This window comes from Hemitrygon akajei, chromosome 4, assembly GCF_048418815.1.
Source record: "Hemitrygon akajei chromosome 4, sHemAka1.3, whole genome shotgun sequence".
NCBI lineage: Eukaryota > Metazoa > Chordata > Chondrichthyes > Myliobatiformes > Dasyatidae > Hemitrygon > Hemitrygon akajei.
In genome coordinates this window covers 103,378,529-103,450,617 of record NC_133127.1, presented here as the reverse complement: position 1 = coordinate 103,450,617, position 72,089 = coordinate 103,378,529, and positions in this window count along the sequence as shown.

The window sequence follows — 72,089 nt, the reverse complement described above, 5'->3', positions numbered from 1 at the left end:
CTCCCCTCAATCAATACCTCTTCAGATTCCAGTCTCCTCTCAGTCCATACTACATCAGACTCCAGCCTCCCCCCAATCCATACTACATCAGACTCCAGCCTCCCCTCAATCGATACTTCATCAGACTCCAGCCTCCCCTCAATCGATACTTCATCAGACTCCAGCCTCCCCTCAATCGATACTTCATCAGACTCCCCTCAACTGATACTTCATCAGCCTACCCTCAATCAATACTTCATCAGACTCCAGACTCCCCTCAATCAATACTGCATTAGCCTCCCCTCAATGAATACTTCAGCAGCCTCCCCTCAATCGATACTTCATCAGCCTCCCCTCAATTGATACTTCATCAACCTACCCTCAATCAATACTTCATACACCCCTCAATCAATACTTCATCAGAATCCAGCCTCCCCTCAATCGATACTACATCAGATTCCCCTCAATTGATACTTCATCAGACTCCCCTCAATCGATACCTCTTCAGACTCCAGTCTCCTCTCAGTCCATACTACATCTGACTCCAGCCTCCCCCCAATCCATACTACATCAGACTCCAGCCTCCCCTCAATCAATACTTCATCAGACTTTCCTCAATCAATACTTCATCAGACTCCAGATTCCCCTCAAACAATACTTCAGCAGCCTCCCCTCAATCAATACTTCATCAGCCTCCCCTCAATCGACACTTCATCAGACTCCAGCTCCCCTCAATCGATACTTCATCAGACTCCAGACTCCCCTCAATCGATACTTCATCAGACTCCAGCTTCCCATCAATCAAAACTTCATCAGACTCCAGACTCCCCTCAATAAATACTTCATCAGAGTCCTCTCAATTGATACTTCATCAGCCTACCCTCAATCAATACTTCATCAGAATCCATACTCCCCTCAATCGATACTTCATCAGCCTCCGCTCAATTGATACTTCATCAGACTCCAGCCTCCCCTCAATCAATACTTCATCAGCCTCCCCTCAATTGATACTTCATCAGCCTCTCCTCAATGAATAATTCATCAGACTCCCCACAATCGATACTTTATCAGACTCTAGCCTCCCATCAATCGAAACTTCATCAGAATCCAGTCTCCCCTCAATCCATACTACATCAGACTCCAGCTTCCCCCAATCAATACTTCATCAGCCTCCCCTCAATTGAAACTTAATCAGCCTACCCTCAATCAATATTTCATCAGACTCCATACTCCCCTCAATTGATACTTCATCAGCCTCTCCTCAATGAATAATTCATCAGACTCCCCACAATCGATACTTTATCAGACTCTAGCCTCCCATCAATCGAAACTTCATCAGAATCCAGTCTCCCCTCAATCCATACTACATCAGACTCCAGCTTCCCCCCAATCGATACTTTATCAGATTCCAGCCTCCCCTCAATCGATACTTCATCAGACTCCAGCCTCCCCTCAATCGATACTTCATCAGCCTCCCCTCAATTGATACTTCATCAGCCTACCCTCAATCAATACTTCATCAGACTCCATACTCCCCTCAATCGATATTTCATCAGATTCGCCTCAACTGATACGTCATCAGCCTACCCTCAATCAATACTTAATCAGCCTCCTCTCAATTGATACTTCATCAGCCTACCCTCAATCAATACTTCATCAGACTCTATACTCCCCTCAATCGATACTTCATCAGACTCCCCTCAATTGATACTTCATCAGCCTACCCTCAATCAATACTTCATCAGACTCCATACTCCCCTCAATCGATACTTCATCAGACTCCACCCTCCGCTCAATCAATACTTCATTAGCCTTCCCTCAATCAATACCAGCAGCCTCCGCTCAATCGATACATCATCAACCTCCACTCAATCGATAATAAATCAGCCTCCCCTCAATCGATAATTCATCAGCATTACCTCAATTGATTGTTCATCAGACTCCAGCATCCCCTCAATCAATCTTTGAGCAGCCTCCCCTCAATCAATATTTCAACAGCCTCCCCTCAATCAATACTACATCAGCGTCCCATCAATAGATACTTCATCAGCCTCCACTCAATCGATACTTCATCACTCAATAAATACTTCATCAGCCTCCACTCAATCAATACTTCATCAGCCTCAACTCAATCGATACTTCATCAGCCTCCACTCAATAAATACTTCATCAGCCTCCCCTCAATCAATACTTCATCAGACTCCAGATTCCCCTCAAACAATACTTCAGCAGCCTACCCTCAATCAATACTTCATCAGCCTCCCCTCAATCGATACCTCTTCAGACTCCAGTGTCCTCTCAGTCCATACTACATCAGACTCCAGCCTCCCCCCAATCCATACTACATCAGACTCCAGCCTCCCCTCAATCGATACTTCATCAGACTCCAGCCTCGCCTCAATCGATACTTTATCAGACTCCAGCCTCCCCTCAATAAATACTGCATTAGCCTCCACTCAATGAATACTTCAGCAGCCTCCTCTCAATCGATACATCATCACATTCCCCTCAATCAATACTTCATCAAACTCCAGACTCTGCTCAATCAATACTTCATCAAACTCCACTCAATCGATAATAAATCAGCCTCCCCGCAATGGATAATTCATAAGTATTACCTCAATCGATACTTCATCAGACTCCAGCATTCCCTCAATCAATCATTCAGCAGCCTCCCCTCAATCAATATTTCAACAGCCTCCCCTCAATCAATACTACATCAGCCTCTCCTCAGTAGATACTTCATCAGCCTCCACTCAATAAGTACATTATCAGCCTCCACTCAATCGATACTTCATCAGCCTCCACTCAATCGATACTTCATCAGGCTCCCCTCAATCAATATTTCATCAGACTCCAGACTTTGCTCAATCAATACTTCTTCAGAAACCCCTCAATAAATACTTCATCAGCCTCCACTCAATCAATACTTCATCAGCCTCCACTCAATCGATACTTCATCAGCCTCCACTCAATAAATACTTCATCAGCCTCCACTCAATCAATACTTCATCAGACTCCAGTCTCCCATGAATCAATACTACATCAGCATCTCCTGAATCAATACTTCATCAGCCGCCCCTCAATCAATAATTCATCAGACTCCCCTCAATTAATAGTTTATCAGCCTCCCCACAATCAACAATTCATCAGACTCCAGATTCCCCTCAATCAATACTTCATCAGCCTTCCCTCAATTGAAACTTCATCAGACTGCCCTCAATTGATACGACATCAGCCTCCAGACTCCCACAATTGATACTTCATCAGAATCCAGCCTCCCCTCAATCGATACTACATCAGATTCCCCTGATTCGATACTTCATCAGACTCACCTCAATCGATACCTCTTCAGACTCCAGTGTCCTCTCAGTCCATACTACATCAGACTCCAGCCGCCCCCCAATCCATACTACATCAGACTCCAGCCTCCCCTCAATCAATACTTCATCAGACTCCAGCCTCCCCTCAATCGATACTTTATCAGACTCCAGCCTCCCCTCAATTGATACTTCATCAGCATCCCCTCAATTGATACTTCATCAGCCTACCCTCAATCAATACTTCATCAGACTCTATACTCCCCTCAATCGATACTTCATCAGAATCCCCTCAATTGATACTTCATCAGCCTACCCTCTATCAATACTTCATCAGACTCCATACTCCCCTCAATCGATACTTCATCAGACTCCACCCTCCGCTCAATCAATACTTCATTAGCCTTCCCTCAATCAATACCAGCAGCCTCCGCTCAATCAATATTTCAACAGCCTCCCCTCAATCAATACTACATCAGCCTCCCATCAATAGATACTTCATCAGCCTCCACTCAATCGATACTTCATCACTCAATAAATACTTCATCCGCCTCCACTCAATCAATACTTCATCAGCCTCCACTCAATCGATACTTCATCAGCCTCCACTCAATAAATACTTCATCAGCCTCCACTCAATCAATACTTCATCAGACTCCAGATTCCCCTCAAACAATACTTCAGCAGCCTACCCTCAATCAATACTTCATCAGCCTCCCCTCAATTGATATCTCATCAGACTGCCCTCAATCGATACTACATCAGCCTCCAGCCTTCCACAATAGATACTTCATCAGAATCCAGCCTTCCCTCAATTGATACTTCATCAGACTCCCCTCAATCAATACCTCTTCAGATTCCAGTCTCCTCTCAGTCCATACTACATCAGACTCCAGCCTCCCCCCAATCCATACTACATCAGACTCCAGCCTCCCCTCAATCGATACTTCATCAGACTCCAGCCTCCCCTCAATCGATACTTCATCAGACTCCAGCCTCCCCTCAATCGATACTTCATCAGACTCCCCTCAACTGATACTTCATCAGCCTACCCTCAATCAATACTTCATCAGACTCCAGACTCCCCTCAATCAATACTGCATTAGCCTCCCCTCAATGAATACTTCAGCAGCCTCCCCTCAATCGATACTTCATCAGCCTCCCCTCAATTGATACTTCATCAACCTACCCTCAATCAATACTTCATACACCCCTCAATCAATACTTCATCAGAATCCAGCCTCCCCTCAATCGATACTACATCAGATTCCCCTCAATTGATACTTCATCAGACTCCCCTCAATCGATACCTCTTCAGACTCCAGTCTCCTCTCAGTCCATACTACATCTGACTCCAGCCTCCCCCCAATCCATACTACATCAGACTCCAGCCTCCCCTCAATCAATACTTCATCAGACTTTCCTCAATCAATACTTCATCAGACTCCAGATTCCCCTCAAACAATACTTCAGCAGCCTCCCCTCAATCAATACTTCATCAGCCTCCCCTCAATCGACACTTCATCAGACTCCAGCTCCCCTCAATCGATACTTCATCAGACTCCAGACTCCCCTCAATCGATACTTCATCAGACTCCAGCTTCCCATCAATCAAAACTTCATCAGACTCCAGACTCCCCTCAATAAATACTTCATCAGAGTCCTCTCAATTGATACTTCATCAGCCTACCCTCAATCAATACTTCATCAGAATCCATACTCCCCTCAATCGATACTTCATCAGCCTCCGCTCAATTGATACTTCATCAGACTCCAGCCTCCCCTCAATCAATACTTCATCAGCCTCCCCTCAATTGATACTTCATCAGCCTCTCCTCAATGAATAATTCATCAGACTCCCCACAATCGATACTTTATCAGACTCTAGCCTCCCATCAATCGAAACTTCATCAGAATCCAGTCTCCCCTCAATCCATACTACATCAGACTCCAGCTTCCCCCAATCAATACTTCATCAGCCTCCCCTCAATTGAAACTTAATCAGCCTACCCTCAATCAATATTTCATCAGACTCCATACTCCCCTCAATTGATACTTCATCAGCCTCTCCTCAATGAATAATTCATCAGACTCCCCACAATCGATACTTTATCAGACTCTAGCCTCCCATCAATCGAAACTTCATCAGAATCCAGTCTCCCCTCAATCCATACTACATCAGACTCCAGCTTCCCCCCAATCGATACTTTATCAGATTCCAGCCTCCCCTCAATCGATACTTCATCAGACTCCAGCCTCCCCTCAATCGATACTTCATCAGCCTCCCCTCAATTGATACTTCATCAGCCTACCCTCAATCAATACTTCATCAGACTCCATACTCCCCTCAATCGATATTTCATCAGATTCGCCTCAACTGATACGTCATCAGCCTACCCTCAATCAATACTTAATCAGCCTCCTCTCAATTGATACTTCATCAGCCTACCCTCAATCAATACTTCATCAGACTCTATACTCCCCTCAATCGATACTTCATCAGACTCCCCTCAATTGATACTTCATCAGCCTACCCTCAATCAATACTTCATCAGACTCCATACTCCCCTCAATCGATACTTCATCAGACTCCACCCTCCGCTCAATCAATACTTCATTAGCCTTCCCTCAATCAATACCAGCAGCCTCCGCTCAATCGATACATCATCAACCTCCACTCAATCGATAATAAATCAGCCTCCCCTCAATCGATAATTCATCAGCATTACCTCAATTGATTGTTCATCAGACTCCAGCATCCCCTCAATCAATCTTTGAGCAGCCTCCCCTCAATCAATATTTCAACAGCCTCCCCTCAATCAATACTACATCAGCGTCCCATCAATAGATACTTCATCAGCCTCCACTCAATCGATACTTCATCACTCAATAAATACTTCATCAGCCTCCACTCAATCAATACTTCATCAGCCTCAACTCAATCGATACTTCATCAGCCTCCACTCAATAAATACTTCATCAGCCTCCCCTCAATCAATACTTCATCAGACTCCAGATTCCCCTCAAACAATACTTCAGCAGCCTACCCTCAATCAATACTTCATCAGCCTCCCCTCAATCGATACCTCTTCAGACTCCAGTGTCCTCTCAGTCCATACTACATCAGACTCCAGCCTCCCCCCAATCCATACTACATCAGACTCCAGCCTCCCCTCAATCGATACTTCATCAGACTCCAGCCTCGCCTCAATCGATACTTTATCAGACTCCAGCCTCCCCTCAATAAATACTGCATTAGCCTCCACTCAATGAATACTTCAGCAGCCTCCTCTCAATCGATACATCATCACATTCCCCTCAATCAATACTTCATCAAACTCCAGACTCTGCTCAATCAATACTTCATCAAACTCCACTCAATCGATAATAAATCAGCCTCCCCGCAATGGATAATTCATAAGTATTACCTCAATCGATACTTCATCAGACTCCAGCATTCCCTCAATCAATCATTCAGCAGCCTCCCCTCAATCAATATTTCAACAGCCTCCCCTCAATCAATACTACATCAGCCTCTCCTCAGTAGATACTTCATCAGCCTCCACTCAATAAGTACATTATCAGCCTCCACTCAATCGATACTTCATCAGCCTCCACTCAATCGATACTTCATCAGGCTCCCCTCAATCAATATTTCATCAGACTCCAGACTTTGCTCAATCAATACTTCTTCAGAAACCCCTCAATAAATACTTCATCAGCCTCCACTCAATCAATACTTCATCAGCCTCCACTCAATCGATACTTCATCAGCCTCCACTCAATAAATACTTCATCAGCCTCCACTCAATCAATACTTCATCAGACTCCAGTCTCCCATGAATCAATACTACATCAGCATCTCCTGAATCAATACTTCATCAGCTGCCCCTCAATCAATAATTCATCAGACTCCCCTCAATTAATAGTTTATCAGCCTCCCCACAATCAACAATTCATCAGACTCCAGATTCCCCTCAATCAATACTTCATCAGCCTTCCCTCAATTGAAACTTCATCAGACTGCCCTCAATTGATACGACATCAGCCTCCAGACTCCCACAATTGATACTTCATCAAAATCCAGCCTCCCCTCAATCGATACTACATCAGATTCCCCTGATTCGATACTTCATCAGACTCACCTCAATCGATACCTCTTCAGACTCCAGTGTCCTCTCAGTCCATACTACATCAGACTCCAGCCGCCCCCCAATCCATACTACATCAGACTCCAGCCTCCCCTCAATCAATACTTCATCAGACTCCAGCCTCCCCTCAATCGATACTTTATCAGACTCCAGCCTCCCCTCAATTGATACTTCATCAGCATCCCCTCAATTGATACTTCATCAGCCTACCCTCAATCAATACTTCATCAGAATCCATACTCCCCTCAATCAATACTTCATCAGACTCCACCCTCCCCTCAATCAATACTTCATTAGCCTTCCCTCAATCAATACCAGCAGACTCCGCTCAATCGATACATCATCAACCTCCACTCAATCGATAATTCATCAGCATTACCTCAATCGATACTTCATCAGACTCCAGCATCCCCTCAATCAATCTTTGAACAGCCTCCCCTCAATCAATATTTCAACAGACTCCCCTCAATCAATACTACATCAGCCTCCCCTCAATAGATACTTCATCAGCCTTCCCTCAATCGATACTTCATCAGACTCCAGCCTCCCCTCAGTCGATACTTTATCAGACTCCAGCCTCCCCTCAATCGATACTTCATCAGCCTCCACTCAATAAATACTTCATCAGCCTCCGCCCAATCAATACTTCATCAGACTCCAGATTCCCCTCAAACAATACTTCAGCAGCCTCCCCTCAATCAATACTTCATCAGCCTCCCCTCAATCGACACTTCATCAGACTCCAGTCTCCACTCAATCGATAATTCATCAGACTCCAGCCTCCCCTCAATTGATATTTCATCAGCCTCCCCTCAATTGATACTTCATCAGCCTACCCACTATCAATACTTCATCAGACTCCATACTCCCCTCAATCGATACTTCATCAGACTCCCCTCAATCGATACTTCATCAGAATCCAGCCTCCCCTCAATCAATACTTCATCAGACTCTCCTCAATCAATAGTTCATCAGACTCCTCTCAATCAACACTTCATCAGACTTCCCTTAATCGACAGTTCATGAGACTCCAGACTCCCCTCAATCGATACGTCATCAGACTCCAGCTCCCCTCAATCGATACTTCATCAGACTCCACTCAATAAATACTTCATCAGCCTCCCCTCAATCAATACTTCATCAGACTCCAGATTCCCCTCAAACAATACTTCAGCAGCCTACCCTCAATCAATACTTCATCAGCCTCCCCTCAATTGATATCTCATCAGACTGCCCTCAATCGATACTACATCAGCCTCCAGCCTTCCACAATAGATACTTCATCAGAATCCAGCCTTCCCTCAATTGATACTTCATCAGACTCCCCTCAATCGATACCTCTTCAGACTCCAGTCTCCTCTCAGTCCATACTACATCAGACTCCAGCCTCCCCCCAATCCATACTACATCAGACTCCAGCCTCCCCTCAATCGATACTTCATCAGACTCCAGCCTCGCCTCAATCGATACTTTATCAGACTCCCCTCAATTGATACTTCATCAGCCTACCCTCAATCAATACTTCATCAGACTCTATACTCCCCTCAATCGATACTTCATCAGACTCCCCTCAATTGATACTTCATCAGCCTACCCTCAATCAATACTTCATCAGACTCCATACTCCCCTCAATCGATACTTCATCAGACTCCACCCTCCGCTCAATCAATACTTCATTAGCCTTCCCTCAATCAATACCAGCAGCGTCCGCTCAATCGATACATCATCAACCTCCACTCAATCGATAATAAATCAGCATCCCCTCAATCGATAATTCATCAGCATTACCTCAATTGATTGTTCATCAGACTCCAGCATCCCCTCAATCAATCTTTGAGCAGCCTCCCCTCAATCAATATTTCAACAGCCTCCCCTCAATCAATACTACATCAGCCTCCCATCAATAGATACTTCATCAGCCTCCACTCAATCGATACTTCATCACTCAATAAATACTTCATCCGCCTCCACTCAATCAATACTTCATCAGCATCCACTTCATCAGCCTCCACTCAATAAATACTTCATCAGACTCCACTCAATCAATACTTCATCAGACTCCACTCAATCAATACTTCATCAGACTCCAGATTCTCCTCAAACAATACTTCAGCAGCCTACCCTCAATCAATACTTCATCAGCCTCCCCTCAATTGATATCTCATCAGACTGCCCTCAATCGATACTACATCAGCCTCCAGCCTTCCACAATAGATACTTCATCAGAATCCAGCCTCCCCTCAATCGATACTACATCAGACTCCCCTCAATCGATACCTCTTCAGACTCCAGTCTCCTCTCAGTCCATACTACATCAGACTCCAGCCTCCCCCCAATCCATACTACATCAGACTCCAGCCTCCCCTCAATCGATACTTCATCAGACTCCAGCATCCCCTCAATCAATCATTGAGCAGCCTCCCCTCAATCAATATTTCAACAGCCTCCCCTCAATCAATACAACATCAGCCTCTCCTCAGTAGATACTTCATCAGCCTCCACTCAATAAATACTTTATCAGCCTCCACTCAATCGATACTTCATCAGCCTCCACTCAATCGATACTTCATCAGGCTCCCCTCAATCAATATTTCATCAGACTCCAGACTTTGCTCAATCAATACTTCATCAGAAACCCCTCAATAAATACTTCATCAGCCTCCACTCAATCAATACTTCATCAGCCTCCACTCAATCGATACTTCATCAGCCTCCACTCAATAAATACTTCATCAGCCTCCACTCAATCAATACTTCATCAGACTCCAGTCTCCCCTGAATCAATACTACATCAGCATCTCCTGAATCAATACTTCATCAGCCGCCCCTCAATAAATACTTCATCAGACTCCCCTCAATTAATAGTTTATCAGCCTCCCCTCAATCAACAATTCATCAGACTCCAGATTCCCCTCAATCAATACTTCATCAGCCTTCCCTCAATTGATACTTCATCAGACTGCCCTCAATTGATACGACATCAGCCTCCAGACTCCCACAATTGATACTTCATCAGAATCCAGCCTCCCCTCAATCGATACTACATCAGATTCCCCTTAATTGATACTTAATCAGCCTACCCTCAATCAATACTTCATCAGAATCCATACTCCCCTCAATCAATACTTCATCAGCCTCCGCTCAATTGATACTTCATCAGACTCCAGCCTCCCCTCAATCAATACTTCATCAGCCTCCCCTCAATTGATACTTAATCAGCCTACCCTCAATCAATACTTCATCAGACTCCATACTCCCCTCAATTGATACTTCATCAGCCTCTCCTCAATGAATAATTCATCAGACTCCCCACAATCGATACTTTATCAGACTCTAGCCTCCCATCAATCGAAACTTCATCAGAATCCAGTCTCCCCTCAATCCATACTACATCAGACTCCAGCTTCCCCCCAATCAATACTTCATCAGCCTCCCCTCAATTGAAACTTAATCAGCCTACCCTCAATCAATACTTCATCAGCCTCCCCTCAATTGATACTTCATCAGCCTCTCCTCAATGAATAATTCATCAGACTCCCCACAATCGATACTTTATCAGACTCTAGCCTCCCATCAATCGAAACTTCATCAGAATCCAGTCTCCCCTCAATCCATACTACATCAGACTCCAGCTTCCCCCCAATTGATACTTTATCAGATTCCAGCCTCCCCTCAATCGATACTTCATCAGACTCCAGCCTCCCCTCAATCGATACTTCATCAGCCTCCCCTCAATTGATACTTCATCAGCCTACCCTCAATCAATACTTCATCAGACTCCATACTCCCCTCAATCGATATTTCATCAGATTCCCCTCAACTGATACATCATCAGACTACCCTCAATCAATACTTAATCAGCCTCCTCTCAATTGATACTTCATCAGCCTACCCTCAATCAATACTTCATCAGACTCTATACTCCCCTCAATCGATACTTCATCAGAATCCCCTCAATTGATACTTCATCAGCCTACCCTCTATCAATACTTCATCAGACTCCATACTCCCCTCAATCGATACTTCATCAGACTCCACCCTCCGCTCAATCAATACTTCATTAGCCTTCCCTCAATCAATACCAGCAGCCTCCGCTCAATCAATATTTCAACAGCCTCCCCTCAATCAATACTACATCAGCCTCCCATCAATAGATACTTCATCAGCCTCCACTCAATCGATACTTCATCACTCAATAAATACTTCATCCGCCTCCACTCAATCAATACTTCATCAGCCTCCACTCAATCGATACTTCATCAGCCTCCACTCAATAAATACTTCATCAGCCTCCACTCAATCAATACTTCATCAGACTCCAGATTCCCCTCAAACAATACTTCAGCAGCCTACCCTCAATCAATACTTCATCAGCCTCCCCTCAATTGATATCTCATCAGACTGCCCTCAATCGATACTACATCAGCCTCCAGCCTTCCACAATAGATACTTCATCAGAATCCAGCCTTCCCTCAATTGATACTTCATCAGACTCCCCTCAATCAATACCTCTTCAGATTCCAGTCTCCTCTCAGTCCATACTACATCAGACTCCAGCCTCCCCCCAATCCATACTACATCAGACTCCAGCCTCCCCTCAATCGATACTTCATCAGACTCCAGCCTCCCCTCAATCGATACTTCATCAGACTCCAGCCTCCCCTCAATCGATACTTCATCAGACTCCCCTCAACTGATACTTCATCAGCCTACCCTCAATCAATACTTCATCAGACTCCAGACTCCCCTCAATCAATACTGCATTAGCCTCCCCTCAATGAATACTTCAGCAGCCTCCCCTCAATCGATACTTCATCAGCCTCCCCTCAATTGATACTTCATCAACCTACCCTCAATCAATACTTCATACACCCCTCAATCAATACTTCATCAGAATCCAGCCTCCCCTCAATCGATACTACATCAGATTCCCCTCAATTGATACTTCATCAGACTCCCCTCAATCGATACCTCTTCAGACTCCAGTCTCCTCTCAGTCCATACTACATCTGACTCCAGCCTCCCCCCAATCCATACTACATCAGACTCCAGCCTCCCCCCAATCCATACTACATCAGACTCCAGCCTCCCCTCAATCGATACTTCATCAGACTCCCCTCAACTGATACTTCATCAGACTCCCCTCAATCGATACCTCTTCAGACTCCAGTCTCCTCTCAGTCCATACTACATCTGACTCCAGCCTCCCCCCAATCCATACTACATCAGACTCCAGCCTCCCCCCAATCCATACTACATCAGACTCCAGCCTCCCCTCAATCGATACTTCATCAGACTCCCCTCAACTGATACTTCATCAGCCTACCCTCAATCAATACTTCATCAGACTCCTCTCAATCGATACATCATCACATTCCCCTCAATCAATACTTCATCAGACTACAGACTCTGCTCAATCAATACTTCATCAAACTCCACTCAATCGATAATAAATCAGCCTCCCCGCAATGGATAATTCATAAGTATTACCTCAATCGATACTTCATCAGACTCCAGCATCCCCTCAATCAATCATTGAGCAGCCTCCCCTCAATCAATATTTCAACAGCCTCCCCTCAATCAATACTACATCAGCCTCTCCTCAGTAGATACTTCATCAGCCTCCACTCAATAAATACTTTATCAGCCTCCACTCAATCGATACTTCATCAGCCTCCCCTCAATCAATATTTCATCAGACTCCAGACTTTGCTCAATCAATACTTCATCAGAAACCCCTCAATCGATAATTAATCAGCCTCCAGTCAATCGATACTTCATCAACCTCCACTCAATCGATAATAAATCAGCATCCCCTCAATCGATAATTCATCAGTATTACCTCAATCGAAACTTCATCAGACTCCAGTCTCCCCTCAATCGATACTTCGCCTCCCATCAATCAATACTGCATCAGACACACCTCAATCAATACTTCATCAGCCTCCCCTCAATTAATAGTTTATCAGCCTCCCCTCAATCAACAATTCATCAGAATCCAGATTCCCCTCAATAAATACTTCATCAGCCTCCCCTCAATTGATACTTCGACTGCCCTCAATTGATACGACATCAGCCTCCAGCCTCCCACAATTGAGACTTCATCAGAATCCAGCCTCCCCTCAATCGATACTACATCAGATTCCCCACATTCGATACTTCATCAGACTCCCCTCAATCGATACCTCTTCAGACTGCAGTCTCCCCTCAATCCATACTACATCACTCCACTCAATAAATACTTCATCAGCCTCCACTCAATCAATACTTCATCAGCCTCCCATCAATCGATACTTCATCAGACTCCAGCCTCCCCTCAATCGATACTTTATCAGACTCCAGCCTCCCCTCAATCGATACTTCTTCAGCCTCCCCTCAATCGATACTTCATCAGACTCCACTCAATCGATTCTTCATCAGCCTTCCCTCAATCAATACTTCAGCTGCCTCCACTCAAACAATACTTCTTCAACCTCCCCTCAATCGATACTTCATCAGACTCCAGACTCACTTTAATCAATACTTCATCAGAAACCAGACTCCCCTGAATCTATACTACATCAGACTCCCCACATAAATACTTCAATAGACTATCCTCAATCAATACTTCATCAGATTCCAGCGTCCCCTCAATCAATACTTCATCAGCCTCCCCTCAATAGATATTTCATCAGACTGCCCTCAATCGATATTAAATCAGCCTCCAGCCTCCCACAATTGATACCATCAGAATCCAGCGTTCCCTCAATTGATACTACATCAGATTCCCCTCAATCGATACTTCATCAGACTCCAGTCTCCTCTCAGTCCATACTATATCAGACTCCAGCCGCCCCACAATCCATACTACATCAGACTCCAGCCTCCCCTCAATCGATACTTTATCAGACTCCAGCCTCCCCTCAATCGATACTTCATCAGCCTCCCCTCAATTGATACTTCATCAGCCTACCCTCAATCAATACTTCATCAGAATCCATACTCCCCTCAATCAATATTTCATCAGACTCCACCCTCCCCTCAATCAATACTTCATTAGCCTTCCCTCAATCAATACCAGCAGACTCCGCTCAATCGATACATCATCAACCTCCACTCAATCGATAATTCATCAGCATTACCTCAATCGATACTTCATCAGACTCCAGCATCCCCTCAATCAATCTTTGAACAGCCTCCCCTCAATCAATATTTCAACAGCCTCCCCTCAATCAATACTACATCAGCCTCCCCTCAATAGATACTTCATCAGCCTCACCTCAATTGATATTTCATCAGACTCCCCTCAATCGATACCTCTTCAGACTCCAGTCTCCTCTCAGTCCATACTACATCAGACTCCAGCCGCCCCCCAATCCATACTACATCAGACTCCAGCCTCCCCTCAATCGATACTTTATCAGACTCCAGCCTCCCCTCAATCGATACTTCATCAGCCTCCCCTAAATTGATACTTCATCAGCCTCACCTCAATTGATATTTCATCAGACTCCCCTCAATCGATACCTCTTCAGACTCCAGTCTCCTCTCAGTCCATACTACATCAGACTCCAGCCGCCACCCAATCCATACTACATCAGACTCCAGCCTCCCCTCAATCGATACTTTATCAGACTCCAGCCTCCCCTCAATCGATACTTCATCAGCCTCCCCTAAATTGATACTTCATCAGCCTACCCTCAATCAATACTTCATCAGAATCCATACTCCCCTCAATCAATACTTCATCAGACTCCACCCTCCCCTCAATCAATACTTCATTAGCCTTCCCTCAATCAATACCAGCAGACTCCGCTCAATCGATACATCATCAACCTCCACTCAATCGATAATTCATCAGCATTACCTCAATCGATACTTCATCAGACTCCAGCATCCCCTCAATCAATCTTTGAACAGCCTCCCCTCAATCAATATTTCAACAGCCTCCCCTCAATCAATACTACATCAGCCTCCCCTCAATAGATACTTCATCAGCCTCCCCTCAATTGATATTTCATCAGACTGCCCTCAATCGATACTACATCAGCCTCCAGCCTCCCACAATTGATACTTCATCAGAATCCAGACTCCCCTCAATCAATACTACATCAGATTCCCCTCAATTGATACTTCATCAGACTCCCCTCAATCGATACCTCTTCAGACTCCAGTGTCCTCTCAGTCCATACTACATCAGACTCCAGACTCCCTCCAATCCATACTACATCAGACTCCAGCCTCCCCTCAATCGATACTTCATCAGACTCCAGCCTCCCCTCAGTCGATACTTTATCAGACTCCAGCCTCCCCTCAATCGATACGTCATCAGCCTCCACTCAATAAATACTTCATCAGCCTCCCCTCAATCAATACTTCATCAGACTCCAGATTCCCCTCAAACAATACTTCAGCAGCCTCCCCTCAATCAATACTTCATCAGCCTCCCCTCAATAGATATTTCATCAGACTGCCCTCAATCGATATTAAATCAGCCTCCAGCCTCCCACAATTGATACCATCAGAATCCAGCCTTCCCTCAATTGATACTACATCAGATTCCCCTCATTCGATACTTCATCAGACTCCAGTCTCCTCTCAGTCCATACTACATCAGACTCCAGCCGCCCCACAATCCATACTACATCAGACTCCAGCCTCCCCTCAATCGATACTTTATCAGACTCCAGCCTCCCCTCAATCGATACTTCATCAGCCTCCCCTAAATTGATACTTCATCAGCCTACCCTCAATCAATACTTCATCAGAATCCATACTCCCCTCAATCAATACTTCATCAGACTCCACCCTCCCCTCAATCAATACTTCATTAGCCTTCCCTCAATCAATACCAGCAGACTCCGCTCAATCGATACATCATCAACCTCCACTCAATCGATAATTCATCAGCATTACCTCAATCGATACTTCATCAGACTCCAGCATCCCCTCAATCAATCTTTGAACAGCCTCCCCTCAGTCAATATTTCAACAGCCTCCCCTCAATCAATACTACATCAGCCTCCCCTCAATAGATACTTCATCAGCCTCCCCTCAATTGATATTTCATCAGACTCCCCTCAATCGATACCTCTTCAGACTCCAGTCTCCTCTCAGTCCATACTACATCAGACTCCAGCCGACCCCCAATCCATACTACATCAGACTCCAGCCTCCCCTCAATCGATACTTTATCAGACTCCAGCCTCCCCTCAATCGATACTTCATCAGCCTCCCCTCAATTGATACTTCATCAGCCTACCCTCAATCAATACTTCATCAGAATCCATACTCCCCTCAATCAATACTTCATCAGACTCCACCCTCCCCTCAATCAATACTTCATTAGCCTTCCCTCAATCAATACCAGCAGACTCCGCTCAATCGATACATCATCAACATCCACTCAATCGATAATTCATCAGCATTACCTCAATCGATACATCATCAGACTCCAGCATCCCCTCAATCAATCTTTGAACAGCCTCCCCTCAATCAATATTTCAACAGCCTCCCCTCAATCAATACTACATCAGCCTCCCCTCAATAGATACTTCATCAGCCTCACCTCAATTGATATTTCATCAGACTCACCTCAATCGATACCTCTTCAGACTCCAGTCTCCTCTCAGTCCATACTACATCAGACTCCAGCCGCCCCCCAATCCATACTACATCAGATTCCCCTCAATTGATACTTCATCAGACTCCCCTCAATCGATACCTCTTCAGACTCCAGTCTCCTCTCAGTCCATACTACATCAGACTCCAGACTCCCCCCAATCCATACTACTTCAGACTCCAGCCTCCCCTCAATCGATACTTCATCAGACTCCAGCCTCCCCTCAGTCGATACTTTATCAGACTCCAGCCTCCCCTCAATCGATACTTCATCAGCCTCCACTCAATAAATACTTCATCAGCCTCCCCTCAATCAATACTTCATCAGACTCCAGATTCCCCTCAAACAATACTTCAGCAGCCTCCCCTCAATTGATACTTCATCAGCCTACCCTCAATCAATACTTCATCAGACTCCATACTCCCCTCAATCGATACTTCATCAGACTCCCCTCAATCGATACTTCATCAGAATTTCCTCAATCAATAGTTCATCAGACTCCTCTCAATCAACACTTCATCAGACTTCCCTTAATCGACAGTTCATGAGACTCCAGACTCCCCTCAATCGATACGTCATCAGACTCCAGCTCCCCTCAATCGATACTTCATCAGACTCCAGACTCCCCAAAATCGATACTTCATCAGACTCCAGCCTCCCCTCAATCGATACTTCATCAGCCTCCACTCAATAAATACTTCATCAGCCTCCCCTCAATCAATACTTCATCAGACTCCAGATTCCCCTCAAACAATACTTCAGCAGCCTCCCCTCAATTGATACTTCATCAGCCTACCCTCAATCAATACTTCATCAGACTCCATACTCCCCTCAATCGATACTTCATCAGACTCCCCTCAATCGATACTTCATCAGAATTTCCTCAATCAATAGTTCATCAGACTCCTCTCAATCAACACTTCATCAGACTTCCCTTAATCGACAGTTCATGAGACTCCAGACTCCCCTCAATCGATACGTCATCAGACTCCAGCTCCCCTCAATCGATACTTCATCAGACTCCAGACTCCCCAAAATCGATACTTCATCAGACTCCAGCTTCCCATCAATCAAAACTTCATCAGACTCCAGACTCCCCTCAATAAATACTTCATCAGAGTCCCCTCAATTGATACTTCATCAGCCTACCCTCAATCAATACTTCATCAGAATCCATACTCCCCTCAATCGATACTTCATCAGCCTCCGCTCAATTGATACTTCATCAGACTCCAGCCTCCCCTCAATCAATACTTTATCAGGCTCCCCTCAATTGATACTTAATCAGCCTACCCTCAATCAATACTTCATCAGACTCCATACTCCCCTCAATTGATACTTCATCAGCCTCTCCTCAATGAATCATTCATCAGACTCCCCACAATCGATACTTTATCAGACTCTAGCCTCCCATCAATCGAAACTTCATCAGAATCCAGTCTCCCCTCAATCCACACTACATCAGACTCCAGCTTCCCCCCAATCAATACTTCATCAGCCTCCCCTCAATTGATACTTAATCAGCCTACCCTCAATCAATACTTCATCAGACTCCATACTCCCCTCAATTGATACTTCATCAGCCTCTCCTCAATGAATAATTCATCAGACTCCCCACAATCGATACTTTATCAGACTCTAGCCTCCCATCAATCGAAACTTCATCAGAATCCAGTCTCCCCTCAATCCATACTACATCAGACTCCAGCTTCCCCCCAATCGATACTTTATCAGAATCCAGCCTCCCCTCAATCGATACTTCATCAGACTCCAGCCTCCCCTCAATCGATACTTCATCAGCCTCCCCTCAATTGATACTTCATCAGCCTACCCTCAATCGATACTTCATCAGCCTCCCCTCAATCGATACTTAATCAGCCTCCTCTCAATTGATACTTCATCAGCCTACCCTCAATCAATACTTCATCAGACTCTATACTCCCCTCAATCGATACTTCATCAGACTCCCCTCAATTGATACTTCATCAGCCTACCCTCAATCAATACTTCATCAGACTCCATACTCCCTTCAATCGATACTTCATCAGACTCCACCCTCCGCTCAATCAATACTTCATTAGCCTTCCCTCAATCAATACCAGCAGACTCCGCTCAATCGATACATCATCAACCTCCACTCAATCGATAATAAATCAGCCTCCCCTCAATCGATAATTCATCAGCCTCCACTCAATCAATACTTCATCACTCAATAACTACTTCATCAGCCTCCACTCAATCAATACTTCATCAGCCTCCACTCAATTGATACTTCATCAGCCTCCACTCAATAAATACTTCATCAGCCTCCACTCAATCAATACTTCATCAGACTCCAGATTCCCCTCAAACAATACTTCAGCAGCCTACCCTCAATCAATATTTCATCAGATTCCAGACTTTGCTCAATCAATACTTCATCAGAAACCCCTCAATCGATAATTAATCAGCCTCCAGTCAATCGATACGTCATCAACCTCCACTCAATCGATAAGAAATCAGCCTCCCCTCAATCGATAATTCATCAGTATTACCTCAATCGAAACTTCATCAGACTCCAGTCTCCCCTCAATCGATACTTCGCCTCCCATCAATCAATACTGCATCAGACACACCTTAATCAATACTTCATCAGCCTCCCCTCAATTAATAGTTTATCAGCCTCCCCTCAATCAACAATTCATCAGACTCCGGATTCCCCTCAATCAATACTTCATCAGCCTCCCCTCAATTGATATTTCATCAGACTGCCCTCAATCGATACTACATCAGCCTCCAGCCTCCCACAATTGATACTTCATCAGAATCCAGACTCCCCTCAATCAATACTACATCAGATTCCCCTCAATTGATACTTCATCAGACTCCCCTCAATCGATACCTCTTCAGACTCCAGTGTCCTCTCAGTCCATACTACATCAGACTCCAGACTCCCTCCAATCCATACTACATCAGACTCCAGCCTCCCCTCAATCGATACTTCATCAGACTCCAGCCTCCCCTCAGTCGATACTTTATCAGACTCCAGCCTCCCCTCAATCGATACGTCATCAGCCTCCACTCAATAAATACTTCATCAGCCTCCCCTCAATCAATACTTCATCAGACTCCAGATTCCCCTCAAACAATACTTCAGCAGCCTCCCCTCAATCAATACTTCATCAGCCTCCCCTCAATAGATATTTCATCAGACTGCCCTCAATCGATATTAAATCAGCCTCCAGCCTCCCACAATTGATACCATCAGAATCCAGCCTTCCCTCAATTGATACTACATCAGATTCCCCTCATTCGATACTTCATCAGACTCCAGTCTCCTCTCAGTCCATACTACATCAGACTCCAGCCGCCCCACAATCCATACTACATCAGACTCCAGCCTCCCCTCAATCGATACTTTATCAGACTCCAGCCTCCCCTCAATCGATACTTCATCAGCCTCCCCTAAATTGATACTTCATCAGCCTACCCTCAATCAATACTTCATCAGAATCCATACTCCCCTCAATCAATACTTCATCAGACTCCACCCTCCCCTCAATCAATACTTCATTAGCCTTCCCTCAATCAATACCAGCAGACTCCGCTCAATCGATACATCATCAACCTCCACTCAATCGATAATTCATCAGCATTACCTCAATCGATACTTCATCAGACTCCAGCATCCCCTCAATCAATCTTTGAACAGCCTCCCCTCAGTCAATATTTCAACAGCCTCCCCTCAATCAATACTACATCAGCCTCCCCTCAATAGATACTTCATCAGCCTCCCCTCAATTGATATTTCATCAGACTCCCCTCAATCGATACCTCTTCAGACTCCAGTCTCCTCTCAGTCCATACTACATCAGACTCCAGCCGACCCCCAATCCATACTACATCAGACTCCAGCCTCCCCTCAATCGATACTTTATCAGACTCCAGCCTCCCCTCAATCGATACTTCATCAGCCTCCCCTCAATTGATACTTCATCAGCCTACCCTCAATCAATACTTCATCAGAATCCATACTCCCCTCAATCAATACTTCATCAGACTCCACCCTCCCCTCAATCAATACTTCATTAGCCTTCCCTCAATCAATACCAGCAGACTCCGCTCAATCGATACATCATCAACATCCACTCAATCGATAATTCATCAGCATTACCTCAATCGATACATCATCAGACTCCAGCATCCCCTCAATCAATCTTTGAACAGCCTCCCCTCAATCAATATTTCAACAGCCTCCCCTCAATCAATACTACATCAGCCTCCCCTCAATAGATACTTCATCAGCCTCACCTCAATTGATATTTCATCAGACTCACCTCAATCGATACCTCTTCAGACTCCAGTCTCCTCTCAGTCCATACTACATCAGACTCCAGCCGCCCCCCAATCCATACTACATCAGATTCCCCTCAATTGATACTTCATCAGACTCCCCTCAATCGATACCTCTTCAGACTCCAGTCTCCTCTCAGTCCATACTACATCAGACTCCAGACTCCCCCCAATCCATACTACTTCAGACTCCAGCCTCCCCTCAATCGATACTTCATCAGACTCCAGCCTCCCCTCAGTCGATACTTTATCAGACTCCAGCCTCCCCTCAATCGATACTTCATCAGCCTCCACTCAATAAATACTTCATCAGCCTCCCCTCAATCAATACTTCATCAGACTCCAGATTCCCCTCAAACAATACTTCAGCAGCCTCCCCTCAATTGATACTTCATCAGCCTACCCTCAATCAATACTTCATCAGACTCCATACTCCCCTCAATCGATACTTCATCAGACTCCCCTCAATCGATACTTCATCAGAATTTCCTCAATCAATAGTTCATCAGACTCCTCTCAATCAACACTTCATCAGACTTCCCTTAATCGACAGTTCATGAGACTCCAGACTCCCCTCAATCGATACGTCATCAGACTCCAGCTCCCCTCAATCGATACTTCATCAGACTCCAGACTCCCCAAAATCGATACTTCATCAGACTCCAGCCTCCCCTCAATCGATACTTCATCAGCCTCCACTCAATAAATACTTCATCAGCCTCCCCTCAATCAATACTTCATCAGACTCCAGATTCCCCTCAAACAATACTTCAGCAGCCTCCCCTCAATTGATACTTCATCAGCCTACCCTCAATCAATACTTCATCAGACTCCATACTCCCCTCAATCGATACTTCATCAGACTCCCCTCAATCGATACTTCATCAGAATTTCCTCAATCAATAGTTCATCAGACTCCTCTCAATCAACACTTCATCAGACTTCCCTTAATCGACAGTTCATGAGACTCCAGACTCCCCTCAATCGATACGTCATCAGACTCCAGCTCCCCTCAATCGATACTTCATCAGACTCCAGACTCCCCAAAATCGATACTTCATCAGACTCCAGCTTCCCATCAATCAAAACTTCATCAGACTCCAGACTCCCCTCAATAAATACTTCATCAGAGTCCCCTCAATTGATACTTCATCAGCCTACCCTCAATCAATACTTCATCAGAATCCATACTCCCCTCAATCGATACTTCATCAGCCTCCGCTCAATTGATACTTCATCAGACTCCAGCCTCCCCTCAATCAATACTTTATCAGGCTCCCCTCAATTGATACTTAATCAGCCTACCCTCAATCAATACTTCATCAGACTCCATACTCCCCTCAATTGATACTTCATCAGCCTCTCCTCAATGAATCATTCATCAGACTCCCCACAATCGATACTTTATCAGACTCTAGCCTCCCATCAATCGAAACTTCATCAGAATCCAGTCTCCCCTCAATCCACACTACATCAGACTCCAGCTTCCCCCCAATCAATACTTCATCAGCCTCCCCTCAATTGATACTTAATCAGCCTACCCTCAATCAATACTTCATCAGACTCCATACTCCCCTCAATTGATACTTCATCAGCCTCTCCTCAATGAATAATTCATCAGACTCCCCACAATCGATACTTTATCAGACTCTAGCCTCCCATCAATCGAAACTTCATCAGAATCCAGTCTCCCCTCAATCCATACTACATCAGACTCCAGCTTCCCCCCAATCGATACTTTATCAGAATCCAGCCTCCCCCAATCGATACTTCATCAGACTCCAGCCTCCCCTCAATCGATACTTCATCAGCCTCCCCTCAATTGATACTTCATCAGCCTACCCTCAATCGATACTTCATCAGCCTCCCCTCAATCGATACTTAATCAGCCTCCTCTCAATTGATACTTCATCAGCCTACCCTCAATCAATACTTCATCAGACTCTATACTCCCCTCAATCGATACTTCATCAGACTCCCCTCAATTGATACTTCATCAGCCTACCCTCAATCAATACTTCATCAGACTCCATACTCCCCTCAATCGATACTTCATCAGACTCCACCCTCCGCTCAATCAATACTTCATTAGCCTTCCCTCAATCAATACCAGCAGACTCCGCTCAATCGATACATCATCAACCTCCACTCAATCGATAATAAATCAGCCTCCCCTCAATCGATAATTCATCAGCCTCCACTCAATCAATACTTCATCACTCAATAACTACTTCATCAGCCTCCACTCAATCAATACTTCATCAGCCTCCACTCAATTGATACTTCATCAGCCTCCACTCAATAAATACTTCATCAGCCTCCACTCAATCAATACTTCATCAGACTCCAGATTCCCCTCAAACAATACTTCAGCAGCCTACCCTCAATCAATATTTCATCAGATTCCAGACTTTGCTCAATCAATACTTCATCAGAAACCCCTCAATCGATAATTAATCAGCCTCCAGTCAATCGATACGTCATCAACCTCCACTCAATCGATAAGAAATCAGCCTCCCCTCAATCGATAATTCATCAGTATTACCTCAATCGAAACTTCATCAGACTCCAGTCTCCCCTCAATCGATACTTCGCCTCCCATCAATCAATACTGCATCAGACACACCTTAATCAATACTTCATCAGCCTCCCCTCAATTAATAGTTTATCAGCCTCCCCTCAATCAACAATTCATCAGACTCCGGATTCCCCTCAATCAATACTTCATCAGCCTCCCCTCAATTGATATTTCATCAGACTGCCCTCAATCGATACTACATCAGCCTCCAGCCTCCCGCAATTGATACTTCATCAGAATCCAGACTCCCCTCAATCGATACTACATCAGATTCCCCTCAATTGATACTTCATCAGACTCCCCTCAATCGATACCTGTTCAGACTCCAGTCTCCTCTCAGTCCATACTACATCAGACTCCAGACTCCCCCCAATCCATACTACATCAGACTCCAGCCTCCCCTCAATCGATACTTCATCAGACTCCAGCCTCCCCTCAGTCGATACTTTATCAGACTCCAGCCTCCCCTCAATTGATACTTCATCAGCCTCCACTCAATAAATACTTCATCAGCCTCCCCTCAATCAATACTTCATCAGACTCCAGATTCCCCTCAAACAATACTTCAGCAGCCTCCCCTCAATCAATACTTCATCAGCCTCCCCTCAATCGACACTTCATCAGACTCCAGCCTCCCCTCAATTGATATTTCATCAGCCTCCTCTCAATTGATACTTCAACAGCCTCCCCTCAATCGATACTTCATCAGAATCCAGCCTCCCCTCAATCAATACTTCATCAGAATTTCCACAATCAATAGTTCATCAGACTCCTCTCAATCAACACTTCATCAGACTTCCCTTAATCGACAGTTCATGAGACTCCAGACTCCCCTCAATCGATACGTCATCAGACTCCAGCTCCCCTCAATCGATACTTCATCAGACTCCAGACTCCCCTCAATCGATACTTCATCAGACTCCTGCTACCCATCAATCAAAACTTCATCAGACTCCAGACTCCCCTCAATAAATACTTCATCAGAGTCCCCTCAATTGATACTTCATCAGCCTCCGCTCAATTGATACTTCATCAGACTCCAGCCTCCCCTCAATCAATACTTTATCAGCCTCCCCTCAATTGATACTTAATCAGCCTACCCTCAATCAATACTTCATCAGACTCCATACTCCCCTCAAGCGATACTTCATCAGCCTCCACTCAATAAATACTTCATCAGCCTCCACTCAATCAATACTTCATCAGACTCCAGATTCCCCTCAAACAATACTTCAGCAGCCTCCCCTCAATCAATACTTCATCAGCCTCCCCTCAATCGACACTTCATCAGACTCCAGCCTCCCCTCAATTGATATTTCATCAGCCTCCTCTCAATTGATACTTCAACAGCCTCCCCTCAATCGATACTTCATCAGAATCCAGCCTCCCCTCAATCAATACTTCATCAGAATTTCCACAATCAATAGTTCATCAGACTCCTCTCAATCAACACTTCATCAGACTTCCCTTAATCGACAGTTCATGAGACTCCAGACTCCCCTCAATCGATACGTCATCAGACTCCAGCTCCCCTCAATCGATACTTCATCAGACTCCAGACTCCCCTCAATCGATACTTCATCAGACTCCTGCTACCCATCAATCAAAACTTCATCAGACTCCAGACTCCCCTCAATAAATACTTCATCAGAGTCCCCTCAATTGATACTTCATCAGCCTCCGCTCAATTGATACTTCATCAGACTCCAACCTCCCCTCAATCAATACTTTATCAGCCTCCCCTCAATTGATACTTAATCAGCCTACCCTCAATCAATACTTCATCAGACTGCATACTCCCCTCAATCGATACTTCATCAGCCTCCACTCAATAAATACTTCATCAGCCTCCACTCAATCAATACTTCATCAGACTCCAGATTCCCCTCAAACAATACTTCAGCAGCCTACCCTCAATCAATATTTCATCAGATTCCAGACTTTGCTCAATCAATACTTCATCAGAAACCCCTCAATCGATAATTAATCAGCCTCCAGTCAATTGATACTTCATCAACCTCCACTCAATCGATAAGAAATCAGCCTCCCCTCAATCGATAATTCATCAGTATTACCTCAATCGAAACTTCATCAGACTCCAGTCTCCCCTCAATCGATACTTCGCCTCCCATCAATCAATACTGCATCAGACACACCTTAATCAATACTTCTTCAGCCTCCCCTCAATCGATACTACATCAGAATCCCCTCAATTGATACTTCATCAGACTCCCCTCAATCGATACCTCTTCAGACTCCAGTCTCCTCTCAGTCCATACTACATCAGACTCCAGCTGCCCCCCAATCCATACAACATCAGACTCCAGCTTCCCCTCAATCAATACTTCATCAGACTCCAGCCTCCCCTCAATCGATACTTTATCAGACTCCAGCCTCCCCTCAATCGATACTTCATCAGCCTCCCCTCAATTGATACTTCATCAGCCTACCCTCAATCAATACTTCATACACCCCTCAATCAATACTTCATCAGAATCCAGCCTCCCCTCAATCGATACTACATCAGATTCCCCTCAATTGATACTTCATCAGACTCCCCTTAATCGATACCTCTTCAGACTCCAGTCGCCTCTCAGTCCATACTACATCTGACTCCAGCCTCCCCCCAATCCATACTACATCAGACTCCAGCCTCCCCTCAATCGATACTTCATCAGACTCCTGCCTCCCCTCAATCGATACTTTATCAGACACCAGCCTCCCCTCAATCGATACTTCTTCAGACTCCCCTCAACTGATACTTCATCAGCCTACCCTCAATCAATACTTCATCAGACTCCTCTCAATCGATACATCATCACATTCCCCTCAATCAATACTTCATCAGACTACAGACTCTGCTCAATCAATACTTCATCAAACTCCACTCAATCGATAAAAAATCAGCCTCCCCGCAATGGATAATTCATAAGTATTACTTCAATCGATACTTCATCAGACTCCAGCATCCCCTCAATCAATCATTGAGCAGCCTCCCCTCAATCAATATTTCAACAGCCTCCCCTCAATCAATACTACATCAGCCTCTCCTCAGTAGATACTTCATCAGCCTCCACTCAATAAATACTTTATCAGCCTCCACTCAATCGATACTTCATCAGCCTCCACTCAATCGATACTTCATCAGCCTCCCCTCAATCAATATTTCATCAGACTCCAGACTTTGCTCAATCAATACTTCATCAGAAACCCCTCAATCGATAATTAATCAGCCTCCAGTCAATCGATACTTCATCAACCTCCACTCAATCGATAATAAATCAGCCTCCCCTCAATCGATAATTCATCAGTATTACCTCAATCGAAACTTCATCAGACTCCAGTCTCCCCTCAATCGATACTTCACCTCCCATCAATCAATACTGCATCAGACACACCTCAATCAATACTTCATCAGCCTCCCCTCAATTAATAGTTTATCAGCCTCCCCTCAATCAACAATTCATCAGAATCCAGATTCCCCTCAATTGATACTTCATCAGACTGCCCTCAATTGATACGACATCAGCCTCCAGCCTCCCACAATTGAGACTTCATCAGAATCCAGCCTCCCCTCAATCGATACTACATCAGATTCCCCACATTCGATACTTCATCAGACTCCCCTCAATCGATACCTCTTCAGACTGCAGTCTCCCCTCAATCCATACTACATCAGACTCCACTCAATAAATACTTCATCAGCCTCCACTCAATCAATACTTCATCAGCCTCCCATCAATCGATACTTCATCAGACTCCAGCCTCCCCTCAATCGATACTTTATCAGACTCCAGCCTCCCCTCAATCGATACTTCTTCAGCCTCCCCTCAATCGATACTTCATCAGACTCCACTCAATCGATTCTTCATCAGCCTTCCCTCAATCAATACTTCAGCTGCCTCCACTCAAACAATACTTCTTCAACCTCCCCTCAATCGATACTTCATCAGACTCCAGACTCACTTTAATCAATACTTCATCAGAAACCAGACTCCCCTGAATCTATACTACATCAGACTCCCCACATAAATACTTCAATAGACTATCCTCAATCAATACTTCATCAGACTCCAGCGTCCCCTCAATCAATACTTCATCAGCCTCCCCTCAATAGATATTTCATCAGACTGCCCTCAATCGATATTAAATCAGCCTCCAGCCTCCCACAATTGATACCATCAGAATCCAGCCTTCCCTCAATTGATACTACATCAGATTCCCCTCAATCAATACTTCATCAGACTCCAGCTTCCCCCCAATCAATACTTCATCAGCCTCCCCTCAATTGATACTTAATCAGCCTACCCTCAATCAATACTTCATCAGACTCCATACTCCCCTCGATTGATACTTCATCAGCCTCTCCTCAATGAATAATTCATCAGACTCCCCACAATCGATACTTTATCAGACTCTAGCCTCCCATCAATCGAAACTTCATCAGAATCCAGTCTCCCCTCAATCCATACTACATCAGACTCCAGCTTCCCCCAATCGATACTTTATCAGATTCCAGCCTCCCCTCAATCGATACTTCATCAGACTCCAGCCTCCCCTCAATTGATACTTCATCAGCCTCCCCTCAATTGATACTTCATCAGCCTACCCTCAATCAATACTTCATCAGACTCCATACTCCCCTCAATCGATATTTCATCAGACTCCCGTCAACTGATACGTCATCAGCCTACCCTCAATCAATACTTCATCAGACTCCACACTCCCCTCAATCGATACTTCATCAGCCTCCTCTCAATCGATACATAATCAGCCTCCTCTCAATTGATACTTCTTCAGCCTACCCTCAATCAATACTTCATCAGACTCTATACTCCCCTCAATCGATACTTCATCAGACTCCAGCATCCCCCTCAATCAATCATTGAGCAGCCTCCCCGCAATCAATATTTCAACAGCCTCCCCTCAATCAATACTACATCAGCCTCTCCTCAGTAGATACTTCATCAGCCTCCACTCAATCGATACTTCATCAGCCACCACTCAATCGATACTTCATCAGCCTCCCCTCAATCAATATTTCATCAGACTCCAGACTTTGCTCAATCAATACTTCATCAGAAACCCCTCAATCGATAATTAATCAGCCTCCAGTCAATCGATACTTCATCAACCTCCACTCAATCGATAATAAATCAGCCTCCACTCAATCGATAATTCATCAGTATTACCTCAATCGAAACTTCATCAGACTCCAGTCTCCCCTCAATCGATACTTCGCCTCCCATCAATCAATACTGCATCAGACACACCTGAATCAATACTTGATCAGCATCCCCTCAATTAATAGTTTATCAGCCTCCCCTCAATTGATACTTCATCAGACTGCCCTCAAATGATACGACATCAGCCTCCAGCCTCCCACAATTGATACCTCATCAGAATCCAGCCTCCCCTCAATCGATACTACATCAGATTCCCCTCATTTGATACTTCATCAGACTCCCCTCAATCGATACCTCTTCAGACTCCAGTCTCCCCTCAATCCATACTACATCAGACTCCACTCAATAAATACTTCATCAGCCTCCACTCAATCAATACTTCATCAGCCTCCCATCAATCGATACTTCATCAGACTCCAGCCTCCCCTCAATCGATACTTTATCAGACTCCAGCCTCCCTTCAATCAATACTTCATCAGCCTCCCCTCAATTGATACTTCATCAGCCTCCCCTCAATTAATAGTTTATCAGCCTCCCCTCAATCAACAATTCATCAGACTCCAGATTCCCCTCAATCAATACTTCATCAGCCTCCCCTCAATTGATACTTCATCAGACTGCACTCAATTGATACTTAATCAGCCTCCCCTCAATTGATATTTCATCATACTGCCCTCAATCGATACTACATCAGCCTCCAGCCTCCCACAATTGATACTTCATCAGAATCCAGCCTCCCCTCAATCGATCCTACATCAGATTCCCCTCAATTGATACTTCATCCGACTCCCCTCAATCGATACCTCTTCAGACTCCAGTCTCCTCTCAGTCCATACTACATCAGACTCCAGCCTCCCCTCAATCGATACTTCATCAGACTCCAGCCTCCCCTCAATCGATACTTTATCAGACTCCAGCCTCCCCTCAATCGATACTTCATCAGACTCCCCTCAACTGATACTTCATCAGACTCCAGACTCCCCTCAATCAATACTGCATTAGCCTCCCCTCAATGAATAATTCAGCAGCCTCCTCTCAATCAATACATCATCACATTCCCCTCAATCAATACTTCATCAGACTCCAGACTCTGCTCAATCAATACTTCATCAAACTCCACTCAATCGATAAAAAATCAGCCTCCCCGCAATGGATAATTCATAAGTATTACCTCAATCGATACTTCATCAGACTCCAGCATCCCCTCAATCAATCATTGAGCAGCCTCCCCTCAATCAATATTTCAACAGCCTCCCCTCAATCAATACTACATCAGCCTCTCCTCAGTAGATACTTCATCAGCCTCCACTCAATAAATACTTTATCAGCCTCCACTCAATCGATACTTCATCAGCCTCCATTCAATCGATACTTCATCAGCCTCCCCTCAATCAATATTTCATCAGACTTTGCTCAATCAATACTTCATCAGAAACCCCTCAATCGATAATTAATCAGCCTCCAGTCAATCGATACTTCATCAACCTCCACTCAATCGATAATAAATCAGCCTCCCCTCAATCGATAATTCATCAGTATTACCTCAATCGAAACTTCATCAGACTCCAGTCTCCCCTCAATCGATACTTCGCCTCCCATCAATCAATACTGCATCAGACACACCTCAATCAATACTTCATCAGCCTCCCCTCAATTAATAGTTTATCAGCCTCCCCTCAATCAACAATTCATCAGAATCCAGATTCCCCTGAATAAATACTTCATCAGCCTCCCCTCAATTGATACTTCATCAGACTGCCCTCAATTGATACGACATCAGCCTCCAGCCTCCCACAATTGAGACTTCATCAGAATCCAGCCTCCCCTCAATCGAAACTACATCAGATTCCCCACATTCGATACTTCATCAGACTCCCCTCAATCGATACCTCTTCAGACTGCAGTCTCCCCTCAATCCATACTACATCAGACTCCACTCAATAAATACTTCATCAGCCTCCACTCAATCAATACTTCATCAGCCTCCCATCAATCGATACTTCATCAGACTCCAGCCTCCCCTCAATCGATACTTTATCAGACTCCAGCCTCCCCTCAATCGATACTTCTTCAGCCTCCCCTCAATCGATACTTCATCAGACTCCACTCAATCGATTCTTCATCAGCCTTCCCTCAATCAATACTTCAGCTGCCTCCACTCAAACAATACTTCTTCAACCTCCCCTCAATCGATACTTCATCAGACTCCAGACTCACTTTAATCAATACTTCATCAGAAACCAGACTCCCCTGAATCTATACTACATCAGACTCCCCACATAAATACTTCAATAGACAATCCTCAATCAATACTTCATCAGACTCCAGCGTCCCCTCAATCAATACTTCATCAGCCTCCCCTCAATAGATATTTCATCAGACTGCCCTCAATCGATATTAAATCAGCCTCCAGCCTCCCACAATTGATACCATCAGAATCCAGCCTTCCCTCAATTGATACTACATCAGATTCCCCTCAATCGATACTTCATCAGACTCCAGCTTCCCCCCAATCAATACTTCATCAGCCTCCCCTCAATTGATACTTAATCAGCCTACCCTCAATCAATACTTCATCAGACTCCACACTCCCCTCGATTGATACTTCATCAGCCTCTCCTCAATGAATAATTCATCAGACTCCCCACAATCGATACTTTATCAGACTCTAGCCTCCCATCAATCGAAACTTCATCAGAATCCAGTCTCCCCTCAATCCATACTACATCAGACTCCAGCTTCCCCCAATCGATACTTTATCAGATTCCAGCCTCCCCTCAATCGATACTTCATCAGACTCCAGCCTCCCCTCAATCGATACTTCATCAGCCTCCCCTCAATTGATACTTCATCAGCCTACCCTCAATCAATACTTCATCAGACTCCATACTCCCTCAATCGATATTTCATCAGACTCCCGTCAACTGATACGTCATCAGCCTACCCTCAATCAATACTTCATCAGACTCCATACTCCCCTCAATCGATACTTCATCAGCCTCCTCTCAATCGATACTTAATCAGCCTCCTCTCAATTGATACTTCATCAGCCTACCCTCAATCAATACTTCATCAGACTCTATACTCCCCTCAATCGATACTTCATCAGACTCCAGCATCCCCCTCAATCAATCATTGAGCAGCCTCCCCGCAATCAATATTTCAACAGCCTCCCCTCAATCAATACTACATCAGCCTCTCCTCAGTAGATACTTCATCAGCCTCCACTCAATCGATACTTCATCAGCCACCACTCAATCGATACTTCATCAGCCTCCCCTCAATCAATATTTCATCAGACTCCAGACTTTGCTCAATCAATACTTCATCAGAAACCCCTCAATCGATAATTAATCAGCCTCCAGTCAATCGATACTTCATCAACCTCCACTCAATCGATAAGAAATCAGCCTCCCCTCAATCGATAATTCATCAGTATTACCTCAATCGAAACTTCATCAGACTCCAGTCTCCCCTCAATCGATACTTCGCCTCCCATCAATCAATACTGCATCAGACACACCTGAATCAATACTTGATCAGCATCCCCTCAATTAATAGTTTATCAGCCTCCCCTCAATTGATACTTCATCAGACTGCCCTCAAATGATACGACATCAGCCTCCAGCCTCCCACAATTGATACCTCATCAGAATCCAGCCTCCCCTCAATCGATACTACATCAGATTCCCCTCATTTGATACTTCATCAGACTCCCCTCAATCGATACCTCTTCAGACTCCAGTCTCCCCTCAATCCATACTACATCAGACTCCACTCAATAAATACTTCATCAGCCTCCACTCAATCAATACTTCATCAGCCTCCCATCAATCGATACTTCATCAGACTCCAGCCTCCCCTCAATCGATACTTTATCAGACTCCAGCCTCCATTCAATCAATACTTCATCAGCCTCCCCTCAATTGATACTTCATCAGCCTCCCCTCAATTAATAGTTTATCAGCCTCCCCTCAATCAACAATTCATCAGACTCCAGATTCCCCTCAATCAATACTTCATCAGCCTCCCCTCAATTGATACTTCATCAGACTGCCCTCAAATGATACGACATCAGCCTCCAGCCTCCCACAATTGATACCTCATCAGAATCCAGCCTCCCCTCAATCGATAGTACATCAGATTCCCCTCATTTGATACTTCATCAGACTCCCCTCAATCGATACCTCTTCAGACTCCAGTCTCCCCTCAATCCATACTACATCAGACTCCACTCAATAAATACTTCATCAGCCTCCACTCAATCAATACTTCATCAGCCTCCCATCAATCGATACTTCATCAGACTCCAGCCTCCCCTCAATCGATACTTTATCAGACTCCAGCCTCCCTTCAATCAATACTTCATCAGCCTCCCCTCAATTGATACTTCATCAGCCTCCCCTCAATTAATAGTTTATCAGCCTCCCCTCAATCAACAATTCATCAGACTCCAGATTCCCCTCAATCAATACTTCATCAGCCTCCCCTCAATTGATACTTCATCAGACTGCACTCAATTGATACTTAATCAGCCTCCCCTCAATTGATATTTCATCATACTGCCCTCAATCGATACTACATCAGCCTCCAGCCTCCCACAATTGATACTTCATCAGAATCCAGCCTCCCCTCAATCGATCCTACATCAGATTCCCCTCAATTGATACTTCATCCGACTCCCCTCAATCGATACCTCTTCAGACTCCAGTCTCCTCTCAGTCCATACTACATCAGACTCCAGCCTCCCCTCAATCGATACTTCATCAGACTCCAGCCTCCCCTCAATCGATACTTTATCAGACTCCAGCCTCCCCTCAATCGATACTTCATCAGACTCCCCTCAACTGATACTTCATCAGACTCCAGACTCCCCTCAATCAATACTGCATTAGCCTCCCCTCAATGAATAATTCAGCAGCCTCCTCTCAATCAATACATCATCACATTCCCCTCAATCAATACTTCATCAGACTCCAGACTCTGCTCAATCAATACTTCATCAAACTCCACTCAATCGATAAAAAATCAGCCTCCCCGCAATGGATAATTCATAAGTATTACCTCAATCGATACTTCATCAGACTCCAGCATCCCCTCAATCAATCATTGAGCAGCCTCCCCTCAATCAATATTTCAACAGCCTCCCCTCAATCAATACTACATCAGCCTCTCCTCAGTAGATACTTCATCAGCCTCCACTCAATAAATACTTTATCAGCCTCCACTCAATCGATACTTCATCAGCCTCCATTCAATCGATACTTCATCAGCCTCCCCTCAATCAATATTTCATCAGACTTTGCTCAATCAATACTTCATCAGAAACCCCTCAATCGATAATTAATCAGCCTCCAGTCAATCGATACTTCATCAACCTCCACTCAATCGATAATAAATCAGCCTCCCCTCAATCGATAATTCATCAGTATTACCTCAATCGAAACTTCATCAGACTCCAGTCTCCCCTCAATCGATACTTCGCCTCCCATCAATCAATACTGCATCAGACACACCTCAATCAATACTTCATCAGCCTCCCCTCAATTAATAGTTTATCAGCCTCCCCTCAATCAACAATTCATCAGAATCCAGATTCCCCTCAATAAATACTTCATCAGCCTCCCCTCAATTGATACTTCATCAGACTGCCCTCAATTGATACGACATCAGCCTCCAGCCTCCCACAATTGAGACTTCATCAGAATCCAGCCTCCCCTCAATCGAAACTACATCAGATTCCCCACATTCGATACTTCATCAGACTCCCCTCAATCGATACCTCTTCAGACTGCAGTCTCCCCTCAATCCATACTACATCAGACTCCACTCAATAAATACTTCATCAGCCTCCACTCAATCAATACTTCATCAGCCTCCCATCAATCGATACTTCATCAGACTCCAGCCTCCCCTCAATCGATACTTTATCAGACTCCAGCCTCCCCTCAATCGATACTTCTTCAGCCTCCCCTCAATCGATACTTCATCAGACTCCACTCAATCGATTCTTCATCAGCCTTCCCTCAATCAATACTTCAGCTGCCTCCACTCAAACAATACTTCTTCAACCTCCCCTCAATCGATACTTCATCAGACTCCAGACTCACTTTAATCAATACTTCATCAGAAACCAGACTCCCCTGAATCTATACTACATCAGACTCCCCACATAAATACTTCAATAGACAATCCTCAATCAATACTTCATCAGACTCCAGCGTCCCCTCAATCAATACTTCATCAGCCTCCCCTCAATAGATATTTCATCAGACTGCCCTCAATCGATATTAAATCAGCCTCCAGCCTCCCACAATTGATACCATCAGAATCCAGCCTTCCCTCAATTGATACTACATCAGATTCCCCTCAATCGATACTTCATCAGACTCCAGCTTCCCCCCAATCAATACTTCATCAGCCTCCCCTCAATTGATACTTAATCAGCCTACCCTCAATCAATACTTCATCAGACTCCACACTCCCCTCGATTGATACTTCATCAGCCTCTCCTCAATGAATAATTCATCAGACTCCCCACAATCGATACTTTATCAGACTCTAGCCTCCCATCAATCGAAACTTCATCAGAATCCAGTCTCCCCTCAATCCATACTACATCAGACTCCAGCTTCCCCCAATCGATACTTTATCAGATTCCAGCCTCCCCTCAATCGATACTTCATCAGACTCCAGCCTCCCCTCAATCGATACTTCATCAGCCTCCCCTCAATTGATACTTCATCAGCCTACCCTCAATCAATACTTCATCAGACTCCATACTCCCTCAATCGATATTTCATCAGACTCCCGTCAACTGATACGTCATCAGCCTACCCTCAATCAATACTTCATCAGACTCCATACTCCCCTCAATCGATACTTCATCAGCCTCCTCTCAATCGATACTTAATCAGCCTCCTCTCAATTGATACTTCATCAGCCTACCCTCAATCAATACTTCATCAGACTCTATACTCCCCTCAATCGATACTTCATCAGACTCCAGCATCCCCCTCAATCAATCATTGAGCAGCCTCCCCGCAATCAATATTTCAACAGCCTCCCCTCAATCAATACTACATCAGCCTCTCCTCAGTAGATACTTCATCAGCCTCCACTCAATCGATACTTCATCAGCCACCACTCAATCGATACTTCATCAGCCTCCCCTCAATCAATATTTCATCAGACTCCAGACTTTGCTCAATCAATACTTCATCAGAAACCCCTCAATCGATAATTAATCAGCCTCCAGTCAATCGATACTTCATCAACCTCCACTCAATCGATAAGAAATCAGCCTCCCCTCAATCGATAATTCATCAGTATTACCTCAATCGAAACTTCATCAGACTCCAGTCTCCCCTCAATCGATACTTCGCCTCCCATCAATCAATACTGCATCAGACACACCTGAATCAATACTTGATCAGCATCCCCTCAATTAATAGTTTATCAGCCTCCCCTCAATTGATACTTCATCAGACTGCCCTCAAATGATACGACATCAGCCTCCAGCCTCCCACAATTGATACCTCATCAGAATCCAGCCTCCCCTCAATCGATACTACATCAGATTCCCCTCATTTGATACTTCATCAGACTCCCCTCAATCGATACCTCTTCAGACTCCAGTCTCCCCTCAATCCATACTACATCAGACTCCACTCAATAAATACTTCATCAGCCTCCACTCAATCAATACTTCATCAGCCTCCCATCAATCGATACTTCATCAGACTCCAGCCTCCCCTCAATCGATACTTTATCAGACTCCAGCCTCCATTCAATCAATACTTCATCAGCCTCCCCTCAATTGATACTTCATCAGCCTCCCCTCAATTAATAGTTTATCAGCCTCCCCTCAATCAACAATTCATCAGACTCCAGATTCCCCTCAATCAATACTTCATCAGCCTCCCCTCAATTGATACTTCATCAGACTGCCCTCAAATGATACGACATCAGCCTCCAGCCTCCCACAATTGATACCTCATCAGAATCCAGCCTCCCCTCAATCGATAGTACATCAGATTCCCCTCATTTGATACTTCATCAGACTCCCCTCAATCGATACCTCTTCAGACTCCAGTCTCCCCTCAATCCATACTACATCAGACTCCACTCAATAAATACTTCATCAGCCTACACTCAATCAATACTTCATCAGCCTCCCATCAATCGATACTTCATCAGACTCCAGCCTCCCCTCAATCGATACTTTATCAGACTCCAGCCTCCCTTCAATCAATACTTCATCAGCCTCCCCTCAATTGATACTTCATCAGCCTCCCCTCAATTAATAGTTTATCAGCCTCCCCTCAATCAACAATTCATCAGACTCCAGATTCCCCTCAATCAATACTTCATCAGCCTCCCCTCAATTGATACTTCATCAGACTGCACTCAATTGATACTTAATCAGCCTCCCCTCAATTGATATTTCATCATACTGCCCTCAATCGATACTACATCAGCCTCCAGCCTCCCACAATTGATACTTCATCAGAATCCAGCCTCCCCTCAATCGATCCTACATCAGATTCCCCTCAATTGATACTTCATCCGACTCCCCTCAATCGATACCTCTTCAGACTCCAGTCTCCTCTCAGTCCATACTACATCAGACTCCAGCCTCCCCTCAATCGATACTTCATCAGACTCCAGCCTCCCCTCAATCGATACTTTATCAGACTCCAGCCTCCCCTCAATCGATACTTCATCAGACTCCCCTCAACTGATACTTCATCAGACTCCAGACTCCCCTCAATCAATACTGCATTAGCCTCCCCTCAATGAATAATTCAGCAGCCTCCTCTCAATCAATACATCATCACATTCCCCTCAATCAATACTTCATCAGACTCCAGACTCTGCTCAATCAATACTTCATCAAACTCCACTCAATCGATAAAAAATCAGCCTCCCCGCAATGGATAATTCATAAGTATTACCTCAATCGATACTTCATCAGACTCCAGCATCCCCTCAATCAATCATTGAGCAGCCTCCCCTCAATCAATATTTCAACAGCCTCCCCTCAATCAATACTACATCAGCCTCTCCTCAGTAGATACTTCATCAGCCTCCACTCAATAAATACTTTATCAGCCTCCACTCAATCGATACTTCATCAGCCTCCATTCAATCGATACTTCATCAGCCTCCCCTCAATCAATATTTCATCAGACTTTGCTCAATCAATACTTCATCAGAAACCCCTCAATCGATAATTAATCAGCCTCCAGTCAATCGATACTTCATCAACCTCCACTCAATCGATAATAAATCAGCCTCCCCTCAATCGATAATTCATCAGTATTACCTCAATCGAAACTTCATCAGACTCCAGTCTCCCCTCAATCGATACTTCGCCTCCCATCAATCAATACTGCATCAGACACACCTCAATCAATACTTCATCAGCCTCCCCTCAATTAATAGTTTATCAGCCTCCCCTCAATCAACAATTCATCAGAATCCAGATTCCCCTCAATAAATACTTCATCAGCCTCCCCTCAATTGATACTTCATCAGACTGCCCTCAATTGATACGACATCAGCCTCCAGCCTCCCACAATTGAGACTTCATCAGAATCCAGCCTCCCCTCAATCGAAACTACATCAGATTCCCCACATTCGATACTTCATCAGACTCCCCTCAATCGATACCTCTTCAGACTGCAGTCTCCCCTCAATCCATACTACATCAGACTCCAGCCTCCCACAATTGATACTTCATCAGAATCCAGCCTCCCCTCAATCGATCCTACATCAGATTCCCCTCAATTGATACTTCATCCGACTCCCCTCAATCGATACCTCTTCAGACTCCAGTCTCCTCTCAGTCCATACTACATCAGACTCCAGCCTCCCCTCAATCGATACTTCATCAGACTCCAGCCTCCCCTCAATCGATACTTTATCAGACTCCAGCCTCCCCTCAATCGATACTTCATCAGACTCCCCTCAACTGATACTTCATCAGACTCCAGACTCCCCTCAATCAATACTGCATTAGCCTCCCCTCAATGAATAATTCAGCAGCCTCCTCTCAATCAATACATCATCACATTCCCCTCAATCAATACTTCATCAGACTCCAGACTCTGCTCAATCAATACTTCATCAAACTCCACTCAATCGATAAAAAATCAGCCTCCCCGCAATGGATAATTCATAAGTATTACCTCAATCGATACTTCATCAGACTCCAGCATCCCCTCAATCAATCATTGAGCAGCCTCCCCTCAATCAATATTTCAACAGCCTCCCCTCAATCAATACTACATCAGCCTCTCCTCAGTAGATACTTCATCAGCCTCCACTCAATAAATACTTTATCAGCCTCCACTCAATCGATACTTCATCAGCCTCCATTCAATCGATACTTCATCAGCCTCCCCTCAATCAATATTTCATCAGACTTTGCTCAATCAATACTTCATCAGAAACCCCTCAATCGATAATTAATCAGCCTCCAGTCAATCGATACTTCATCAACCTCCACTCAATCGATAATAAATCAGCCTCCCCTCAATCGATAATTCATCAGTATTACCTCAATCGAAACTTCATCAGACTCCAGTCTCCCCTCAATCGATACTTCGCCTCCCATCAATCAATACTGCATCAGACACACCTCAATCAATACTTCATCAGCCTCCCCTCAATTAATAGTTTATCAGCCTCCCCTCAATCAACAATTCATCAGAATCCAGATTCCCCTCAATAAATACTTCATCAGCCTCCCCTCAATTGATACTTCATCAGACTGCCCTCAATTGATACGACATCAGCCTCCAGCCTCCCACAATTGAGACTTCATCAGAATCCAGCCTCCCCTCAATCGAAACTACATCAGATTCCCCACATTCGATACTTCATCAGACTCCCCTCAATCGATACCTCTTCAGACTGCAGTCTCCCCTCAATCCATACTACATCAGACTCCACTCAATAAATACTTCATCAGCCTCCACTCAATCAATACTTCATCAGCCTCCCATCAATCGATACTTCATCAGACTCCAGCCTCCCCTCAATCGATACTTTATCAGACTCCAGCCTCCCCTCAATCGATACTTCTTCAGCCTCCCCTCAATCGATACTTCATCAGACTCCACTCAATCGATTCTTCATCAGCCTTCCCTCAATCAATACTTCAGCTGCCTCCACTCAAACAATACTTCTTCAACCTCCCCTCAATCGATACTTCATCAGACTCCAGACTCACTTTAATCAATACTTCATCAGAAACCAGACTCCCCTGAATCTATACTACATCAGACTCCCCACATAAATACTTCAATAGACTATCCTCAATCAATACTTCATCAGACTCCAGCGTCCCCTCAATCAATACTTCATCAGCCTCCCCTCAATAGATATTTCATCAGACTGCCCTCAATCGATATTAAATCAGCCTCCAGCCTCCCACAATTGATACCATCAGAATCCAGCCTTCCCTCAATTGATACTACATCACATTCCCCTCAATCGATACTTCATCAGACTCCAGCTTCCCCCAATCAATACTTCATCAGCCTCCCCTCAATTGATACTTAATCAGCCTACCCTCAATCAATACTTCATCAGACTCCACACTCCCCTCGATTGATACTTCATCAGCCTCTCCTCAATGAATAATTCATCAGACTCCCCACAATCGATACTTTATCAGACTCTAGCCTCCCATCAATCGAAACTTCATCAGAATCCAGTCTCCCCTCAATCCATACTACATCAGACTCCAGCTTCCCCAATCGATACTTTATCAGATTCCAGCCTCCCCTCAATCGATACTTCATCAGACTCCAGCCTCCCCTCAATCGATACTTCATCAGCCTCCCCTCAATTGATACTTCATCAGCCTACCCTCAATCAATACTTCATCAGACTCCATACTCCCTCAATCGATATTTCATCAGACTCCCGTCAACTGATACGTCATCAGCCTACCCTCAATCAATACTTCATCAGACTCCATACTCCCCTCAATCGATACTTCATCAGCCTCCTCTCAATCGATACTTAATCAGCCTCCTCTCAATTGATACTTCATCAGCCTACCCTCAATCAATACTTCATCAGACTCTATACTCCCCTCAATCGATACTTCATCAGACTCCAGCATCCCCCTCAATCAATCATTGAGCAGCCTCCCCGCAATCAATATTTCAACAGCCTCCCCTCAATCAATACTACATCAGCCTCTCCTCAGTAGATACTTCATCAGCCTCCACTCAATCGATACTTCATCAGCCACCACTCAATCGATACTTCATCAGCCTCCCCTCAATCAATATTTCATCAGACTCCAGACTTTGCTCAATCAATACTTCATCAGAAACCCCTCAATCGATAATTAATCAGCCTCCAGTCAATCGATACTTCATCAACCTCCACTCAATCGATAAGAAATCAGCCTCCCCTCAATCGATAATTCATCAGTATTACCTCAATCGAAACTTCATCAGACTCCAGTCTCCCCTCAATCGATACTTCGCCTCCCATCAATCAATACTGCATCAGACACACCTGAATCAATACTTGATCAGCATCCCCTCAATTAATAGTTTATCAGCCTCCCCTCAATTGATACTTCATCAGACTGCCCTCAAATGATACGACATCAGCCTCCAGCCTCCCACAATTGATACCTCATCAGAATCCAGCCTCCCCTCAATCGATACTACATCAGATTCCCCTCATTTGATACTTCATCAGACTCCCCTCAATCGATACCTCTTCAGACTCCAGTCTCCCCTCAATCCATACTACATCAGACTCCACTCAATAAATACTTCATCAGCCTCCACTCAATCAATACTTCATCAGCCTCCCATCAATCGATACTTCATCAGACTCCAGCCTCCCCTCAATCGATACTTTATCAGACTCCAGCCTCCATTCAATCAATACTTCATCAGCCTCCCCTCAATTGATACTTCATCAGCCTCCCCTCAATTAATAGTTTATCAGCCTCCCCTCAATCAACAATTCATCAGACTCCAGATTCCCCTCAATCAATACTTCATCAGCCTCCCCTCAATTGATACTTCATCAGACTGCCCTCAAATGATACGACATCAGCCTCCAGCCTCCCACAATTGATACCTCATCAGAATCCAGCCTCCCCTCAATCGATAGTACATCAGATTCCCCTCATTTGATACTTCATCAGACTCCCCTCAATCGATACCTCTTCAGACTCCAGTCTCCCCTCAATCCATACTACATCAGACTCCACTCAATAAATACTTCATCAGCCTCCACTCAATCAATACTTCATCAGCCTCCCATCAATCGATACTTCATCAGACTCCAGCCTCCCCTCAATCGATACTTTATCAGACTCCAGCCTCCCTTCAATCAATACTTCATCAGCCTCCCCTCAATTGATACTTCATCAGCCTCCCCTCAATCAATACTTCATCAGCCTCCCCTCAATCAATACTTCATCAGACTCCAGATTCCCCTCAAGCAATACTTCATCAGACTGCACTCAATTGATACTTAATCAGCCTCCCCTCAATTGATATTTCATCATACTGCCCTCAATCGATACTACATCAGCCTCCAGCCTCCCACAATTGATACCTCATCAGAATCCAGCCTCCCCTCAATCGATCCTACATCAGATTCCCCTCAATTGATACTTCATCCGACTCCCCTCAATCGATACCTCTTCAGACTCCAGTCTCCTCTCAGTCCATACTACATCAGACTCCAGCCTCCCCTCAATCGATACTTCATCAGACTCCAGCCTCCCCTCAATCGATACTTCATCAGACTCCCCTCAACTGATACTTCATCAGACTCCAGACTCCCCTCAATCAATACTGCATTAGCCTCCCCTCAATGAATAATTCAGCAGCCTCCTCTCAATCAATACATCATCACATTCCCCTCAATCAATACTTCATCAGACTCCAGACTCTGCTCAATCAATACTTCATCAAACTCCACTCAATCGATAATAAATCAGCCTCCCCGCAATGGATAATTCATAAGTATTACCTCAATCGATACTTCATCAGACTCCAGCATCCCCTCAATCAATCATTGAGCAGCCTCCCCTCAATCAATATTTCAACAGCCTCCCCTCAATCAATACTACATCAGCCTCTCCTCAGTAGATACTTCATCAGCCTCCACTCAATCGATACTTCATCAGCCTCCCCTCAATCAATATTTCATCAGACTCCAGACTTTGCTCAATCAATACTTCATCAGAAACCCCTCAATCGATAATTAATCAGCCTCCAGTCAATCGATACTTCATCAACCTCCACTCAATCGATAATAAATCAGCCTCCCCTCAATCGATAATTCATCAGTATTACCTCAATCGAAACTTCATCAGACTCCAGTCTCCCCTCAATCGATACTTCGCCTCCCATCAATCAATACTGCATCAGACACACCTGAATCAATACTTGATCAGCATCCCCTCAATTGATAGTTTATCAGCCTCCCCTCAATCAACAATTCATCAGACTCCAGATTCCCCTCAATCAATACTTCATCAGCCTCCCCTCAATTGATACTTCATTTGACTGCCCTCAAATGATACGACATCAGCCTCCAGCCTCCCACAATTGATACCTCATCAGAATCCAGCCTCCCCTCAATCGATATTACATCAGATTCCCCTCATTCGATACTTCATCAGACTCCCCTCAATCGATACCTCTTCAGACTCCAGACTCCCCTCAATCCATACTACATCAGACTCCACTCAATAAATACTTCATCAGCCTCCACTCAATCAATACTTCATCAGCCTCCCATCAATCGATACTTCATCAGACTCCAGCCTCCCCTCAATCGATACTTTATCAGACTCCAGCCTCCCCTCAATCAATACTTCATCAGCCTCCCCTCAATTGATACTTCATCAGCCTACCCTCAATCAATACTTCATCAGAATCTATACTCCCCTCAATCAATACTTCATCAGAATCCCGCCTCCCCTCAATCGATACTACATCAGATTCCCCTCAATTGATACTTCATCAGACTCCAGCCTCCCCTCAATCAGTACTTCATCAGCCTCCCCTCAATTGATACTTAATCAGCCTACCCTCAATCAATACTTCATCAGACTCCATACTCCCCTCGATTGATACTTCATCAGCCTCTCCTCAATGAATAATTCATCAGACTCCCCACAATCGATACTTTATCAGACTCTAGCCTCCCATCAATCGAAACTTCATCAGAATCCAGTCTCCCCTCAATCCATACTACATCAGACTCCAGCTTCCCCCAATCGATACTTTATCAGACTCTATACTCCCCTCAATCGATATTTCATCAGACTCCCCTCAACTGATACATCATCAGCCTACCCTCAATCAATACTTCATCAGACTCCATACTCCCCTCAATCGATACTTCATCAGCCTCCCCTCAATCGATACTTAATCAGCCTCCTCTCAATTGATACTTCATCAGCCTACCCTCAATCAATACTTCATCAGACTCTATACTCCCCTCAATCGATACTTCATCAGACTCCCCTCAATTGATACTTCATCAGCCTACCCTCAATCAATACTTCATCAGACTCCATACTCCCCTCAATCGATACTTCATCAGACTCCACCCACCGCTCAATCAATACTTCATTAGCCTTCCCTCAATCAATACCAGCAGCCTCCGCTCAATCGATACATCATCAACCTCCACTCAATTGATAATAAATCAGCCTCCCCTCAATCGATAATTTGTCAGCATTACCTCAATTGATTGTTCATCAGACTCCAGCATCCCCTCAATCAATCTTTGAGCAGCCTCCCCTCAATCAATATTTCAACAGCCTCCCCTCAATCAATACTACATCAGCCACCCATCAATAGATACTTCATCAGCCTCCACTCAATCGATACTTCATCACTCAATAAATACTTCATCAGCCTCCACTCAATCAATACTTCATCAGCCTCCACTCAATCGATACTTCATCAGCCTCCACTCAATAAATACTTCATCAGCCTCCACTCAATCAATACTTCATCAGACTCCAGATTCCCCTCAAACAATACTTCAGCAGCCTCCTCTCAATCAATACTTCATCAGCCTCCACTCAATCAATACTTCATCAGCCTCCACTCAATCGATGCTTCATCAGCCTCCACTCAATAAATACTTCATCAGCCTCCCCTCAATCAATACTTCATCAGCCTCCCCTCAATTGATACTTCATCAGACTGCCCTCAAATGATACGACATCAGCCTCCAGCCTCCCACAATTGATACCTCATCAGAATCCAGCCTCCCCTCAATCGATAGTACATCAGATTCCCCTCATTTGATACTTCATCAGACTCCCCTCAATCGATACCTCTTCAGACTCCAGTCTCCCCTCAATCCATACTACATCAGACTCCACTCAATAAATACTTCATCAGCCTCCACTCAATCAATACTTCATCAGCCTCCCATCAATCGATACTTCATCAGACTCCAGCCTCCCCTCAATCGATACTTTATCAGACTCCAGCCTCCCTTCAATCAATACTTCATCAGCCTCCCCTCAATCAATACTTCATCAGACTCCAGATTCCCCTCAAGCAATACTTCATCAGACTGCACTCAATTGATACTTAATCAGCCTCCCCTCAATTGATATTTCATCATACTGCCCTCAATCGATACTACATCAGCCTCCAGCCTCCCACAATTGATACCTCATCAGAATCCAGCCTCCCCTCAATCGATCCTACATCAGATTCCCCTCAATTGATACTTCATCCGACTCCCCTCAATCGATACCTCTTCAGACTCCAGTCTCCTCTCAGTCCATACTACATCAGACTCCAGCCTCCCCTCAATCGATACTTCATCAGACTCCAGCCTCCCCTCAATCGATACTTCATCAGACTCCCCTCAACTGATACTTCATCAGACTCCAGACTCCCCTCAATCAATACTGCATTAGCCTCCCCTCAATGAATAATTCAGCAGCCTCCTCTCAATCAATACATCATCACATTCCCCTCAATCAATACTTCATCAGACTCCAGACTCTGCTCAATCAATACTTCATCAAACTCCACTCAATCGATAAAAAATCAGCCTCCCCGCAATGGATAATTCATAAGTATTACCTCAATCGATACTTCATCAGACTCCAGCATCCCCTCAATCAATCATTGAGCAGCCTCCCCTCAATCAATATTTCAACAGCCTCCCCTCAATCAATACTACATCAGCCTCTCCTCAGTAGATACTTCATCAGCCTCCACTCAATAAATACTTTATCAGCCTCCACTCAATCGATACTTCATCAGACTCCATTCAATCGATACTTCATCAGCCTCCCCTCAATCAATATTTCATCAGACTTTGCTCAATCAATACTTCATCAGAAACCCCTCAATCGATAATTAATCAGCCTCCAGTCAATCGATACTTCATCAACCTCCACTCAATCGATAATAAATCAGCCTCCCCTCAATCGATAATTCATCAGTATTACCTCAATCGAAACTTCATCAGACTCCAGTCTCCCCTCAATCGATACTTCGCCTCCCATCAATCAATACTGCATCAGACACAACTCAATCAATACTTCATCAGCCTCCCCTCAATTAATAGTTTATCAGCCTCCCCTCAATCAACAATTCATCAGAATCCAGATTCCCCTCAATAAATACTTCATCAGCCTCCCCTCAATTGATACTTCATCAGACTGCCCTCAATTGATACGACATCAGCCTCCAGCCTCCCACAATTGAGACTTCATCAGAATCCAGCCTCCCCTCAATCGAAACTACATCAGATTCCCCACATTCGATACTTCATCAGACTCCCCTCAATCGATACCTCTTCAGACTGCAGTCTCCCCTCAATCCATACTACATCAGACTCCACTCAATAAATACTTCATCAGCCTCCACTCAATCAATACTTCATCAGCCTCCCATCAATCGATACTTCATCAGACTCCAGCCTCCCCTCAATCGATACTTTATCAGACTCCAGCCTCCCCTCAATCGATACTTCTTCAGCCTCCCCTCAATCGATACTTCATCAGACTCCACTCAATCGATTCTTCATCAGCCTTCCCTCAATCAATACTTCAGCTGCCTCCACTCAAACAATACTTCTTCAACCTCCCCTCAATCGATACTTCATCAGACTCCAGACTCACTTTAATCAATACTTCATCAGAAACCAGACTCCCCTGAATCTATACTACATCAGACTCCCCACATAAATACTTCAATAGACTATCCTCAATCAATACTTCATCAGACTCCAGCGTCCCCTCAATCAATACTTCATCAGCCTCCCCTCAATAGATATTTCATCAGACTGCCCTCAATCGATATTAAATCAGCCTCCAGCCTCCCACAATTGATACCATCAGAATCCAGCCTTCCCTCAATTGATACTACATCACATTCTCCTCAATCGATACTTCATCAGACTCCAGCTTCCCCCCAATCAATACTTCATCAGCCTCCCCTCAATTGATACTTAATCAGCCTACCCTCAATCAATACTTCATCAGACTCCACACTCCCCTCGATTGATACTTCATCAGCCTCTCCTCAATGAATAATTCATCAGACTCCCCACAATCGATACTTTATCAGACTCTAGCCTCCCATCAATCGAAACTTCATCAGAATCCAGTCTCCCCTCAATCCATACTACATCAGACTCCAGCTTCCCCAATCGATACTTTATCAGATTCCAGCCTCCCCTCAATCGATACTTCATCAGACTCCAGCCTCCCCTCAATCGATACTTCATCAGCCTCCCCTCAATTGATACTTCATCAGCCTACCCTCAATCAATACTTCATCAGACTCCATACTCCCTCAATCGATATTTCATCAGACTCCCGTCAACTGATACGTCATCAGCCTACCCTCAATCAATACTTCATCAGACTCCATACTCCCCTCAATCGATACTTCATCAGCCTCCTCTCAATCGATACTTAATCAGCCTCCTCTCAATTGATACTTCATCAGCCTACCCTCAATCAATACTTCATCAGACTCTATACTCCCCTCAATCGATACTTCATCAGACTCCAGCATCCCCCTCAATCAATCATTGAGCAGCCTCCCCGCAATCAATATTTCAACAGCCTCCCCTCAATCAATACTACATCAGCCTCTCCTCAGTAGATACTTCATCAGCCTCCACTCAATCGATACTTCATCAGCCACCACTCAATCGATACTTCATCAGCCTCCCCTCAATCAATATTTCATCAGACTCCAGACTTTGCTCAATCAATACTTCATCAGAAACCCCTCAATCGATAATTAATCAGCCTCCAGTCAATCGATACTTCATCAACCTCCACTCAATCGATAAGAAATCAGCCTCCCCTCAATCGATAATTCATCAGTATTACCTCAATCGAAACTTCATCAGACTCCAGTCTCCCCTCAATCGATACTTCGCCTCCCATCAATCAATACTGCATCAGACACACCTGAATCAATACTTGATCAGCATCCCCTCAATTAATAGTTTATCAGCCTCCCCTCAATTGATACTTCATCAGACTGCCCTCAAATGATACGACATCAGCCTCCAGCCTCCCACAATTGATACCTCATCAGAATCCAGCCTCCCCTCAATCGATACTACATCAGATTCCCCTCATTTGATACTTCATCAGACTCCCCTCAATCGATACCTCTTCAGACTCCAGTCTCCCCTCAATCCATACTACATCAGACTCCACTCAATAAATACTTCATCAGCCTCCACTCAATCAATACTTCATCAGCCTCCCATCAATCGATACTTCATCAGACTCCAGCCTCCCCTCAATCGATACTTTAGCAGACTCCAGCCTCCATTCAATCAATACTTCATCAGCCTCCCCTCAATTGATACTTCATCAGCCTCCCCTCAATTAATAGTTTATCAGCCTCCCCTCAATCAACAATTCATCAGACTCCAGATTCCCCTCAATCAATACTTCATCAGCCTCCCCTCAATTGATACTTCATCAGACTGCCCTCAAATGATACGACATCAGCCTCCAGCCTCCCACAATTGATACCTCATCAGAATCCAGCCTCCCCTCAATCGATAGTACATCAGATTCCCCTCATTTGATACTTCATCAGACTCCCCTCAATCGATACCTCTTCAGACTCCAGTCTCCCCTCAATCCATACTACATCAGACTCCACTCAATAAATACTTCATCAGCCTCCACTCAATCAATACTTCATCAGCCTCCCATCAATCGATACTTCATCAGACTCCAGCCTCCCCTCAATCGATACTTTATCAGACTCCAGCCTCCCTTCAATCAATACTTCATCAGCCTCCCCTCAATTGATACTTCATCAGCCTCCCCTCAATCAATACTTCATCAGCCTCCCCTCAATCAATACTTCATCAGACTCCAGATTCCCCTCAAGCAATACTTCATCAGACTGCACTCAATTGATACTTAATCAGCCTCCCCTCAATTGATATTTCATCATACTGCCCTCAATCGATACTACATCAGCCTCCAGCCTCCCACAATTGATACCTCATCAGAATCCAGCCTCCCCTCAATCGATCCTACATCAGATTCCCCTCAATTGATACTTCATCCGACTCCCCTCAATCGATACCTCTTCAGACTCCAGTCTCCTCTCAGTCCATACTACATCAGACTCCAGCCTCCCCTCAATCGATACTTCATCAGACTCCAGCCTCCCCTCAATCGATACTTCATCAGACTCCCCTCAACTGATACTTCATCAGACTCCAGACTCCCCTCAATCAATACTGCATTAGCCTCCCCTCAATGAATAATTCAGCAGCCTCCTCTCAATCAATACATCATCACATTCCCCTCAATCAATACTTCATCAGACTCCAGACTCTGCTCAATCAATACTTCATCAAACTCCACTCAATCGATAATAAATCAGCCTCCCCGCAATGGATAATTCATAAGTATTACCTCAATCGATACTTCATCAGACTCCAGCATCCCCTCAATCAATCATTGAGCAGCCTCCCCTCAATCAATATTTCAACAGCCTCCCCTCAATCAATACTACATCAGCCTCTCCTCAGTAGATACTTCATCAGCCTCCACTCAATCGATACTTCATCAGCCTCCCCTCAATCAATATTTCATCAGACTCCAGACTTTGCTCAATCAATACTTCATCAGAAACCCCTCAATCGATAATTAATCAGCCTCCAGTCAATCGATACTTCATCAACCTCCACTCAATCGATAATAAATCAGCCTCCCCTCAATCGATAATTCATCAGTATTACCTCAATCGAAACTTCATCAGACTCCAGTCTCCCCTCAATCGATACTTCGCCTCCCATCAATCAATACTGCATCAGACACACCTGAATCAATACTTGATCAGCATCCCCTCAATTGATAGTTTATCAGCCTCCCCTCAATCAACAATTCATCAGACTCCAGATTCCCCTCAATCAATACTTCATCAGCCTCCCCTCAATTGATACTTCATTTGACTGCCCTCAAATGATACGACATCAGCCTCCAGCCTCCCACAATTGATACCTCATCAGAATCCAGCCTCCCCTCAATCGATATTACATCAGATTCCCCTCATTCGATACTTCATCAGACTCCCCTCAATCGATACCTCTTCAGACTCCAGACTCCCCTCAATCCATACTACATCAGACTCCACTCAATAAATACTTCATCAGCCTCCACTCAATCAATACTTCATCAGCCTCCCATCAATCGATACTTCATCAGACTCCAGCCTCCCCTCAATCGATACTTTATCAGACTCCAGCCTCCCCTCAATCAATACTTCATCAGCCTCCCCTCAATTGATACTTCATCAGCCTACCCTCAATCAATACTTCATCAGAATCTATACTCCCCTCAATCAATACTTCATCAGAATCCCGCCTCCCCTCAATCGATACTACATCAGATTCCCCTCAATTGATACTTCATCAGACTCCAGCCTCCCCTCAATCAGTACTTCATCAGCCTCCCCTCAATTGATACTTAATCAGCCTACCCTCAATCAATACTTCATCAGACTCCATACTCCCCTCGATTGATACTTCATCAGCCTCTCCTCAATGAATAATTCATCAGACTCCCCACAATCGATACTTTATCAGACTCTAGCCTCCCATCAATCGAAACTTCATCAGAATCCAGTCTCCCCTCAATCCATACTACATCAGACTCCAGCTTCCCCCAATCGATACTTTATCAGACTCTATACTCCCCTCAATCGATATTTCATCAGACTCCCCTCAACTGATACATCATCAGCCTACCCTCAATCAATACTTCATCAGACTCCATACTCCCCTCAATCGATACTTCATCAGCCTCCCCTCAATCGATACTTAATCAGCCTCCTCTCAATTGATACTTCATCAGCCTACCCTCAATCAATACTTCATCAGACTCTATACTCCCCTCAATCGATACTTCATCAGACTCCCCTCAATTGATACTTCATCAGCCTACCCTCAATCAATACTTCATCAGACTCCATACTCCCCTCAATCGATACTTCATCAGACTCCACCCACCGCTCAATCAATACTTCATTAGCCTTCCCTCAATCAATACCAGCAGCCTCCGCTCAATCGATACATCATCAACCTCCACTCAATTGATAATAAATCAGCCTCCCCTCAATCGATAATTTGTCAGCATTACCTCAATTGATTGTTCATCAGACTCCAGCATCCCCTCAATCAATCTTTGAGCAGCCTCCCCTCAATCAATATTTCAACAGCCTCCCCTCAATCAATACTACATCAGCCACCCATCAATAGATACTTCATCAGCCTCCACTCAATCGATACTTCATCACTCAATAAATACTTCATCAGCCTCCACTCAATCAATACTTCATCAGCCTCCACTCAATCGATACTTCATCAGCCTCCACTCAATAAATACTTCATCAGCCTCCACTCAATCAATACTTCATCAGACTCCAGATTCCCCTCAAACAATACTTCAGCAGCCTCCTCTCAATCAATACTTCATCAGCCTCCACTCAATCAATACTTCATCAGCCTCCACTCAATCGATGCTTCATCAGCCTCCACTCAATAAATACTTCATCAGCCTCCCCTCAATCAATACTTCATCAGCCTCCCCTCAATTGATACTTCATCAGACTGCCCTCAAATGATACGACATCAGCCTCCAGCCTCCCACAATTGATACCTCATCAGAATCCAGCCTCCCCTCAATCGATAGTACATCAGATTCCCCTCATTTGATACTTCATCAGACTCCCCTCAATCGATACCTCTTCAGACTCCAGTCTCCCCTCAATCCATACTACATCAGACTCCACTCAATAAATACTTCATCAGCCTCCACTCAATCAATACTTCATCAGCCTCCCATCAATCGATACTTCATCAGACTCCAGCCTCCCCTCAATCGATACTTTATCAGACTCCAGCCTCCCTTCAATCAATACTTCATCAGCCTCCCCTCAATTGATACTTCATCAGCCTCCCCTCAATCAATACTTCATCAGCCTCCCCTCAATCAATACTTCATCAGACTCCAGATTCCCCTCAAGCAATACTTCATCAGACTGCACTCAATTGATACTTAATCAGCCTCCCCTCAATTGATATTTCATCATACTGCCCTCAATCGATACTACATCAGCCTCCAGCCTCCCACAATTGATACCTCATCAGAATCCAGCCTCCCCTCAATCGATCCTACATCAGATTCCCCTCAATTGATACTTCATCCGACTCCCCTCAATCGATACCTCTTCAGACTCCAGTCTCCTCTCAGTCCATACTACATCAGACTCCAGCCTCCCCTCAATCGATACTTCATCAGACTCCAGCCTCCCCTCAATCGATACTTCATCAGACTCCCCTCAACTGATACTTCATCAGACTCCAGACTCCCCTCAATCAATACTGCATTAGCCTCCCCTCAATGAATAATTCAGCAGCCTCCTCTCAATCAATACATCATCACATTCCCCTCAATCAATACTTCATCAGACTCCAGACTCTGCTCAATCAATACTTCATCAAACTCCACTCAATCGATAATAAATCAGCCTCCCCGCAATGGATAATTCATAAGTATTACCTCAATCGATACTTCATCAGACTCCAGCATCCCCTCAATCAATCATTGAGCAGCCTCCCCTCAATCAATATTTCAACAGCCTCCCCTCAATCAATACTACATCAGCCTCTCCTCAGTAGATACTTCATCAGCCTCCACTCAATCGATACTTCATCAGCCTCCCCTCAATCAATATTTCATCAGACTCCAGACTTTGCTCAATCAATACTTCATCAGAAACCCCTCAATCGATAATTAATCAGCCTCCAGTCAATCGATACTTCATCAACCTCCACTCAATCGATAATAAATCAGCCTCCCCTCAATCGATAATTCATCAGTATTACCTCAATCGAAACTTCATCAGACTCCAGTCTCCCCTCAATCGATACTTCGCCTCCCATCAATCAATACTGCATCAGACACACCTGAATCAATACTTGATCAGCATCCCCTCAATTGATAGTTTATCAGCCTCCCCTCAATCAACAATTCATCAGACTCCAGATTCCCCTCAATCAATACTTCATCAGCCTCCCCTCAATTGATACTTCATTTGACTGCCCTCAAATGATACGACATCAGCCTCCAGCCTCCCACAATTGATACCTCATCAGAATCCAGCCTCCCCTCAATCGATATTACATCAGATTCCCCTCATTCGATACTTCATCAGACTCCCCTCAATCGATACCTCTTCAGACTCCAGTCTCCCCTCAATCCATACTACATCAGACTCCACTCAATAAATACTTCATCAGCCTCCACTCAATCAATACTTCATCAGCCTCCCATCAATCGATACTTCATCAGACTCCAGCCTCCCCTCAATCGATACTTTATCAGACTCCAGCCTCCCCTCAATCAATACTTCATCAGCCTCCCCTCAATTGATACTTCATCAGCCTACCCTCAATCAATACTTCATCAGAATCTATACTCCCCTCAATCAATACTTCATCAGAATCCCGCCTCCCCTCAATCGATACTACATCAGATTCCCCTCAATTGATACTTCATCAGAATCCAGCCTCCCCTCAATCAGTACTTCATCAGCCTCCCCTCAATTGATACTTAATCAGCCTACCCTCAATCAATACTTCATCAGACTCCATACTCCCCTCGATTGATACTTCATCAGCCTCTCCTCAATGAATAATTCATCAGACTCCCCACAATCGATACTTTATCAGACTCTAGCCTCCCATCAATCGAAACTTCATCAGAATCCAGTCTCCCCTCAATCCATACTACATCAGACTCCAGCTTCCCCCAATCGATACTTTATCAGACTCTATACTCCCCTCAATCGATATTTCATCAGACTCCCCTCAACTGATACGTCATCAGCCTACCCTCAATCAATACTTCATCAGACTCCATACTCCCCTCAATCGATACTTCATCAGCCTCCCCTCAATCGATACTTAATCAGCCTCCTCTCAATTGATACTTCATCAGCCTACCCTCAATCAATACTTCATCAGACTCTATACTCCCCTCAATCGATACTTCATCAGACTCCACTCAATTGATACTTCATCAGCCTACCCTCAATCAATACTTCATCAGACTCCATACTCCCCTCAATCGATACTTCATCAGACTCCACCCACCGCTCAATCAATACTTCATTAGCCTTCCCTCAATCAATACCAGCAGCCTCCGCTCAATCGATACATCATCAACCTCCACTCAATTGATAATAAATCAGCCTCCCCTCAATCGATAATTTGTCAGCATTACCTCAATTGATTGTTCATCAGACTCCAGCATCCCCTCAATCAATCTTTGAGCAGCCTCCCCTCAATCAATATTTCAACAGCCTCCCCTCAATCAATACTACATCAGCCTCTCCTCAGTAGATACTTCATCAGCCTCCACTCAATCGATACTTCATCAGCCTCCCCTCAATCAATATTTCATCAGACTCCAGACTTTGCTCAATCAATACTTCATCAGAAACCCCTCAATCGATAATTAATCAGCCTCCAGTCAATCGATACTTCATCAACCTCCACTCAATCGATAATAAATCAGCCTCCCCTCAATCGATAATTCATCAGTATTACCTCAATCGAAACTTCATCAGACTCCAGTCTCCCCTCAATCGATACTTCGCCTCCCATCAATCAATACTGCATCAGACACACCTGAATCAATACTTGATCAGCATCCCCTCAATTGATAGTTTATCAGCCTCCCCTCAATCAACAATTCATCAGACTCCAGATTCCCCTCAATCAATACTTCATCAGCCTCCCCTCAATTGATACTTCATTTGACTGCCCTCAAATGATACGACATCAGCCTCCAGCCTCCCACAATTGATACCTCATCAGAATCCAGCCTCCCCTCAATCGATATTACATCAGATTCCCCTCATTCGATACTTCATCAGACTCCCCTCAATCGATACCTCTTCAGACTCCAGTCTCCCCTCAATCCATACTACATCAGACTCCACTCAATAAATACTTCATCAGCCTCCACTCAATCAATACTTCATCAGCCTCCCATCAATCGATACTTCATCAGACTCCAGCCTCCCCTCAATCGATACTTTATCAGACTCCAGCCTCCCCTCAATCAATACTTCATCAGCCTCCCCTCAATTGATACTTCATCAGCCTACCCTCAATCAATACTTCATCAGAATCTATACTCCCCTCAATCAATACTTCATCAGAATCCCGCCTCCCCTCAATCGATACTACATCAGATTCCCCTCAATTGATACTTCATCAGAATCCAGCCTCCCCTCAATCAGTACTTCATCAGCCTCCCCTCAATTGATACTTAATCAGCCTACCCTCAATCAATACTTCATCAGACTCCATACTCCCCTCGATTGATACTTCATCAGCCTCTCCTCAATGAATAATTCATCAGACTCCCCACAATCGATACTTTATCAGACTCTAGCCTCCCATCAATCGAAACTTCATCAGAATCCAGTCTCCCCTCAATCCATACTACATCAGACTCCAGCTTCCCCCAATCGATACTTTATCAGACTCTATACTCCCCTCAATCGATATTTCATCAGACTCCCCTCAACTGATACGTCATCAGCCTACCCTCAATCAATACTTCATCAGACTCCATACTCCCCTCAATCGATACTTCATCAGCCTCCCCTCAATCGATACTTAATCAGCCTCCTCTCAATTGATACTTCATCAGCCTACCCTCAATCAATACTTCATCAGACTCTATACTCCCCTCAATCGATACTTCATCAGACTCCCCTCAATTGATACTTCATCAGCCTACCCTCAATCAATACTTCATCAGACTCCATACTCCCCTCAATCGATACTTCATCAGACTCCACCCACCGCTCAATCAATACTTCATTAGCCTTCCCTCAATCAATACCAGCAGCCTCCGCTCAATCGATACATCATCAACCTCCACTCAATTGATAATAAATCAGCCTCCCCTCAATCGATAATTTGTCAGCATTACCTCAATTGATTGTTCATCAGACTCCAGCATCCCCTCAATCAATCTTTGAGCAGCCTCCCCTCAATCAATATTTCAACAGCCTCCCCTCAATCAATACTACATCAGCCTCCCATCAATAGATACTTCATCAGCCTCCACTCAATCGATACTTCATCACTCAATAAATACTTCATCAGCCTCCACTCAATCAATACTTCATCAGCCTCCACTCAATCGATACTTCATCAGCCTCCACTCAATAAATACTTCATCAGCCTCCACTCAATCAATACTTCATCAGACTCCAGATTCCCCTCAAACAATACTTCAGCAGCCTCCTCTCAATCAATACTTCATCAGCCTCCACTCAATCAATACTTCATCAGCCTCCACTCAATCGATGCTTCATCAGCCTCCACTCAATAAATACTTCATCAGCCTCCCCTCAATCAATACTTCATCAGCCTCCACTCAATCGATACTTCATCAGACTCCAGACTTTGCTCAATCAATACTTCATCAGAAACCCCTCAATCGATAATTAATCAGCCTCCAGTCAATCGATACTTCATCAACCTCCACTCAATCGATAAGAAATCAGCCTCCCCTCAATCGACAATTCATCAGTATTACCTCAATCGAAACTTCATCAGACTCCAGTCTCCCCTCAATCGATACTTCGCCTCCCATCAATCAATACTGCATCAGACACACCTTAATCAATACTTCATCAGCCTCCCCTCAATTGATACTTCATCAGACTCCAGATTCCCCTCAATCAATACTTCATCAGCCTCCCCTCAATTGATACTTCATCAGACTGCCCTCAATTGATACGACATCAGCCTCCAGCCTCCCACAATTGATACGTCATCAGAATCCAGCCTCCCCTCAATCGATACTACATCAGATTCCCCACATTCGATACTTCATCAGACTCCCCTCAATCGATAACTCTTCAGACTCCAGCCTCCCCCCAATCCATACTACATCAGACTCCAGCCTCCCCTCAATCGATACTTCATCAGACTCCTGCCTCCCCTCAATCGATACTTTATCAGACTCCAGCCTCCCCTCAATCGATACTTCTTCAGACACCCCTCAGCTGATACTTCATCAGCCTACCCTCAATCAATACTTCATCAGACTCCAGACTCCCCTCAATCAATACTGCATTAGCCTCCCCTCAATGAATACTTCAGCAGCCTCCTCTCAATCGATACATCATCACATTCCCCTCAATCAATACTTCATCAGCCTCCCCTCAATCGATACTTTATCAGACTCCAGCCTCCCCTCAATCGATACTTCATCAGACTCCCCTCAATCGAACCTTCATCAGTCTCCAGACTCCACTCAATCAATACTTCATTAGTCTTCCCTCAATCAATACCAGCAGCGTCCGCTCAATCGATACATCATCAACCTCCACTCAATCCATAATAAATCAGCCTCCGCTCAATCGATACTGCATTAGCCTCCCCTCAATGAATACTTCAGTAGCCTCCTCTCAATCGATACATCATCACATTCCCCTCAATCAATACTTCATCAGCCTCCCCTCAATCGATACATTATCAGACTCCAGCCTCCCCTCAATCGATACTTCATCAGACTCCCCTCAATCGAACCTTCATCAGTCTCCAGACTCCACTCAATCAATACTTCATTAGTCTTCCCTCAATCGATACATCATCAACCTCCACTCAATCAATAATAAATCAGCCTCCCCTCAATCGATACTTCATCAGCCTCCCCTCAATTGATACTTCATCAGCCTACCCTCAATCAATACTTCATCAGACTCCATACTCCCCTCAATCAATACTTCATCAGCCTCCCCTCAATTGATACTTCATCAGCCTACAATCAATCAATACTTCTTCAGACTCCACCCTCCCCTCAATCAATACTTCATTAGCCTTCCCTCAATCAATACCAGCAGCGTCCGCTCAATCGATACATTATCAACCTCCACTCAATCGATACTTCATCAGCCTCCCCTCAATCGATACTTCATCAGACTCCAGCCTTCCCTCAATCGATACTTCATCAGCCTCCCCTCAATTGATACTTCATCAGCCTACCCTCAATCAATACTTCATCAGACTCCATACTCCCCTCAATCAATACTTCATCAGCCTCCCCTCAATTGATACTTCATCAGCCTACTCTCAATCAATACTTCATCAGACTCCATACTCCCCTCAATCGATACATCATCAGACTCCACCTTCCCCTCAATCGATACTTCATCAGACTCCACCCTCCCCTCAATCGATACTTCATCAGCCTCCCCTCAATCAATATTTCATCAGACTCCAGACTTTGCTCAATCAATGCTTCATCAGAAACCCCTCAATCGATAATTAATCAGCCTCCAGTCAATCGATACATCATCAACCTCCATTCAATCGATAATATATCAGCCTCCCCTCAATCGATAATTCATCAGCATTACCTCAATCGATACTTCATCAGACTCCAGCATCCCCTCAATCAATCTTTGAACATCCTCCCCTCAATCAATATTTCAACAGCCTCCCCTCAATCAATACTACATCAGCCTCCACTCAATAGATACTTCATCAGACTCCACTCAATCGATACTTCATCAGCCTCCCCTCAATCAATACTTCAGCAGACTCCAGTTTCCCCTCAAACAATACTTCCGCAGCGTCCCCTCAATCAATACTTCATCAGCCTCCCCTCAATCAATACTTCATCAGACTCCACTCAATTGATACTTAATCAGCCTCCCCTCAATTGATATTTCATCAGACTGCCCTCAATCGATACTACATCAGCCTCCAGCCTCCCACAATTGATACTTCATCAGAATCCAGCCTCCCCTCAATCGATCCTACATCAGATTCCCCTCAATTGATACTTCATCAGACTCCCCTCAATCGATACCTCTTCAGACTCCAGTCTCCTCTCAGTCATTACTACATCAGACTCCAGCCTCCCCTCAATCGATACTTCATCAGACTCCAGCCTCCCCTCAATCGATACTTCATCAGACTCCAGACTCCCCTCAATCGGTACTTCATCAGACTCCAGCGTCCCCTCAATCGATACTTCATCAGACTCCAGCCTCCCCTCAATCGATACTTTATCAGACTCCAGACTCCCCTCAATCAATACTGCATTAGCCTCCCCTCAATGAATACTTCAGCAGCCTCCTCTCAATCGATACATCATCACATTCCCCTCAATCAATACTTCATCAGACTCCAGACTCTGCTCAATCAATACTTCATCAAACTCCACTCAATCGATAATAAATCAGCCTCCCCGCAATGGATAATTCATAAGTATTACCTCAATCGATACTTCATCAGACTCCAGCATCCCCTCAATCAATCATTCAGCAGCCTCCCCTCAATCTTTATTTCAACAGCCTCCCCTCAATCAATACTACATCAGCCTCTCCTCAGTAGATACTTCATCAGACTCCACTCAATAAATACTTTATCAGCCTCCACTCAATCGATACTTCATCAGCCTCCCCTCAATCAATATTTCATCAGACTCCAGACTTTGCTCAATCAATACTTCATCAGAAACCCCTCAATCGATAATTAATCAGCCTCCAGTCAATCGATACTTCATCAACCTCCACTCAATCGATAATAAATCAGCCTCCCCTCAATCGATAATTCATAAGTATTACCTCAATCGAAACTTCATCAGACTCCAGTCTCCCCTCAATCGATACTTCATCAGACTCCAGACTTTGCTCAATCAATACTTCATCAGAAACCCCTCAATCGATAATTAATCAGCCTCCAGTCAATCGATACTTCATCAACCTCCACTCAATCGATAATAAATCAGCCTCCCCTCAATCGATAATTCATCAGCCTACCCTCAATTGATACTTCATCAGACTCCATACTCCCATCAATCAATACTTCATCAGCCTCCCCTCAATTGATACTTCATCAGACTCCCCTCAATCGATACCTCTTCAGACTCCAGTCTCCTCTCAGTCCATACTACATCAGACTCCATACTCCTCTCAATCAATACTTCATCAGACTCCACCCTCCCCTCAATCGATACTTCATCAGACTCCAGATTCCCCTCAATCAATACTTCATTAGCCTTCCCTCAATCAATACCAGCAGCGTCCGCTCAATCGATACATCATCAACCTCCACTCAATCGATAATATATCAGCCTCCCCTCAATCGATAATTCATCAGCAATACCTCAATCGTTACTTCATCAGACTCCAGCATCCCCTCAATCAATCTTTGAACAGCCTCCCCTCAATCAATATTTCAACAGCCTCCCCTCAATCAATACTACATCAGCCTCCCCTCAATAGATACTTCATCAGCCACCACTCAATAAATACTTCATCAGACTCCACTCAATCGATACTTCATCAGCCTCCCCTCAATTGATACTTCATCAGCCTACCCTCACTCAATACTTCATCAGCCTCCCCTCAATTGATACTTCATCAGCCTACTCTCAATCAATACTTCATCAGACTCCATACTCCCCTCAATCGATACTTCATCAGACTCCACCTTCCCCTCAATCGATACTTCATCAGACTCCACCCTCCCCTCAATCGATACTTCATCAGCCTCCCCTCAATCAATATTTCATCAGACTCCAGACTTTGCTCAATCAATACTTCATCAGAAACCCCTCAATCGATAATTAATCAGCCTCCAGTCAATCGATACATCATCAACCTCCATTCAATCGATAATATATCAGCCTCCCCTCAATCGATAATTCATCAGCATTACCTCAATCGATACTTCATCAGACTCCAGCATCCCCTCAATCAATCTTTGAACATCCTCCCCTCAATCAATATTTCAACAGCCTCCCCTCAATCAATACTACATCAGCCTCCACTCAATAGATACTTCATCAGCCTCCACTCAATAAATACTTCATCAGACTCCACTCAATCGATACTTCATCAGCCTCCCCTCAATCAATACTTCAGCAGACTCCAGTTTCCCCTCAAACAATACTTCCGCAGCGTCCCCTCAATCAATACTTCATCAGCCTCCCCTCAATCAATACTTCATCAGACTCCACTCAATTGATACTTAATCAGCCTCCCCTCAATTGATATTTCATCAGACTGCCGTCAATCGATACTACATCAGCCTCCAGCCTCCCACAATTGATACTTCATCAGAATCCAGCCTCCCCTCAATCGATCCTACATCAGATTCCCCTCAATTGATACTTCATCAGACTCCCCTCAATCGATACCTCTTCAGACTCCAGTCTCCTCTCAGTCATTACTACATCAGACTCCAGCCTCCCCTCAATCGATACTTCATCAGACTCCAGCCTCCCCTCAATCGATACTTTATCAGACTCCAGCCTCCCCTCAATCGATACTTCATCAGACTCCCCTCAACTGATACTTCATCAGCCTACCCTCAATCAATACTTCATCAGACTCCAGACTCCCCTCAATCAATACTGCATTAGCCTCCCCTCAATGAATACTTCAGCAGCCTCCTCTCAATCGATACATCATCACATTCCCCTCAATCAATACTTCATCAAACTCCACTCAATCGATAATAAATCAGCCTCCCCGCAATGGATAATTCATAAGTATTACCTCAATCGATACTTCATCAGACTCCAGCATCCCCTCAATCAATCATTGAGCAGCCTCCCCTCAATCAATATTTCAACAGCCTCCCCTCAATCAATACTACATCAGCCTCTCCTCAGTAGATACTTCATCAGACTCCACTCAATAAAGACTTTATCAGCCTCCACTCAATCGATACTTCATCAGCCTCCACTCAATCGATACTTCATCAGCCTCCCCTCAATCAATATTTCATCAGACTCCAGACTTTGCTCAATCAATACTTCATCAGAAACCCCTTCAATCGATAATTAATCAGCCTCCAGTCAATCGATACTTCATCAACCTCCACTCAATCGATAATAAATCAGCCTCCCCTCAATCGATAATTCATCAGCCTACCCTCAATAAATACTTCATCAGACTCCATACTCCCCTCAATCAATACTTCATCAGCCTCCCCTCAATTGATACTTCATCAGACTCCCCTCAATCGATACCTCTTCAGACTCCAGTCTCCTCTCAGTCCATACTACATCAGACTCCATACTCCTCTCAATCGATACTTCATCAGACTCCACCCTCCCCTCAATCGATACTTCATCAGACACCAGATTCCCCTCAATCAATACTTCATTAGCCTTCCCTCAATCAATACCAGCAGCGTCCGCTCAATCGATACATCATCAACCTCCACTCAATCGATAATATATCAGCCGCCCCTCAATCGATAATTCATCAGCAAGACCTCAATCGTTACTTCATCAGACTCCAGCATCCCCTCAATCAATCTTTGAACAGCCTCCCCTCAATCAATATTTCAACAGCCTCCCCTCAATCAATACTACATCAGCCTCCCCTCAATAGATACTTCATCAGCCTCCACTCAATAAATACTTCATCAGACTCCACTCAATCGATACTTCATCAGCCTCCCCTCAATCAATACTTCAGCAGACTCCAGTTTCCCCTCAAACAATACTTCAGCAGCCTCCCCTCAATCAATACGTCATCAGCCTCCACTCAATCAATACTTCATCAGAATCTATACTCCCCTCAATCAATACTTCATCAGAATCCCGCCTCCCCTCAATCGATACTACATCAGATTCCCCTCAATTGATACTTCATCAGACTCCAGCCTCCCCTCAATCAGTACTTCATCAGCCTCCCCTCAATTGATACTTAATCAGCCTACCCTCAATCAATACTTCATCAGACTCCATACTCCCCTCGATTGATACTTCATCAGCCTCTCCTCAATGAATAATTCATCAGACTCCCCACAATCGATACTTTATCAGACTCTAGCCTCCCATCAATCGAAACTTCATCAGAATCCAGTCTCCCCTCAATCCATACTACATCAGACTCCAGCTTCCCCCAATCGATACTTTATCAGACTCTATACTCCCCTCAATCGATATTTCATCAGACTCCCCTCAACTGATACGTCATCAGCCTACCCTCAATCAATACTTCATCAGACTCCATACTCCCCTCAATCGATACTTCATCAGCCTCCCCTCAATCGATACTTAATCAGCCTCCTCTCAATTGATACTTCATCAGCCTACCCTCAATCAATACTTCATCAGACTCTATACTCCCCTCAATCGATACTTCATCAGACTCCCCTCAATTGATACTTCATCAGCCTACCCTCAATCAATACTTCATCAGACTCCATACTCCCCTCAATCGATACTTCATCAGACTCCACCCACCGCTCAATCAATACTTCATTAGCCTTCCCTCAATCAATACCAGCAGCCTCCGCTCAATCGATACATCATCAACCTCCACTCAATTGATAATAAATCAGCCTCCCCTCAATCGATAATTTGTCAGCATTACCTCAATTGATTGTTCATCAGACTCCAGCATCCCCTCAATCAATCTTTGAGCAGCCTCCCCTCAATCAATATTTCAACAGCCTCCCCTCAATCAATACTACATCAGCCTCCCATCAATAGATACTTCATCAGCCTCCACTCAATCGATACTTCATCACTCAATAAATACTTCATCAGCCTCCACTCAATCAATACTTCATCAGCCTCCACTCAATCGATACTTCATCAGCCTCCACTCAATAAATACTTCATCAGCCTCCACTCAATCAATACTTCATCAGACTCCAGATTCCCCTCAAACAATACTTCAGCAGCCTCCTCTCAATCAATACTTCATCAGCCTCCACTCAATCAATACTTCATCAGCCTCCACTCAATCGATGCTTCATCAGCCTCCACTCAATAAATACTTCATCAGCCTCCCCTCAATCAATACTTCATCAGCCTCCACTCAATCGATACTTCATCAGACTCCAGACTTTGCTCAATCAATACTTCATCAGAAACCCCTCAATCGATAATTAATCAGCCTCCAGTCAATCGATACTTCATCAACCTCCACTCAATCGATAAGAAATCAGCCTCCCCTCAATCGACAATTCATCAGTATTACCTCAATCGAAACTTCATCAGACTCCAGTCTCCCCTCAATCGATACTTCGCCTCCCATCAATCAATACTGCATCAGACACACCTTAATCAATACTTCATCAGCCTCCCCTCAATTGATACTTCATCAGACTCCAGATTCCCCTCAATCAATACTTCATCAGCCTCCCCTCAATTGATACTTCATCAGACTGCCCTCAATTGATACGACATCAGCCTCCAGCCTCCCACAATTGATACGTCATCAGAATCCAGCCTCCCCTCAATCGATACTACATCAGATTCCCCACATTCGATACTTCATCAGACTCCCCTCAATCGATAACTCTTCAGACTCCAGCCTCCCCCCAATCCATACTACATCAGACTCCAGCCTCCCCTCAATCGATACTTCATCAGACTCCTGCCTCCCCTCAATCGATACTTTATCAGACTCCAGCCTCCCCTCAATCGATACTTCTTCAGACACCCCTCAGCTGATACTTCATCAGCCTACCCTCAATCAATACTTCATCAGACTCCAGACTCCCCTCAATCAATACTGCATTAGCCTCCCCTCAATGAATACTTCAGCAGCCTCCTCTCAATCGATACATCATCACATTCCCCTCAATCAATACTTCATCAGCCTCCCCTCAATCGATACTTTATCAGACTCCAGCCTCCCCTCAATCGATACTTCATCAGACTCCCCTCAATCGAACCTTCATCAGTCTCCAGACTCCACTCAATCAATACTTCATTAGTCTTCCCTCAATCAATACCAGCAGCGTCCGCTCAATCGATACATCATCAACCTCCACTCAATCCATAATAAATCAGCCTCCGCTCAATCGATACTGCATTAGCCTCCCCTCAATGAATACTTCAGTAGCCTCCTCTCAATCGATACATCATCACATTCCCCTCAATCAATACTTCATCAGCCTCCCCTCAATCGATACATTATCAGACTCCAGCCTCCCCTCAATCGATACTTCATCAGACTCCCCTCAATCGAACCTTCATCAGTCTCCAGACTCCACTCAATCAATACTTCATTAGTCTTCCCTCAATCGATACATCATCAACCTCCACTCAATCAATAATAAATCAGCCTCCCCTCAATCGATACTTCATCAGCCTCCCCTCAATTGATACTTCATCAGCCTACCCTCAATCAATACTTCATCAGACTCCATACTCCCCTCAATCAATACTTCATCAGCCTCCCCTCAATTGATACTTCATCAGCCTACAATCAATCAATACTTCTTCAGACTCCACCCTCCCCTCAATCAATACTTCATTAGCCTTCCCTCAATCAATACCAGCAGCGTCCGCTCAATCGATACATTATCAACCTCCACTCAATCGATACTTCATCAGCCTCCCCTCAATCGATACTTCATCAGACTCCAGCCTTCCCTCAATCGATACTTCATCAGCCTCCCCTCAATTGATACTTCATCAGCCTACCCTCAATCAATACTTCATCAGACTCCATACTCCCCTCAATCAATACTTCATCAGCCTCCCCTCAATTGATACTTCATCAGCCTACTCTCAATCAATACTTCATCAGACTCCATACTCCCCTCAATCGATACATCATCAGACTCCACCTTCCCCTCAATCGATACTTCATCAGACTCCACCCTCCCCTCAATCGATACTTCATCAGCCTCCCCTCAATCAATATTTCATCAGACTCCAGACTTTGCTCAATCAATGCTTCATCAGAAACCCCTCAATCGATAATTAATCAGCCTCCAGTCAATCGATACATCATCAACCTCCATTCAATCGATAATATATCAGCCTCCCCTCAATCGATAATTCATCAGCATTACCTCAATCGATACTTCATCAGACTCCAGCATCCCCTCAATCAATCTTTGAACATCCTCCCCTCAATCAATATTTCAACAGCCTCCCCTCAATCAATACTACATCAGCCTCCACTCAATAGATACTTCATCAGACTCCACTCAATCGATACTTCATCAGCCTCCCCTCAATCAATACTTCAGCAGACTCCAGTTTCCCCTCAAACAATACTTCCGCAGCGTCCCCTCAATCAATACTTCATCAGCCTCCCCTCAATCAATACTTCATCAGACTCCACTCAATTGATACTTAATCAGCCTCCCCTCAATTGATATTTCATCAGACTGCCCTCAATCGATACTACATCAGCCTCCAGCCTCCCACAATTGATACTTCATCAGAATCCAGCCTCCCCTCAATCGATCCTACATCAGATTCCCATCAATTGATACTTCATCAGACTCCCCTCAATCGATACCTCTTCAGACTCCAGTCTCCTCTCAGTCATTACTACATCAGACTCCAGCCTCCCCTCAATCGATACTTCATCAGACTCCAGCCTCCCCTCAATCGATACTTCATCAGACTCCAGACTCCCCTCAATCGGTACTTCATCAGACTCCAGCGTCCCCTCAATCGATACTTCATCAGACTCCAGCCTCCCCTCAATCGATACTTTATCAGACTCCAGACTCCCCTCAATCAATACTGCATTAGCCTCCCCTCAATGAATACTTCAGCAGCCTCCTCTCAATCGATACATCATCACATTCCCCTCAATCAATACTTCATCAGACTCCAGACTCTGCTCAATCAATACTTCATCAAACTCCACTCAATCGATAATAAATCAGCCTCCCCGCAATGGATAATTCATAAGTATTACCTCAATCGATACTTCATCAGACTCCAGCATCCCCTCAATCAATCATTCAGCAGCCTCCCCTCAATCTTTATTTCAACAGCCTCCCCTCAATCAATACTACATCAGCCTCTCCTCAGTAGATACTTCATCAGACTCCACTCAATAAATACTTTATCAGCCTCCACTCAATCGATACTTCATCAGCCTCCCCTCAATCAATATTTCATCAGACTCCAGACTTTGCTCAATCAATACTTCATCAGAAACCCCTCAATCGATAATTAATCAGCCTCCAGTCAATCGATACTTCATCAACCTCCACTCAATCGATAATAAATCAGCCTCCCCTCAATCGATAATTCATAAGTATTACCTCAATCGAAACTTCATCAGACTCCAGTCTCCCCTCAATCGATACTTCATCAGACTCCAGACTTTGCTCAATCAATACTTCATCAGAAACCCCTCAATCGATAATTAATCAGCCTCCAGTCAATCGATACTTCATCAACCTCCACTCAATCGATAATAAATCAGCCTCCCCTCAATCGATAATTCATCAGCCTACCCTCAATTGATACTTCATCAGACTCCATACTCCCATCAATCAATACTTCATCAGCCTCCCCTCAATTGATACTTCATCAGACTCCCCTCAATCGATACCTCTTCAGACTCCAGTCTCCTCTCAGTCCATACTACATCAGACTCCATACTCCTCTCAATCAATACTTCATCAGACTCCACCCTCCCCTCAATCGATACTTCATCAGACTCCAGATTCCCCTCAATCAATACTTCATTAGCCTTCCCTCAATCAATACCAGCAGCGTCCGCTCAATCGATACATCATCAACCTCCACTCAATCGATAATATATCAGCCTCCCCTCAATCGATAATTCATCAGCAATACCTCAATCGTTACTTCATCAGACTCCAGCATCCCCTCAATCAATCTTTGAACAGCCTCCCCTCAATCAATATTTCAACAGCCTCCCCTCAATCAATACTACATCAGCCTCCCCTCAATAGATACTTCATCAGCCACCACTCAATAAATACTTCATCAGACTCCACTCAATCGATACTTCATCAGCCTCCCCTCAATTGATACTTCATCAGCCTACCCTCACTCAATACTTCATCAGCCTCCCCTCAATTGATACTTCATCAGCCTACTCTCAATCAATACTTCATCAGACTCCATACTCCCCTCAATCGATACTTCATCAGACTCCACCTTCCCCTCAATCGATACTTCATCAGACTCCACCCTCCCCTCAATCGATACTTCATCAGCCTCCCCTCAATCAATATTTCATCAGACTCCAGACTTTGCTCAATCAATACTTCATCAGAAACCCCTCAATCGATAATTAATCAGCCTCCAGTCAATCGATACATCATCAACCTCCATTCAATCAATAATATATCAGCCTCCCCTCAATCGATAATTCATCAGCATTACCTCAATCGATACTTCATCAGACTCCAGCATCCCCTCAATCGATACTTCATCAGCCTCCCCTCAATCAATATTTCATCAGACTCCAGACTTTGCTCAATCAATGCTTCATCAGAAACCCCTCAATCGATAATTAATCAGCCTCCAGTCAATCGATACATCATCAACCTCCATTCAATCGATAATATATCAGCCTCCCCTCAATCGATAATTCATCAGCATTACCTCAATCGATACTTCATCAGACTCCAGCATCCCCTCAATCAATCTTTGAACATCCTCCCCTCAATCAATATTTCAACAGCCTCCCCTCAATCAATACTACATCAGCCTCCACTCAATAGATACTTCATCAGACTCCACTCAATCGATACTTCATCAGCCTCCCCTCAATCAATACTTCAGCAGACTCCAGTTTCCCCTCAAACAATACTTCCGCAGCGTCCCCTCAATCAATACTTCATCAGCCTCCCCTCAATCAATACTTCATCAGACTCCACTCAATTGATACTTAATCAGCCTCCCCTCAATTGATATTTCATCAGACTGCCCTCAATCGATACTACATCAGCCTCCAGCCTCCCACAATTGATACTTCATCAGAATCCAGCCTCCCCTCAATCGATCCTACATCAGATTCCCCTCAATTGATACTTCATCAGACTCCCCTCAATCGATACCTCTTCAGACTCCAGTCTCCTCTCAGTCATTACTACATCAGACTCCAGCCTCCCCTCAATCGATACTTCATCAGACTCCAGCCTCCCCTCAATCGATACTTCATCAGACTCCAGACTCCCCTCAATCGGTACTTCATCAGACTCCAGCGTCCCCTCAATCGATACTTCATCAGACTCCAGCCTCCCCTCAATCGATACTTTATCAGACTCCAGACTCCCCTCAATCAATACTGCATTAGCCTCCCCTCAATGAATACTTCAGCAGCCTCCTCTCAATCGATACATCATCACATTCCCCTCAATCAATACTTCATCAGACTCCAGACTCTGCTCAATCAATACTTCATCAAACTCCACTCAATCGATAATAAATCAGCCTCCCCGCAATGGATAATTCATAAGTATTACCTCAATCGATACTTCATCAGACTCCAGCATCCCCTCAATCAATCATTCAGCAGCCTCCCCTCAATCAATATTTCAACAGCCTCCCCTCAATCAATACTACATCAGCCTCTCCTCAGTAGATACTTCATCAGACTCCACTCAATAAATACTTTATCAGCCTCCACTCAATCGATACTTCATCAGCCTCCCCTCAATCAATATTTCATCAGACTCCAGACTTTGCTCAATCAATACTTCATCAGAAACCCCTCAATCGATAATTAATCAGCCTCCAGTCAATCGATACTTCATCAACCTCCACTCAATCGATAATAAATCAGCCTCCCCTCAATCGATAATTCATAAGTATTACCTCAATCGAAACTTCATCAGACTCCAGTCTCCCCTCAATCGATACTTCATCAGACTCCAGACTTTGCTCAATCAATACTTCATCAGAAACCCCTCAATCGATAATTAATCAGCCTCCAGTCAATCGATACTTCATCAACCTCCACTCAATCGATAATAAATCAGCCTCCCCTCAATCGATAATTCATCAGCCTACCCTCAATTGATACTTCATCAGACTCCATACTCCCATCAATCAATACTTCATCAGCCTCCCCTCAATTGATACTTCATCAGACTCCCCTCAATCGATACCTCTTCAGACTCCAGTCTCCTCTCAGTCCATACTACATCAGACTCCATACTCCTCTCAATCAATACTTCATCAGACTCCACCCTCCCCTCAATCGATACTTCATCAGACTCCAGATTCCCCTCAATCAATACTTCATTAGCCTTCCCTCAATCAATACCAGCAGCGTCCGCTCAATCGATACATCATCAACCTCCACTCAATCGATAATATATCAGCCTCCCCTCAATCGATAATTCATCAGCAATACCTCAATCGTTACTTCATCAGACTCCAGCATCCCCTCAATCAATCTTTGAACAGCCTCCCCTCAATCAATATTTCAACAGCCTCCCCTCAATCAATACTACATCAGCCTCCCCTCAATAGATACTTCATCAGCCACCACTCAATAAATACTTCATCAGACTCCACTCAATCGATACTTCATCAGCCTCCCCTCAATTGATACTTCATCAGCCTACCCTCACTCAATACTTCATCAGCCTCCCCTCAATTGATACTTCATCAGCCTACTCTCAATCAATACTTCATCAGACTCCATACTCCCCTCAATCGATACTTCATCAGACTCCACCTTCCCCTCAATCGATACTTCATCAGACTCCACCCTCCCCTCAATCGATACTTCATCAGCCTCCCCTCAATCAATATTTCATCAGACTCCAGACTTTGCTCAATCAATACTTCATCAGAAACCCCTCAATCGATAATTAATCAGCCTCCAGTCAATCGATACATCATCAACCTCCATTCAATCGATAATATATCAGCCTCCCCTCAATCGATAATTCATCAGCATTACCTCAATCGATACTTCATCAGACTCCAGCATCCCCTCAATCAATCTTTGAACATCCTCCCCTCAATCAATATTTCAACAGCCTCCCCTCAATCAATACTACATCAGCCTCCACTCAATAGATACTTCATCAGCCTCCACTCAATAAATACTTCATCAGACTCCACTCAATCGATACTTCATCAGCCTCCCCTCAATCAATACTTCAGCAGACTCCAGTTTCCCCTCAAACAATACTTCCGCAGCGTCCCCTCAATCAATACTTCATCAGCCTCCCCTCAATCAATACTTCATCAGACTCCACTCAATTGATACTTAATCAGCCTCCCCTCAATTGATATTTCATCAGACTGCCGTCAATCGATACTACATCAGCCTCCAGCCTCCCACAATTGATACTTCATCAGAATCCAGCCTCCCCTCAATCGATCCTACATCAGATTCCCCTCAATTGATACTTCATCAGACTCCCCTCAATCGATACCTCTTCAGACTCCAGTCTCCTCTCAGTCATTACTACATCAGACTCCAGCCTCCCCTCAATCGATACTTCATCAGACTCCAGCCTCCCCTCAATCGATACTTTATCAGACTCCAGCCTCCCCTCAATCGATACTTCATCAGACTCCCCTCAACTGATACTTCATCAGCCTACCCTCAATCAATACTTCATCAGACTCCAGA